The sequence below is a fragment of the Schistocerca cancellata genome, chromosome 2 (assembly GCF_023864275.1).
Source record: "Schistocerca cancellata isolate TAMUIC-IGC-003103 chromosome 2, iqSchCanc2.1, whole genome shotgun sequence".
NCBI lineage: Eukaryota > Metazoa > Arthropoda > Insecta > Orthoptera > Acrididae > Schistocerca > Schistocerca cancellata.
Genome location: NC_064627.1, coordinates 77,255,451 through 77,327,539, shown reverse-complemented (window position 1 = coordinate 77,327,539; position 72,089 = coordinate 77,255,451).

Below are 72,089 nucleotides of genomic sequence, written 5' to 3'. Positions count from 1 at the left end.
ACTTTACTCGTAACATCAAACCTTTACGAAACTTTTTTCGCTAACAGCCTCAACAGATGGTGAAAGCAAGAGAGTTTACCCCTCATTACATTTTCGCTGTTCGTGCAGTAAAACTACTGCATCGGGCATGGCGCTCAAATGTATTAATTGTATGCTACTATTTATTCGCAACAAATTTCGCTGAATATATTTCACTATATCACTGAATGTACCACCAAATACTGTACGACATATGACGTGAAATACCGAGTGAAAAACTGCCAAATCGTGCACGACCTTTCAGTTTATTACTTCTTAATTACATACTCTATCCACAACACATTTCGCAAACAGCAGCTACATATACCACTGGATGGGCCTGTAAAGTTATATCACTGTCCGACAAGTGGTTCAGTAGAGACGTCATAAACACCGAGCCGAGTAAAAATGCAAGCGCAGGATGAAATTCGCTAGAGATACAGTTTAAATCTGTTTACAAATACGTGTGGAATAGGTTAAATACATGTGAAATGTATTTGAGATGTGAGGACACGGGCAAAGCCGCGTGTAAAAAATCTCTTCTTAAACCCCTGGAACGATTTCAGCCAAATTTCGTACACATATTAGTTAATATCTGGAAAGAAATCACTAGCTTCCCGTTTGCAGTGGGGGTGATAACGTGCAGGAAGAATGTACACCATGTGATCAAAAGCGGACGTACCGCTTCCGAAATTTCTACAAAATGAGTTCAAACTCGATTTCCTAAAAAAAAATTGCAAAAATAGGTCGCACTCACTTCGCTTTTAGAAAATGTGTTTTACTGATTTCAACCTAATCATAGCTGGAAAGAGCATGTTTTCAAACCTTCAGAAGATCACATTCGATTTTCCAATCTTCACAAATAGTATCTAAGAATGACTGTCAGATTTGGGAGAATGTACCATGGCAACAGGCTTCATTGCAGTGTTGTTTATTTTTAAACTGATATATAAAATCTCACTAAATTGAATTGGTCCATGGTGGCATTGTCACTATCGTTTCAAGAACATGAACCGGTAACCCCCAGCACCAGGGGCCGTGGCAGGGGGGGTGCTATGGAGGCTATAGCCCCCCCCCCCCCCTCCCAGTGGGATATTATATTGCATTGTATAAAATGACTACTTCAACATATTCAATCATCTTTTATAATTATGTAGCAATAAAGGTTGCAATGTGTTATACTTCAAACACATTTGAACAAAACAATAAGAGCGGCAAATAGCTTACTATCTAAACCAATAAATATCATTTAACTTAACATAGGCGTCTTCTTATTTGAAACTTCCTGGCAGATAAAGACTGTGTGCCGGACCGAGACTCGAACTCGGGACCTTTGCTTTTGAAAATCTCATTCTGGAAACATACCCCAGGCTGTGGCTAATCTATGTCTGCGCAATATCCTTTCTTTCAGGAGTGCTAGTTCTGCAAGGTTCGCAGGAGAGCTTCTGTAAAGTTTGGAAGGTAGGAGACGAGGTACTGGCAGAAGTAGAGCTGTGAGGACGGGGCGTGAGTCGTGCTTGGGTAGTTCAGTTGGTAGAGCACTTGCCCGCGAAAGGCAAAGGTCCCGAGTTCGAGTCTCGGTCTGGCACACAGTTTTAATCTGCCAGGAAGTTTCATATCAGCGCACACTCCGCTGCAGAGTAAAAATCTCATTCGTGTCTTCTTATTTATTAATATGCACTGGACGCATATTAATGAAAGGAGAGCTGAAACTATGGAAGAAAAAATGGGTTGATGAAAGTAAAAGACGTGAAACAGCAACTGAAGCTTTAAAGAACTGTGGCAAGCAGTTTTCCCCAAACGCATATTTTTCACTTCAAATATTTGGGACTCTTCCTGTCACCACAAGCACTCCTGAACAAAGCTTCTCTACTTTGAGACGAATAAAGACTTATTTGCGTAACACAATGGGGCAGGTGAGACTAAATGGATTGGCTCTTGCAAATATCCATAAAAAATAGATATGGACACTGAAAATATCACCGAGTGAGGTGGCGCAGTGGTTAGCACACTGGACTCGCATTCGGGAGGACGACGGTTCAATCCCGTCTCCGGCCATCCTGATTTAGGTTTTCCGTGATTTCCCTAAATCGCTTCAGGTAAATGGCGGGATGGTTCCTTTGAAAGGGCACGGCCGATTTCCTTCCCCATCCTTCCCTAACCCGAACTTGCGCTCCGTCTCTAATGACCTCGTTGTCGACGGGACGTTAAACACTCATCTCCTCCTCCTCCTCCTGAAAATATCATTGACATATTCAGTAAAAAGAAACAGAGATGAATGATCATGACAAATTGGACTGAAGACGGAAATGTGCAGTGAATTTTGTTACAGAATTTTTTTATATTCATGTCAACTTCAAGTTTTTACATTCACGTCGTCTTCTGTATCGAGAAAATTGAAGAAAACTTATTTGTTGTCAGTTGATCTTTTTTATGGTTTATGTAATTTATAAAATCTCCCATGTTAAAATATGTTTTATTTTACCCTGAACTCCAAAACAGTTACCAAAAACCACAAAAGCAACACCAAATTTTACCAATTTGTCGGTGGAGGACACCAACTCTCCTTTTGTTAAGCGATATTCTATTTCGCCAAACCCCCTCCCCCCTCATCGAGCACTCCGCCCAGTGTATTCGGCAGACGTTGTTCTGTATCGGTTCTGGACTGTCTGATGTGTGCCTTTCATTACTTTTCAAAAACGGTCAGAGTGAGACAATATTACGAGGCGTAGTGTCTATTTATCCTTAAAGAATATGTGATCTTATCTTTGCTTAGTATTTCGTCATATTCTTTATAACTACCCGAGGTGAAAGTGTAATTATTTTATTTTTTGTTTCCAATTATATGAAAAGTGTAGAGTTTCTTTTTATTGCTGATTTCAGTGGGTTTCAATGACATTTAATAATTCTATGTTTCAAAGCTTACTTTGTAGACTGTTCGTTGGAGTCAAGTGACGCCAGGAACGTTAGAACGTTACTCGCCTAGTCAGATGCGTGTTCTAGGCGCCCAGTAATTATATTTGTACTTGTTAGGCGATATTTAAAAAAAATGTTCAAATGTGTGTGAAATCTCATGGGACGTAACTGCTAAGGTCATCAGTCCCTAAGCTGACACGCTACTTAACCTAAATTATCCTAAGGACAAACACACACACCCATGCCCGAGGGAGGACTCGAACCTCCGCCGGGACCAGCCGCACAGTCCATGACTGCAGCGCCCTAGACCGCTCGGCTAATCCCGCGCGGTGGCGATATTTCCAGGCGACTTTAATTTTAGGTACCTAACAACGCGGCTACCACGTGAAAAAAACTTCAGCTTTCAGATTTTATCTAGGGTTACAAACCTTGTTTTAAAATTGTTGGAAACGAGAGCCGCTACAGCCTATATTGGTTAATGAACTAGAATTATTTAAACGAGGTCACTATCTGCTATTGTCTGTAACAGTTTTTATTGTGCTGTTACAACATTGGATTCAATGTCATACTACGACAAATAAAGGAGTTGAAAACTGTACCTTCCTTGTATGGCTGTGTCACACCTGATAGCAAAGGAGTCAACAGGTGTTGCCACTGATGTGTGGACTTCAGGAAGTACGAGATGTGACAGTAGAAACGTCAGCAAATGCAGTGCAGAATGGGCAGACGCCAGGGCCGCTGTCACCCAGCCTACATAGGTTGCTGTGAATGCATTTCAGTTACAAAACTACACATGTCAGAAACTATCTTAGCGTAAATGGTTTTATTTAAATTATGAATGTCACTACAGTCTACGACCTTGAAAGCGCTTGTCGTTTCACTGTGTATTTATGTAGTCAGGATCGGCATGTTCCTCACTGGACCAGTTTTGGCCATTTGGGACAGCTTCTGCGCTTCGCCGTTCTTGCTAGAATGGTGCTGTGGAAGACAGGAGCGAGCACACACACACACACACACACACACACACACACACACACTCGCGCCTGCTGTCGCCAGCAGTTAGTGGCGACCGTGCACGACTGCCAGCGCCGCGTGCGGCCGCAGCAGTAATTAAGCATTTAGTGGGCGACGCCGCCCCCGCCGCCCCCAGCCGCTGGCGGCCCGTCACGGCCACGCCGCCCTCATTAGTCACGCTGCCCGGCGCCAGAGGCGGGGCGGCGAGGCGGCGGCCGCTGCTGCTGCTGACAGGTGGGCGGCGGCGGCGGCGGGGCCGGTGGGACCGCGAAAAAGCCGGCTGCCGGCGCTTTGGGGCGGGGGGCGGGGGGCGGCGGCCGCTGTCTCGCGGACTGCACTCTGTTTGAGAACAAACTGGTGGAACTGTTTCTGTGTGTGTGTGTGTGTGTGTGTGTGTGTCTGTGAGGGAGTGAGAGTGAGAGAGGGAGAGAGAGAGAGAGAGAGAGAGAGAGGCAGAGGGAGGGAGGGAAAGGGAAAGAGAGAGAGAGAGAGAGAAATGGAGGGAGAGAGTCCTCAACACGATGAACCGACAAATGTGTAACTGTCAGCCGGCTTGCCTCAAAGTTGTGTTCTCACTTTTCAGTGTTGATAATCTGACGACCAGCACTCGAAGCCTCGTGTGACAGTTCACAGAGGGCGTCGAAGGATATAGCAAAGTCGGACGATAATCGCCGCAGAGTTGTAGCGATATGCGCGAAGACCTGACGGAGATCGAAGGCTCTTCACACTAGTCCCTACATATACACTACTGGCCATTGAAATTGCTACACCACGAAGATGACGTGCTACAGACGCGAAATTTAAACGACAGGAAGAAGATGCTGTTATATGCAAATGATTAGCGTTTCAGAGCATTCACACAAGGTTGGCGCCGGTGGCGACACCTACAACGTGCTGACATGAGGAAAGTTTGCAACCGATTTCTCATACACAAACAGCAGTTGACCGGCGTTGCCTGGTGAAACGTTGTTGTGATGCCTCGTGTAAGGAGGAGAAATGCGTACCATCACGTTTCCGACTTTGATAAAGGTCGGATTGTAGCCTATCGCGATTGCGGTTTATCGTATCGCGACGTTGCTGCTCGCGTTGGTCGAGATCCAATAACTGTTAGCAGAATATGGAATTGGTAGGTTCGGGAGGGTAATACGGAACGCCGTGCTGCATCCCAACGGCCTCGTATCGCTAGCAGTCGAGATGACAGCCATCTTATCCGCATGGCTGTAACGTATCGTGCAGCCACGTCTCGATGCCTGAGTTAACAGATGGGGACGTTTGCAAGACAACAACCATCTGCACGAACAGTTCAACGACGTTTGCAGCAGCATGGACTATAAGCTCGGAGACCATGGTTGCGGTTACCCTTGACGATGCATCACAGACAGGAGCGCCTGCGATGGTGTACTCAACGACGAACCTGGGTGCACGAATGGCAAAACGTCATTTTTTCGGATGAATCCAGGTACTGTTTACAGCATCATGATGGTCGCATCCGTGTTTGGCGACATCTCGGTGAACGCACATTGGAAGCGTGTATTCGTCATCGCCATACTGGCGCACCACCCGGCGTTATGGTTTGGGGTTCAATTGGTTACACGTCTCTGTGACCTCTTGTTCGCATTGACGGCACTTTGAACAGTGGACGTTACATTTCAGATGTGGTACGACCCGTGGCTCTACCCTTCATTCGATCGCTGCGAAGCCCTACATTTTAGCAGGATAATGCACGACCGCATGTTGCAGGTCCTGTACGGGCCTTTCTGGATACAGAAAATGTTCGACTGCTGCCCTGGCCACCACACTCTTCAGATCTCTCACCAACTGAAAACGTCTAGTCAATGGTAGCCGAGCAACTGGCTCGTCACAATACGCCAGTCACTACTATTGATGAACTGTGGTATCGTGTTGAAGTTGCATGGGCTGTTGCATGGGCTGTACCTGTACACGCCATCCAAGCTCTGTTTGACTGAATGCCCAGGCGTATCAAGGCCATTATCACGGCCAGAGGTGGTTGTTCTGGGTACTGATTTCTCATGATCTATGCACCCAAATTTGCTTGAAAATGTAATCACAGGTCAGTTCTAGTGTAATATATTTCTACAATGAATACCCGTTTATCATGTACATTTCTTCTTTGTGTAGCAATTTTAATAACCAGTAGTGTACACGTGTCCACAACTAGAGTTCCACTTTCAAAACGCTCTATCAAGAGAACCACTGCTCTGAATGACGTCGAATTTGAGCAGCATATTATTGACGAAGGGGAAACGACGGCTGATGAAACGAAATGGCGAAAACTTTTAGCAACAGGTGACGCTATAAGCGTCAGAATACGCGCACCAACAGACGTACGGCACACGACTGTTCTCCAGTTTGCCTCCGAGACGCCCAGCATCACTGTCTCCTTGAAGGATCACACGCTGAAGGGTAAAGCACTTATGGTGACTGCTCCATCTCCGAGGACATGTCAATACGGAGAACTGCAGAATACGGGCAACGGAAAATCCGCACGCACATCAACGAGTATCAGTTCAGTCTGCAAAGGTTACTGTGTGGTGCTGGTTGACGGCACCATTTAACATAGGGCTGCATTTTTATCGAGGAGATAAATTCTGCAGGTCCTGCTATCTTTACCGTCACGCTATGTGACGCTTGGTGACGTACCGTAAACGCAATGAGAGCCTTTCCCTCACCACCGTCATTCCAGCCCTTCAACAACGTGGATGTGTTGGTCGGATTATTTTTTTGCAAGATGGCACTGATCCACCCATTGCATAGCCAGTAAAGCGGCTGCCGCGCAGGCACTTTAGAAATGCTGTACTTATTGGCCGTCATTCCCATACAGCTTGGCGGTCCAGATCACCTGATCTTAATCCGTATTACTTCTGATTATTACTTCTGATTGAGTTTATAAGCGTAATGTTCCATGGCGTTTCCCCCAGCGTAAATAATACACTCCTGGAAATTGAAATAAGAACACCGTGAATTCATTGTCCCAGGAAGGGGAAACTTTATTGACACATTCCTGGGGTCAGATACATCACATGATCACACTGACAGAACCACAGGCACATAGACACAGGCAACAGAGCATGCACAATGTCGGCACTAGTACAGTGTATATCCACCTTTCGCAGCAATGCAGGCTGCTATTCTCCCATGGAGACGATCGTAGAGATGCTGGATGTAGTCCTGTGGAACGGCTTGCCATGCCATTTCCACCTGGCGCCTCAGTTGGACCAGCGTTCGTGCTGGACGTGCAGACCGCGTGAGACGACGCTTCATCCAGTCCCAAACATGCTCAATGGGGGACAGATCCGGAGATCTTGCTGGCCAGGGTAGTTGACTTACACCTTCTAGAGCACGTTGGGTGGCACGGGATACATGCGGACGTGTATTGTCCTGTTGGAACAGCAAGTTCCCTTGCCGGTCTAGGAATGGTAGAACGATGGGTTCGATGACGGTTTGGATGTACCGTGCACTATTCAGTGTCCCCTCGACGATCACCAGTGGTGTACGGCCAGTGTAGGAGATCGCTCCCCACACCATGATGCCGGGTGTTGGCCCTGTGTGCCTCGGTCGTATGCAGTCCTGATTGTGGCGCTCACCTGCACGGCGCCAAACACGCATACGACCATCATTGGCACCAAGGCAGAAGCGACTCTCATCGCTGAAGACGACACGTCTCCATTCGTCCCTCCATTCACGCCTGTCGCGACACCACTGGAGGCGGGCTGCACGATGTTGGGGCGTGAGCGGAAGACGGCCTAACGGTGTGCGGGACCGTAGCCCAGCTTCATGGAGACGGTTGCGAATGGTCCTCGCCGATACCCCAGGAGCAACAGTGTCCCTAATTTGCTGGCAAGTGGCGGTGCGGTCCCCTACGGCACTGCGTAGGATCCTACGGTCTTGGCGTGCATCCGTGCGTCGCTGCGGTCCGGTCCCAGGTCGACGGGCACGTGCACCTTCCGCCGACCACTGGCGACAACATCGATGTACTGTGGAGACCTCACGCCCCACGTGTTGAGCAATTCGGCGGTACGTCCACCCGGCCTCCCGCATGCCCACTATACGCCCTCGCTCAAAGTCCGTCAACTGCACATACGGTTCACGTCCACGCTGTCGCGGCATGCTACCAGTGTTAAAGACTGCGATGGAGCTCCGTATGCCACGGCAAACTGGCTGACACTGACGGCGGCGGTGCACAAATGCTGCGCAGCTAGCGCCATTCGACGGCCAACACCGCGGTTCCTGGTGTGTCCGCTGTGCCGTGCGTGTGATCATTGCTTGTACAGCCCTCTCGCAGTGTCCGGAGCAAGTATGGTGGGTCTGACACACCGGTGTCAATGTGTTCTTTTTTCCATTTCCAGGAGTGTATAACGTTCTGAGCAGTGGTTCTCTTTCTACAGCGTTTTCGAATTGTAACTTTAATTATAGACACCCTGTTTGATATCAGGCACTTACTGTTGGACATTAATACGTGGTGTGCCCACCCTTGGCCTTTGTGCTTTGCGATGGCCTCAGCTGACCTTACGCACAGTCCTCTTACCGGGATGCTTCAAGCATTCTGGAACTCACGAGCTGTTCCTTCCGTTGAGTCTGTGTGATTTTTTATCACCACCCTGCGCAATGTTCGGCGGACCCTGTCCGTCGGTACATTAGATCCAGGTGGTCTTTGTTCAGGTGTGGTTGTTCCCCCACCACACGTTTTGACACCGCAATCGCATCATCAACAGTCGACTTGGGCAGCTTTAGAGAGACTGAAATGTCCTGATCGATTTGTTGTTCTGCTAATACCCAATGACTGGTTCACGTAGGAAGACATTCAGCTCCCATGACCGACCCATTCTGCTCACACTGCTTCTACATTCGCAACTCAATACTCCCCGCTTTTCGTGACACCCGGTGATCAGTTCTGCATTAAATAGAGGTATCCGGATACTTTTGACTAAATAGTGTACACGAGTGTACAGAGTTTTGCAAATATTTACTTCTTCTAATGCATCACTTTCGATCAATCACAGGATGCAGAGACAACCGCAAAGCATGCTCCAATATCTACGAAGAGTGTTTTAAAGTAGAACAAGCACACGTCCTACATCTACATGAATACTCTGCAAATAGCATTCAAGTGCCTAGCGGAGGGTTCATCGAACCACCTTCACAATTCTCTATTACTCCAATCTCGTGTAGCACGGAAAGACCGAACACCTATATCTTTCCGTATGAGCTCTGATTTCCCTTATTTTATCTTGGTGATCGTTTCTCCCTATCTAGGTAGGTGTCAACAAAATATTTTCGCATACGGAGGATTTATTTATTTAGCGTATGGCTCATAACATCACAGTAAAAATTACAGAAACAACACGATTTAAAAAGAAATCACATATAAACAGAGCAATAAATAACAGTTTGTATATAAGGACACCGCCAATTGTAAAGTTACACTCACAGAAGACCAGTCACAAGCAGACGTCCAGCTTAGATAGTAAATAGTCGATTGCCTCTTGGGTCGCCATTAGGAAATCTTGTGGGTCACCCTCGTATGCCCTTAGTGGGCATTCCTGCACGATGTGTTTGACCGTCTGTCTCTCAGCGCCACAGTCGCAAGCGGCCGAAGGAAGTTTACCCCATCTGTGTAAGGAGTCGGCACATCTCCCACAGTTGGTTCTGATGCGATTAAGAGTTGACCAAACTTTGCGAGGGCAATCAAATCCTTTTGGTTTACTAAAGATGCATGGCATACTGTGGCAGTTTACTACTGTTCTGCTCTCCCATTCCGCTTTCCATCGGTCATTTATTTTGAAGTTGGTTTGGTGCAGAGCCTGTGCGGTCTTTAGTGGAGGATGCCTAGACCGGAGTCGGTTTCCTTGGATGTCGTGAGTATCTTCATGGATTTGTAATTGAGGGTTGGTCATGATTTTTTGAAATTCTCTAACCAGAGCGTGTTCACGGTGCAGGTTAGGAGGGGCTATGTTACTGAGAACGGGCAGCCACACTGTAGGAGTTGGCCTGATTGTGCCTGATATAATACGCATTGTTGCATTAAGTTGGCTATCTACCATGTGTGTGTGTTTGCTGTTGAGCCACACTGGGGCACAGTATTCTGCCACTGGATATACCAAGCCAAGTGCGGATGTTCTTAAGGTAGATGCTGTGGAGCCCCAAGTGGTGCCACAGAGCTTCTGCAATATGTTGTTGCGTGTTTTAAGTTTCGCTGCAGTTTTCGTCAGGTGTTCTTTGAATGTTAGTGTCCTATCTAGGGTAACCCCAAGGTACTTTGGGTGTTTGTTGTGATTTAGTAATTTCCCGTCTAGATAGACTTGTAGTTCTCTGTTGGCCATTTTGTTGTTCAAATGGAAGGCAGATACTTCCGTCTTTGTAGCACTAGGTTGTAGCCTCCATTTTTTAAAGTACTCGCTGAGAATCCCTAGGTCACTCGTAAGGATATCTTCGGCAGTTTCTATATTTCTGTGGGCTATTGCTAGAGCCCAGTCATCAGCATAACCAAATTTGCGCGATCTGGTTGCAGGCATGTCAGCGATGTAAAGGCTGAAAAGAAGGGGCGCAAGGACAGAGCCTTGTGGGAGTCCATTATTGAGTTTCATCTGTTTACTTCTCTCATTCCCCATTATTACTTGGAAGGTTCTATTTGACAACATATCATCAATGAGGTTGGTTATCTTCTTGCAGGGGACGGCACAGATTAATTTGTACATGAGCCCCTGTTTCCAAACTGTATCATAGGCTGCTGTTAGGTCTATGAATGCTGCAGCTACTTTATTTTTCTTCTGGAACCCCGCCTCTATATATGTTGTCAGTGATAGGACTTGATCTGTACAGCAGCGATATGGACGGAATCCTGCTTGTTCGATAGGGATTTTTTTGAGTATAGTCTGGCCTATTCTGTTGAGGAGCAGTCTTTCTAGTAATTTATATACCATACTGAGAAGGGCAATGGGGCGGTAACTCTCTGGTCTATCGCCTGGTTTACCAGGTTTCAGGACTGCGATGATCTTTGCTCGTTTAAGTGAGGGAGGGATGTTACCCACTTGGAGAATTTCCGTAAAGAACTTAGCCAGCCATTGTTTTGTGTAGGCTCCAACATGTATGAGGAACTCAGGGTGGATACCATCGAAACCCGGAGCTTTGCCTGATTTAACCTTCTTCAGGGCATTGGTAACCTCCTCGATGCGAATATCTGATGAATATTCTGAGTCCATTGCACGGGTCCTTTTTAATGTTTTTAAGTCTTTCTTCACTTTTGTTGTGTGCTTTCTATTTCGTGGGGCTCTAGACGCAGAAACTATGCGGGATGCTACCTTGTTGGGAGATATTTCGTCCTTTCTGCGTTCAGGTGGATTTGCGCCTCCAAGTTTACGTAGTAGGGACCAGGCTTGTCGGCTAGACTTTGAAAAGTCTAGATTTTCAACAGTATTCTCCCATTTTTGCCGTCTAGTAAAGTCGATGTTATGTAATAGTTCATCCGCTATTTCCTGGTCCCCATTCTTGAGGAACTCCGCGTACAGGTCATCGCATATTCCTGTCCAACCGGGAATGTATTTTTTGCGGTACCCTCTTGGGATCGCTGTTTTCGCAGAGCTAATGACCGCTCCCACAAACCTCTCATAGCTCTTGCTGGTTGGAGGGATCCAGCTCAAGGTATAATCAAGTTGTACAGAGAATTTTGTCCAGTCAGCTTTTGTAAAATTCCACCTTGGTCGAGGGTAAGACCTTATTATCGGGATGGATAGACCGATATTAATAAGCACAGGGCGGGGCTGGCTATGAGGGAAGTCCGTCAGGACCCTTCTAGAGGCTGTCAGTGGTTTATCGCTTGTATCCCTCGAAACAAAGCACAGATCCGGGTTATAGTCGCAGTTCCATGCGGCTGATCTGAATGTCCCTCGGTCCTTGGCATCAAAGACCAGATATGTATTTTGTTCCTCGGACCAATCGACCAGCATGTCTCCATTGCTATCATTCGTACTATATTTCCACATTTCGTGGTGACTATTATAGTCCCCAACGTATACGCTTGGATGTGGGTGGATCTTTATCACTTCAGCTGGCCATGTAGTAGCAGGAGGTTTATAGATGTTAGTTACTGTAACTTCTCCTATTTTGATGACAACTTCATGGATATCATTTGCAATGGAGGCTTCAACTGGAAAGGCGTCCTCTATGTCCCCACGCACATATGTCGCAACGCCATAGTGTCTGTCATACGTGGCTCCAAGTAGATCATATCCCAGAATCCTTCCTCTAGCTTCAAGTTGGGCTCTATTTTCAGCATGAGTTTCCTGTATGGCTACCAGGTCAATGTCGTTATCGTGTAAAATTCTCTGCAATACTTGACATTTTGCTCTGCTTATGCCCTCAATGTTGAAATGGCAGATTCGGATGCATGGTCCGAGATCCTTTGTCAGTTGGTCCCTAAAAGGACCGTTGTATGTATCTTGCATAGCGCTTTGTCTGTCGTTCTGTTTCACTGTGATGTGGGGCAGGAATTCTTCGTTCGGTCTGCCGCCAGTTGTGTTAGTTCATTTAGCGTTACCCAGGGTGCACCACGTGGAGGCGAACTAACTTTACACGGAGGAGAAGGTTGTAGATTGAAATTTCGTGAAAAGATTCAGCCGCAATAAAAATGATGTCCACACCAAATCTTGTATCATTTCACTGACACTCTCTCTCCTTTTTTTTTTTTGGTCATCTGTCTACTGACTGGTTTGATGCGGCCCGCCACGAATTCCTTTCCTGTGCTAACCTCTTCATCTCAGAGTAGCACTTGCAACCTTCGTCCTCAATTCTTTGCTTGACGTATTCCAGTCTCTGTCTTCCTCTACAGTTTTTGCCCTCTACAGCTCCCTCTAGTACCATGGAAGTCATTCCCTCATGTCTTAGCAGATGTCCTATCATCCTGCCCTTCTCCTTATCAGTGTTTTCCACATATTCCTTTCCTCTCCGATTCTGCGTAGAACCTCCTCATTCCTTACCTTATCAGTCCACCTAATTTTCAACATTCGTCTATAGCACCACATCTCAAATGCTTCGATTCTCTTCTGTCCCGGTTTTCCCACAGTCCATGTTTCACTACCATACAATGCTGTACTCCAGACGTACATCCTCAGAAATTCTTCCTCAAATTAAGGCCGGTATTTGATATTAGTAGACTTCTCTTGGCTAGAAATGCCTTTTTTGCCATAGCGAGTTTGCTTTTGATGTCCTCCTTGCTCCGTCCGTCATTGGTTATTTTACTGCCTAGGTAGCAGAATTCCTTAACTTCATTGACTTCGTGACCATCAATCCTGATGTTAAGTTTCTGGCTGTTCTCATTTCTACAAATTCTCATTACCTTCGTCTTTCTCCGATTTACTCTGAAACCATACTGTGTACTCATTAGACTGTTCATTCCGTTCAGCAGATCATTTTTCTTCACTTTCACTCAGGATAGCAATGTCATCAGCGAATCGTATCATTGATATCCTTCCACCTTGTATTTTAATTCCACTCCTGAACCTTTCTTTTATTTCCATCATTGCTTCCTCGATGTACAGATTGAAGAGTAGGGGCGAAAGGCTACAGCCTTGTCTTACACCCTTCTTAATACGAGCACTTCGTTCTTGATCGTCCACTCTTATTATTCCCTCTTGGTTGTTGTACATATTGTATATGACCCGTATCTCCCCATAGCTTACCCCTACTTTTTTCAGAATCTCGAACAGCTTGCACCATTTTATATTGTCAAACGCTTTTTCCAGGTCGACAAATCCTATGAAAGTGTCTTGATTTTTCTTTAGCCTTGCTTCCATTATTAGCCGTAACGTCAGAATTGCCTCTCTCGTCCCTTTACTTTTCCTAAAGCCAAACTGATCGGCACCTAGCGCATTCTCAATTTTCTTTTCCATTCTTCTGTATATTATTCTTGTAAGCAGCTTCGATGCATGAGCTCTTAAGCTGATTGTGCGATAATTCTCGCACTTGTCAGCTCTTGCCGTCTTCGGAATTGTGTGGATGATGCTTTTCCGAAAGTCAGATGGTATATCGCCAGACTCATATATTCTACACACCAACGTGAATAGTCGTTTTGTTGCCACTTCCCGCAATGATTTGAGAAATTCTGATGGAATGTTGTCTATCCCTTCTGCCTTATTTGACCATAAGTCCTCCAAAGCTCTTTTAAATTCCGATTCTAATACTGGATCCCCTTTCTCTTCTAAATCGACTCCTGTTTCTTCTTCTATCACATCAGACAAATCTTCACCCTCATAGAGGCTTTCAATGTATTCTTTCCACCTATCTGCTCTCTCCTCTGCATTTAACAGTGGAATTCCCGTTGCACTCTTAATGTTACCACCGTTGCTTTCAATGTCACCAAAGGTTGTTTTGACTTTCCTGTGTGCTGAGTCTGTCCTTCTGACAATCATATCTTTTTCGATGTCTTCACATTTTTCCTGCAGCCATTTCGTCTTAGCTTCCCTGCACTTCCTATTTATTTCATTCCTCGGCGACTTGTATTTCTGTTCCTGATTTTCCCGGAACATGTTTGTACTTCCTCCTTTCATCAATCGACTGAAGTATTTCTTCTGTTACCCATGGTTTCTTCGCAGCTACCTTCTTTGTACCTATGATTTCCTTCCCAACTTCTGTGATGGCCCTTTTTAGAGATGTCCATTCCTCTTCAACTGTACTGCCTACTGCGCTATTTTTTATTGCTGTATCTATAGCGTTAGAGAACTTCAAACGTATCTCGTCATTCCTTAGTACTTCCGTATCCCACTTCTTTGCGTATTGATTCTTCCTGACTAATGTCTTGAACTTCAGCCTACTCTTCATCACTACTATACAGGGTGTCCCAGCTATCTTGTCCACCCAAAATATCTCTGGAACAATAACAGCTATTGGAAAACAACTTTCACCGGTATCAATGTAGGGCTGGGGCCCATGAATGTACATATTTGGAAACATTCTAAAACGAAAGCATATGTGTTTTTTTAACACAAACTTATGTTTTTTTAAATGGACCTCCTATATGTTTTCTTCAGCAATCCATAGCATGACAAAGCACATACACAATGGCGTTGATTGCATCGCAATATTCCCATTACATCCCGAGATATTAAGACGCGAAGTTGACGCTTGAAACACCCGACATGCGCTGCTAGCGCACGTCCTGAGGCTCAGGCGTGAACCCCATGCTGCCCGTAATCGCGATGTGATTGACATGCGTAATCATACTTCCATACTTATCAAGAGGTCCGAAACGAATAATACGGTCTGCTGTCATCCTGCATTAACGTCGTACATTCCAGCAGGTATTTATCCCATAGTCTAGGGGTGATGCGGTTCTGTAACATATCTGTGTACCGCAACATTAGTCACAAAGTTAACTTCGCTTATCGTTAATCCGTTACTAAAAGTGTAATGCCGTTCAACGTTAAAACTTTACTTTACTGTAGATCTAGTGCAAGTGACAGTTAATCATTCACTCGTAATAGTAAAATTCATGTTGATGGTTTTAGTGAAACGAGCAAGTGGACTAAAAGTTTTACCGCTGTTTAGGTAAAAATGTTTTGATTTGGGAAGTTCAGGTAGGACGTAGAAGATGAATGTAAACGTGTTTAACCAATTAGTTTTATTATCACATAATTCTCAATGTTATGTTTATCTAATGCGTTAAATGACAAATTGTTGCAAACAAATGTTTCTTAACGTCACTGGGTAAAATGGCCCCTTGTAGAAACTTCCACTGTGATACCAGCACTACATACTAAACATAGCGTTCACATCTCATGCTCAAAGTGATGCCCATTGGCTTGCATACATAGGGTCACTCTGCGGATGAAGGATGCCCTACTTCGTGCTACTGTTTCCTCTTTGATGGCTGTACAAGCATCAATTATGCGTTGCTTCATGTCCTCTGGTGTTGTTGGTTCATGTTAGTAAACAGCATCCTTCACTGCTCCCCAAAGAAAATAATCCAGCGGTGTAAGGTCCGGAGATCGAGCAGGCCACCTAACTGGGCCACCTCGTCCAATCCACCTACCAGGGAACTTACGGTTCAGAAGTCGTCGTGCTCGTAAGGCGGTATGTGCAGGTCATCCGTCATGCTGATACCACATGACCATTCTCCGGTTCAGAGATACGGTGTCCAAGAGAACAGGAAGATTGTGTCGTATAAATCTGGAGTATTGTCTGCCATTTTTGATGCCATTTATAAAGAACAGTCCGATAATGGTATCTCCAACAATCCCACACCAAACATTAACTTTCCACGGACGTTGATGCTCTACCTGACGGAGCCATTTTGGATTGTCTGCGGACCAATAATGCATATTCCTCATATTGACAACTCCTTTGTTGGAGAATGATGCCTCGTCGGTAAAGAGAACTTCCATGTCCGCCGCTCGTGGTCTCGCGGTAGCGTTCTCGCTTCCCGAGCACGGGGTCCCGGGTTCGATTCCCGGCGGGGTCAGGGATTTTCACCTGCCTCGAGATGACTGGGTGTTTGTGTTGTCCTCATCATTTTATCATCATCCAGGAAAGTGGCGAAATTGGACTGAGCAAAGATTGGGTAATTGTACGGGCGCTGATAACCACGCAGTTGAGCGCCCCACAAACCAAACATCATCATCAAAGAGAACATTTGCAAAAAAATTTGAATTAGTCAGAAGTTTTTGCTGAGCCCACCGACAAAATGTTACCCTATTGCGGAAGTCATTTCCATGAAGATCCTGGTGTAAATGAACATGGTAAGGATGAAATTTATGACGTTTAAGAATACGCTGTGCACTTGATTTCGACACACCAACTTCACGTTCAATTTGATGTGTGCTGATTTGAGGATTCACAGCTATGGTAGCGAGCACAGCAACTTCAGCACGTTCATCTGTGCGTGTTCTAGGACGATGTCGAGGTCTTGGATTTAAGCTTCCCGTTTCACGTAGACGGGATGTGAGACGACCAAACATCCGGCGCGAAGGCGATGGCTTGTCAGAGAATCGTCTTCTGTACAGTCGTTCTGCCTGAAAAGCATTTCGTCCACCTACAACAGGGTACAGTACAGGTATGTAGAGTAGGGTAGAAAGCAGACATATTATCTTAGTAATCATAATGTTCGCTAACAGTACTATCAACAAACAAGCAATCTCATAACGTATTTCCCGTCAACGTACATTCTCCATAGATCAGCAGCATTTCTACCATATCTTCATGTGTGTACATTATACTGTACAGTATAAGTTCCACAACACAACGTTTATTCACAATGTGTACTACCTCCGTGCCGTCACTAGATTACTCTGATGCACGACTACACTGGCAAGCGGTGTACTGCACGCCAAAGCAACAACAAATGGGATGCACGGAGGGTGGTGGAGTACAGGAGTTTGCATGGGTCGCAAATCATAAACAAGGCGAAGTGGTAACTGTGGCAGTAGTGGGAACTACGTTGGACACGTGACTAGGTAGAGCCAGGCCCTGCGCGACAGGCACAATGAGTCATATAACGCATTAGATAAACCTTATTTTGGGTGTGCAGGATAAATAAGACAACCTGACGGGTGTACACCGGTCAGTACTGGTTCATATTGTGTACGTAGATACGTAAAACGTGCAAGAGGGAAACCATTATGTGCTTATGAGAGTTGATGGCAGCAGACCGTATTATTCGTTTCGGACCTCTTGATAAGTATGGAGGTGTGATGTCAATCACATCGCGATAACGGGCAGCATGGGGTTCACGCCTGAGCCTCAGGACGTGCGCTAACAGCTCATGTCGGGTGTTTCAAGCGTCAACTTCGCGTCTTAATATCTCGGGATGTAATGGGAATATTGCGATGCAATCAACGCCATTGTGTATGTGCTTTGTCATGCTATGAATTGCTGAAGAAAAAATATAGGAGGTCCATTTAAAAAAACATAAGTTTGTGTTAAAAAACACATATGCTTTCGTTTTAGAATGTTTCCAAATATGTACATTCATGGGCCCCAGCCCTACATTGATACCGGTGAAAGTCGTTTACCAATAGCTGTTATTGTTCCAGAGATATTTTGGGTGGACAAGATAGCTGGGACACCCTGTATTGTGATCTGAGTCTATATCTGCTCCTGGGTACGCCTTAAAATCCAGTATCTGATTTCGGAATCTCTGTCTGACCATGATGTAATCTAATTGAAATCTTCCCGTATCTCCTGGCCTTTCCCATGTATACCTCCTTCTCTTGTGATTCTTGAACAGGGTATTCGCTATTACTAGCTGAAACTTGTTACAGAACTCAATTAGTCTTTCTCCTCTTTCATTCTTTGTCCCAAGCCCATATTCTCCTGTAACCTTTTCTTATACTCCTTCCCCTACAACTGCATTCCAGTCGCCCATGACTATTAGATTTTCGTCCCCCTTTACATACTGCATTACCCTTTCAATATCCTCGTATACTTTCTCTATCTGTTCATCTTCAGCTTGCGACGTCGGCATATATACCTGAACTATCGTTGTCGGTGTTGGTCTGCAGTCCATTCTGATTAGAACAACCCGGTCACTGAACTGTTCACAGTAACACACCCTCTGCCCTACCTTCCCATTCCTAACGAATCCTACACCTGTTATACCATTTTCTGCTGCTGTTGATATTACCCGATACTCATCTGACCAGAAATCCTTGTCTTCCTTCCACTTCACTTCACTGACCCCTACTATATCTAGATTGAGCCTTTGCATTTCCCTTTTCAGATTTTCTAGTTTCCCTATCACGTTCAAGCATCTGACATTCCACGCCCCGACTCGTAGAACGTTATCCTTTCGTTGATTATTCCATCTTTTTCTCATGGTAACCTCCCCCTTGGCAGTTCCCTCCCGGAGATCCGAATGGGGGAGTATTCCGGAATCTTTTGCCAACGGAGAGATCATCATGACACTTCTTCAAATACAGGCCACATGTCCTGTGGATACACGTTACGTGTCTTTAATGCAGTGGTTTCCATTGCCTTCTGCATCCTCATGTCGTTGATCACTGCTGATTCTTCCGCCTTTAGGGGCAATTTCCCACCCCTAGGACAAGAGAGTGCCCTGAACCTCTATCCGCTCCTCCGCCCTCTTTGACAAGGCCGTTGGCAGAATGAGGCTGACTTCTTATGCCGGAAGTCTTCGGCCGCCAATGCTGATTATTTATCAGCGGGGATCGAACCCGTGACCGAAGACGTTTTGATTATGAATCAAAGACGCTACCTCTAGACCACGGGTCCTATGTCGCGATAATACAAAACGTGCTGCCATTCTTCGAACTTCTTCGATGTACTCCGTCAGTCCTATCTGCTAAGGATCCCACACCGAGCAGCAGTATTCTGAAAGAGGACGGACAATCGTAGTGTAGGCAGTCACCTTCGTAGATCTGTTACATTTTCGAAGTGTCCTGCCAATAAAACGCAGTCTTTGGTTACCCTTTCCCACAGCATTTTCTATGCGTTCTTTACAATTTCAGTTGTCCGTAATTGTAAGTCCTAGGTATTTACTTGAATTTACGGCCCTTAAATTTGACTTATTTATTGTGTAGTCGAAGTGTAACGGATTCCTTTTAGCACTCATGTGGATGACAGACTTTTCGATTGCCAATTTTCTCACGATACAGATATATTTTCTAAATCGTTATGCAATTTGTTTTGATCTTCTGATGAGTTTATTAGTCGATAAACGACAGCATCAGCTGCAAACAACCTAAGACGGCTGCTCAGATTGTCTACCAAGTCGTTTGTATAGTTATGGAACAGCAAATGGCCTACAGTACTACCTTTGGGGCGCCGGAAATCCTGTTTTACTCGATGGCTTTCCGTCGGTTATTACGAATTGTGATCTCTCTGACAGGAAATCAACAAAAACTATCGCTCCGCTGTTTCGTCAGTGCTTCTCCCCAGTACAGCAAATTTAGTGCATGAGATGAGATGGCGGAGTTTCCTACATAGCAGACTTCCGGTCTCCAGAAATCTCATAATGGAGATCACTTACAAAACCCTCGTTCGACCAATACTTGAATATTGCACGTCATCTGGGATACGTGCGAGATAAGACTGATAGAGGAAATAGAGGAGGTCGAAAGAAGAGCAGCACTTTTCGTTACCAGTTCATTTAGTAAAATGTGAGGACGGATGAATGGACAAGGTGCAAGGAAGTTTCAACAAAGAACAAGGATCAGTGACAGCAGTTAACGTACAGGCAGCAGATCAATCGTTAACAAGTCAAACGTAAGAGGAAAATAGGACATACTTACAAACTTTATTGACGTTAATGTATGCTATCAAATGTATCATCTTACGCTAAAAGTGGTGCAACAAGTGATAAAAGAATAGTGTACAAACGAGTCTCAAGAATAATAAGTTCCTCCGTTAATCCATTGTCAACAGATACTGCGTATAAAAATATTGCCATGGTATCAGCATCACGTATTAGTGCCCCTTGGGCAGCTGTGCACCACATCATTCTCGATTCTAATGACGGCAGCAAATAAATGATAAAGTGCGTCACACTGTACGGAAGATTAGCACATAAATTGCAGACATTTACTTTTGAACGCGTGCTGTAATTTATATGCTCAGTATGCACAGAATGTCCCTCCCAAGCGTCGTCAGGGTCGTCTTCTGTAGTGTTTCAACGGATATTTGCAATTTCGCGTTTTCATTGAGTAGTTGGAGTTAGGCCCAGCAAATGCCGCTCATCTCGTCTCCCGTGAGGCGACCTGTGTGGACGAAGAGAGTCAGTTTATTTCCTATTTTAAAAAAAAAAATCTTCAATAAGGAATTTTACATGCTCATTGGATAGAGCGGTCCGAAATTAATTTAGTGCGATATTCGTTTTAATTTTACGTATTAACAGGGACATTAAAGCGCGAAGAACAAGCAGTACTTCAGCAGTGACAGCACCGCCATGGTCCGAGCCAACTGTTGCAGCCATGCAGCAGCGCTGCTCACTCGCTGCTGGAGCACAAGGCTGGCTGTTCTTCGTGTCTTGCTGCACGTATCGTCAAAACGAATGTGGCACTAGACTAATTTGTAACCATTCTATCGAATAGGCAAGTAAAATTCCCCTTTAAAAAAATTTTTTTTTTTTTGTAACAAACACTGAGCGTCGCATGAAAAATGTGACGAGCAGCATTTGTTTGGGCCGACTCCAGCAACACACTCCAGAAATGAAACAGTAAACATTCGCCGAAACACCAAATAAAATTCATTTCACGACTCCTGGGAGAGGCTCCTCGTATTTCAACATTGTTAAATGTATCCTTTGAATATGTATTGCAACTTTAATTTGTCAACGCCTATTATCCGTTACTGTGATATTATTACAGTAGTTGCGTGTAAAGTAAAGAATCTGTACAGTGTTTCGAATAAAATGAGAGTTCATCTAGTTTTTATTTAATCATTATGTAAACTAGTGTTGCATTCCTACTTTATAGCTTCAGATAACGTTTTCAAAAAACATTTCTACTGGGACTCGCCCCCACTTTTCTGGATCAGTTATACTCGTATCTTATGATAGTGAACAGAAAAAAACTTACGCAAGTAAAAATATATGAAAATGTAGTCTACAAACGTGCCATTAGCGAGATAACTGCGCGTGTGTGGTTACTACTTGACACTTTATTTCAGTACGAAGTACTGTCGTTGAAAATACAAATGCATTTGAAAAGTATTTGCCTACTTTTATATTAGTGCCAGAAATGTTACTTTTTGAATAATTAATAAAATATGCCCCAAACGTTTAATTAATGCTAGAAGATGTTAAGAGTAAATTTCCTATGTGTAAATAAATCTTAAAGTAAAGGCGAAAAGGTCATAATTTAAAACTAGTGTTGCATTCCTACTTTATAGCTTCAGATAACGTTTTCAGAAAACATTTCTACTGGGACTCGCCCCCACTTGTCCGGATCAGTTATACTCGCATCTTATGATATTGAACAGAAAAAGACTTACGCAAGTAAAAATATATGAAAATGTAGTCTACAAACGGGCCATTAGCGAGATAACTGCGCATGTGTGGTTACTACTTGACACTTTATTTCAGTACGAAGTACTGTCGTTGATAATACAAATGCGTTTGAAAAGTATTTGCCTACTTTTATATTAGTGCCAGAAATGTTACTTTTTGAATAATTAATAAAATATGCCCCAGACGTTTAATTAATGCTAGAAGATGTTAAGAGTAAATTTCCTATGTGTAAATAAATCTTAAAGTTAAGGCGAAAAGGTCATAATTTAAAACAAAAAACGTACTTCTTACTGTTCGTATAAAGAATGTTCGAGAAATGTTTATATACCGAAACATTATAAAAGACAGTCCGTAAAGCAAGGTGAAGGCAGTCGCCGAAATTAGTTTCGACTGTATTAAAGCAGGAGCTGTGCTGCTGTTTCCTCCCTCTATTTTGTTACTGATATGATATTGATATGATAAAATGTAAACATCGCTCTCGTATCTGTAATTTTGGTTAAATAATTACGTTAATTTAACGGTAACAGCAGTGTCTGGATCAAGAAACCTACTTTTATCTTCCAGTAATGTGGTGTCACCGCCAGACACCACACTTGCTAGGTGGTAGCTTTTAAATCGGCCGAGGTCCGCTAGTATAGGACGGACCCGCGTGTCGCCACGGTCAGTAATTGCAGACCGAGCGCCACCACACGGCAGGTCTAGAGAGACGTACTAGCACTCGCCCCAGTTGTACCGCCGACGTTGCTAGCCATGGTTCACTGAGAATTACGCTCTCATTTGCCGAGACGATAGTTAGCATAGCCTTCAGCTACATTTGCTACGACCTAGCAAGGCGCCATTACCAGTATAGATATTGAGATTCTATTAATGTATCATCAAGAGCGATGTTCTACAAATGTGGATTAAACTTAAGTATTCCAGAAGCTACGTACTTTTCTTTATAGCATTCATTACGTATCCTGTTTCAGACCTCACGCCAGCTTGCGTGAGTTTAAGCGCGTGCCTTTCGGCTTCCTCTCATTGTGTCTAGGCTGTCTTGTCTAGACACAACAAGTAAGGCCACATCTCAATTTATTATGTTGTATTTTAGAGCTGTCTCAGGCTGGAGCGAAGGAGACTTGCCGACGAACTGTTCGGTGGCCACAGCCGAACTCTCCTTGTGTTCAGTTGACATTTACTTTACCAAACTTTTATTTCAGTGTCCCTGAGATCTCTTTTACCGATCTTTTCTGTCAGCACCCGGGGAATGTAATTACGTAAACAGTGTAATTTTGAGATCGATCAGTGGCTTCTGAACAATGCCGTCGGTCAACGTTCTCGTTGGTCTGATGGGAATCTGATGTTAGGTGGTGGAATTAATAAGTAAGTAAAAATTTTCTATGCACCGTTTTACCATTTCAGAAGCTTTTCCACCAGCAGACATGATAAAAAGTTTTATAATATTAATTACTAACTGTTTGTTGTTGTGGTCTTCAGTCCTGAGACTGGTTTGATGCAGCTCTCCATGCTACTCTATCTCCTTCATCTCCCAGTACCTGCTGCAACCTACATCCTTCTGAATCTGCTTAGTGTATCCACCACTTGGTCTCCCTCTACGATTTTTACCCTCCACACTGCCCTCCAATGCTAAATTTGTGATCCCTTGATGCCTCAGAACATGTCCTACCAACCGATCCATTCTTCTGGTCAAGTTGCGCCACAAACTTCTCTTCTCCCCAATCCTATTCAATACCTCCTCATTAGTTACATGATCTACCCACCTAATCTTCAACATTCTTCTGTAGCACCACATTTCGAATGCTTCTATTCTCTTCTTGTCAAAACTATTTATCGTCCACGTTTCACTTCCATACATGGCTACACTCCATACAAATACTTTCAGAAACGACTTCCTGACACTTAAATCTATATTTGATGTTAACAAATTTCTCTTCTTCAGAAACGCTTTCCTTGCCATTGCCAGTCTACATTTTATATCCTCTCTACTTCGACCATCATCAGTTACTTTGCTCCCCAAATAACAAAACTCCTTTACTACTTTAAGTGTCTCATTTCCTAATCTAATTCCCTCAGCATCACCCGACTTAATTCGACTACATTCCATTAACATCATTTTACTTTTGTTGATGTTCATCTTATATCCTCCTTTCAAGACACTGTCCATTCCGTTCAACTGCTCTTCCAAGTCCTTTGCTGTCTCTGACAGAATTACAATGTCATCGGCGAACCTCAAAGTTTTTATTCCTTCTCCCTGGATTTTAATACCTACTCCAAATTTTTCTTTTGTTTCCTTTACTGCTTGCTCAATATACAGACTGAATAACATCGGGGAGAGGCTACAACCCTTCCCAACCACTGCTTCCCCTTCATGCCCCTCGACTCTTATAACTGCCATCTGGTTTCTGTACAAATTGTAAATAGCCTTTCGCTCCCTGTATTTTACCCCTGCCACCTTTAAAATTTGAAAGAGAGTATTCCAGTCAACATTGTCAAAAGCTTTCTCTAAGTCTACAAATGCTAGAAACGTAGATTTGCCATTCCTTAATCTTTCTTCTAAGAAAAGTCGTAGGGTCAGTATTGCCTCACGTGTTCCAACATTTCTACGGAATCCAAACTGATCTTCCCCGAGGTCGGCTTCTACAGGTTTTTCCATTCGTCAGTAAAGAATTCGCGTTAGTATTTTCCTCAGTAAATGTCTTTTGGGGAATTAAGTCAATTTCAATCAGGAATATTTAGAAAATTTTGTATGCCACTTGGAAGGCGGCGCGTGGGTCTGCTCCTGTGACCTGCAAAATAGGCTGAATGAAGGAAGCGAGTAGGATCAGGAGAGGTAAAGGACTTCGGTACTACATGTAACTGGTTTTTTTTTTCCTTTATTGAATTTCGATAGCCCCAGAAATGGGCGGGGTGGCAGCAGCTTTGTACGCTGCTCTTCAGCCTACAAAATTTTTAAAACATAAGCAGATAACAAACAATAAAAGCAGGCGATAAAACGGTGACTTAAATTGTAAAACGGAGGAAAATTTTAGAAAGGTAAAACATAAAACAAAGGATGGGCGATGCTAATAAAATACACAGGAAGCAGATAGGTAAAGTAGTAGACAGACAATCAAAAAAAAAAAAAATGCGACAGTCTGCTTTCTGTTCGCAAATATAAAAATCACACCCAGTGACATTATGATGTCCATTCGCAACACTTCGGAAAAGACGCACAACACTTAACGATCACTGGAGACACTCCACTAAAAAGTCGGTACGAAGATGACACACCACAGCCAAGGGCAGACGGAGGGGGACCTGGACAGATGAGGGGAAAAAAGGGGGGGAGGAGAGGAAAAACTAAAGTGGGAGAACTGACAGAGGGAGACGACTCATAAGGGGGGGGGGCAGAGCAGACGCGTGATGGAATGGAGAAAGGCAAAAGGACTCCGGGGAGAGAAGTGAGGCAGAGAGAGGGTAAGCAGGGAAAAACAGTATGGAAGGGGGGAGATGGAGACCAGGAAAAGGACAGAGGAAGGGAGGGGGATGTGAGGATCAGAGTTGATAGGAGGGATAAATGGAAGGAGAGAGGGCATCATCCAGGAGGGGGAGTTGACAGAAGTCACCTTGGGAAAGAAGATGACGTTTGTAGAAATGGAGGATAGGGGGACACAACAGTGAAGGAACGGGAGAGGGCGATGGTTGGAGAGGAGAAGAGCAACCAAGGATCAAGGCAGCAGGAGGTGTAGAGTATGTGGATATGTTCGAGGAATAGGAGCAGGTGTGGGAAAGGAATCAGGTTGTTGAGGATCCGTGTGGGGGACAGGGAGCATATACAGAAAGCGAGGCGGAGTGCATGGAGCTTGAGGATCTGGAGGGACTTACAGAATTTGGGTGGGAGGGGGCGGATATCCAGACGGGACTGGCATAACAGAGGATGGGATGGATTAAGGATTTGTGGGTGTGGAGGATGGTAGAGGCGTTCAACCCCCATGTCCAGCCAGAGAGGAGTTTGAGGAGTCAGAGGTGGTTGTGGGTTTTGGATTGGATAGAGCGGCGATGAGGAATCCAGGTGAGGTGACGGTCAATGGTGAGGCCAAGGTAGGTGAGGGTGGGGGAGAGGCGGACAGGACAGGCGCAGATGGTAAGGGAGAAATCAAGGAGCCGGAAGGAGTGGTATGACCTATGATGATTGCCTGGATCTTGGACGGATTGATTTTCAGGAGCCACTGGTTACACTATGTGGCAGAAAGGTCAAGGTGATTCTGGAGAAGACGTTGGGACCGTTGGAGGGTAGGAGCGAGGGCAAGGAATGCGGTGCCATCGGCATACTGCAGGAGATGTACTCGAGGGTGGGAGGGGGGATTGGGGCATATCTGCCGTGTACAGGAGGTAGAGGAGAGGGGAGAGGGGAGAGCCCTGTGGCACACCTGCAGAGGGGTAGAAGGTGTGGGAATCGGCGTTATGGATGGTAACATAGGAGGGGCGGCGGGAGAGGAAGGAGGCACTCAGACGGACGTAGTTGACAGGAGGGGCGTAGGTCTGCAGTTTAAACAGGAGACCGGGATGCCAGACACGGTCGCAGGCCTTTTCGAGGTCGAGGGAGACAAAAGTGGCCGAGAGACGGGATCTAAGCTGGAGGGAGAGGAGTGAGGCGTAGGAGGGTCATCGGCAGAGAAGGAAGGTCTAAAGCCACATTGGGTGTTGGGGAGGAGGTGGTATCGGTGGAGGTGGTGATGTATGCGCCGGGTAAGGTTGGATTCCAAGAGGTTGCATGTAAAGTAAAAGTACATTTAATAGAGAATATTAGTCAATGACATATACGTAACTTTTCGTAAAGATGAGCACATAGGTGAGAAGCCGTTGTCCATGTAGCAAAGCTAACAGTTACTAGTAGTTGGACAAACTATCATTGAAGTAACAAAGGCAAAGTCTGTAATGGCTAGCCCCCTACGAAGTCGAAGCTAAGTTGCTAGGTCGTCTGCTCTTGATCAACTGGGCAGAAAGTAGAGCGGCGCTCGTTGAGCTCCACGGCGTCGGCTAGAGGGCGCTGTGGTCGGCGTAGTTGGTCCGCTCTCGTAGTGCCAACCTGCGAGCGTACACCTACGCTGTGGCATCGGAACTATCGATAACACAGCAAAGGTATCAGAAATTAACTTCAACAGATAATATGAAACTGAGTACTCCACGTTAACTCCCCTGCCTCCAAATAACCGTAGTATAATATTTTAATATTCATGCGCACACAACTGGGCTACATTCAGCATGTCACACGTTTCAGTTTCCTGTAGACTCGTGCCTTTCAGTGGAGCCGCTCCGCGAGTCGTCCCTGTGTTTTGATGCAGTGCTGCTCTCGTCTCTGCAGTGGCTTACGACTTGTTTCAGACACGTGCAGACCATAAGACTGCCTGTGCACTCTGTTGTCTGGTTCTTGAACATTATCGACGAGGATGCTGTACATTTTACGTTTGGGATGTCTCCACACAGAAGGGTGCAAACGACAGAGGCCAGGCGACCTTGGAATACAAGGCTCAGGCCATTCTCGACTTGTCCATCTTTCACCACATTGTCGTCCATCTTTCACCACATTGTCGGGTGTCACATCAGCTCCAAACTGTACCGGTGTCTCACCGTGCACCTACTACAGTCCCCAAAGCAGGTCAAGTTTCAGACGCATTTTATGAAGACTTAATCGTAAAATATACGATTCAACTACATCTGGAGTCACAAAATTTCACGCCGAATTCAGTGGCGGCTGACGACCACACACATGCAAACGAGTCTTTGGTGTACTATAACAAATCAAATTTTATCGTCTGATTACGTATCACGCAGAAAGATATGTATATTCTTGTACTCGATGCACTAGAGTCAACGGAATAATTTCGTTCCTCTTTTACATGAAACAAGAGAAGTTCCTTAGTGTCCTTCTGACTTACTTCACATTGTTTCATCTGTCTACATACATTTCAGATCTTCATGTTTGTAGCTTTAAATTAATTATGAAGAATAATCTTGCAGATGAGTTAAAATGACTTACTAGTGGTGTCACTCCTTGACACCACACTTGCTAGGTGGTAGCCTTTAAATCGGCCGCGGTCCGCTAGTATACGTTGGACCCGCGTGTCGCCACTGTCAGTGATTGCAGACCGAGCGCCGCCACACGGCAGGTATAGAGAGACGTCCTAGCACTCGCCCCAGTTGTACAGCCGACTTTGCTAGCGAAGCTACACTGACAAAATACGCTCTCATTTGCCGAGACGATAGTTAGCATAGCCTTCAGCTACGTCATTTGCTACGACCTAGCAAGGCGCCATTACCAGTTTATATTGAGATTATAAATCATGTATCAAAAAGAGCGATACTTGAAAAAAGAGACAGCATTGGTCGTATATTTTTTACTATCGCAAAATCGATTTTCTGTCACTGAGTGACCATCTTCAGTGCTATATTGTATAACTTAAATTAGGACGCACTGTTGTCAATAGCACTGAAGATGGTCACTCAGTGACAGAAAATCGATTTTGCGATAGTAAAAAATATACGACCAATGCTGTCTCTTTTTTCAAGTATACCTGTTATCTGATCGTAGTGCACAGGACAACATGGAGTCGCCAATCAATAACAAGAGCGATGTTCTCCAATTATGGATTAAAGTTAAGTATTACATCAACTACGTACTTTATTTGCTACTATACATTCCCTTAACTGTTCCAGGTCTCACGCCAGTCTGCGTGAGCTTTAAAGCGTGCCTTTCGGCATCCTCGCATAGTGACTTGGCTGTCTTGCCAAGTCACAACATACTATTTATTAAATATGTACCTTAAATACCGCTAACTGTCTGTACAAGTTTCTTAGAGGTCTCAGCAGTTGAATACCGTTGAGAGGTAAAAGTATGATAATGTGATTATTACGCGCCATCAGTTTGTTACCATGTACATATTTGGATCCTTTCTTTTACAACTTGCAGTCTACATTGTTTGTTATACCAAGTTCGGTTATTTCAATACGGTCAAATACAGCGCTCTCCTACAGCGATTTGTGAGCCTGGTTCCATCACAAAGGGCAAAATACATTAACAACGCGCAGAATTAACTTCGGCGGGAAGTTTTGTTTAAATCCTATCTTAACTGCAAACTAAACATGATCAATTTCACTCCCGCTACAGCCTTTGTGATTCATCCCACCTCAGAACAATTAGTATTTTTGGAAATTTGTGGTCAGGTTTCATGGGACCAAACTGCTGAGGCCATCGGTCCCTAAGCTTAAACACTACTTAAATCAACTTACGCTAAGGACGCCACACACGCCCATACCCGAGGGAGGACTCGAACCTCCAACGGGGGAAGCCGCGTGGACCATGACAAGACGCCTTAGACCGTTCGGCTACCCCGCGCAGCACAATTAGTATCCTGAGGCACAGTGCAGTCTAGCATTCCATTTTTGTTTTGCCATGATTTACGGGATAAATAATCACGAGACCGAGTGTTTACCGGGACGTTTTTACTTCCATTATACACTCCTGGAAATGGAAAAAAGAACACATTGACACCGGTGTGTCAGACCCACCGTACTTGCTCCGGACACTGCGAGAGGGCTGTACAAGCAATGATCACACGCACGGCACAGCGGACCACCAGGAACCGCGGTTTTTGCCGTCGAATGGCGCTAGCTGCGCAGCATTTGTGCACCGCCGCCGTCAGTGTCAGCCAGTTTGCCGTGGCATACGGAGCTCCATCGCAGTCTTTAACACTGGTAGCATGCCGCGACAGCGTGGACGTGAACCGTATGTGCAGTTGACGGCCTTTGAGCGAGGGCGTATAGTGGGCATGCGGGAGGCCGGGTGGACGTACCGCCGAATTGCTCAACACGTGGGGCGTGACGTCTCCACAGTACATCGATGTTGTCGCCAGTGGTCGGCGGAAGGTGCACGTGCCCGTCGACCTGGGACCGGACCGCAGCGACGCACGGATGCACGCCAAGACCGTAGGATCCTACGCAGTGCCGTAGGGGACCGCACCGCCACTTCCCAGCAAATTAGGGACACTGTTGCTCCTGGGGTATCGGCGAGGACCATTCGCAACCGTCTCCATGAAGCTGGGCTACGGTCCCGCACACCGTTAGGCCGTCTTCCGCTCACGCCCCAACATTGTGCAGCCCGCCTCCAGTGGTGTCGCGACAGGCGTGAATGGAGGGACGAATGGAGACGTGTCGTCTTCAGCGATGAGAGTCGCTTCTGCCTTGGTGCCAATGATGGTCGTATGCGTGTTTGGCGCCGTGCAGGTGAGCGCCACAATCAGGACTGCATACGACCGAGGCACACAGGGCCAACACCCGGCATCATGGTGTGGGGAGCGATCTCCTACACTGGCCGTACACCACTGGTGATCGTCGAGGGGACACTGAATAGTGCACGGTACATCCAAACCGTCATCGAACCCATCGTTCTACCATTCCTAGACCGGCAAGGGAACTTGCTGTTCCAACAGGACAATGCACGTCCGCATGTATCCTGTGCCACCCAACGTGCTCTAGAAGGTGTAAGTCAACTACCCTGGCCAGCAAGATCTCCGGATCTGTCCCCCATTGAGCATGTTTGGGACTGGATGAAGCGTCGTCTCACGCGGTCTGCACGTCCAGCACGAACGCTGGTCCAACTGAGGCGCCAGGTGGAAATGGCATGGCAAGCCGTTCCACAGGACTACATCCAGCATCTCTACGATCGTCTCCATGGGAGAATAGCAGCCTGCATTGCTGCGAAAGGTGGATATACACTGTACTAATGCCGACATTGTGCATGCTCTGTTGCCTGTGTCTATGTGCCTGTGGTTCTGTCAGTGTGATCATGTGATGTATCTGACCCCAGGAATGTGTCAATAAAGTTTCCCCTTCCTGGGACAATGAATTCACGGTGTTCTTATTTCAATTTCCAGGAGTGTATTTACTATCACATCTCTCAATTTTCGATATTAATTATGATACGCCTGTGTATGTATAACTAAGAGGCAAGAGGTTTGCTGTAAAAGGGGTTTGCTGTAAAAATGTCAAGGCGCTCTTCCCCGGAAGAGTCACTCCTGCCACACGTCTCACGAAACACCCGCTGCGGTAGACTTGAGAAATTCAGAATGAAGGAAGGTTCCACTATTAAGACTTAAAGTCCAGTCTACGGCCAGGTCACTAGAGGCGGAGAACAAGCTCTAATAGGACAGACATGGGAAAGGAAATGGACTGTTTCCCCTTGCAACGAACATCGAGTTTAGAGAGACAACAGGAAAGCCGAATCTGGATAATCAGGCAGGAATCTGAACCCCAGTGATGCGAGGCCAGGTTCTCAGTACCAGTGTGCTGTGCTGCAGATGTGCACATAAGCCTTCGGACAGATGTCTTTCCTACACACGACGCTTGAATGAAAATGGCTGCACGGAAAATGTGGCTGTTCACAAGGTACTCCGTGCGGCAGACCTTGTGATACAGGGTGTTTCAAAAATGACCGGTATATTTGAAACGGCAATAAAAACTAAACGAGCAGCGATAGAAATACACCGTTTGTTGCAATATGCTTGGGACAACAGTACATTTTCAGGCGGACAAACTTTCGAAATTACAGTAGTTACAATTTTCAACAACAGATGGCGCTGCAAGTGATGTGAAAGATATAGAAGACAACGCAGTCTGTGGGTGCGCCATTCTGTACGTCGTCTTTCTGCTGTAAGCGTGTGCTGTTCACAACGTGCAAGTGTGCTGTGGACAACATAGTTTACTCCTTAGAACAGAGGATTTTTCTGGTGTTGGAATTCCACCGCCTAGAACACAGTGTTGTTGCAACAAGACGAAGTTTTCAACGGAGGTTTAATGTAACCAAAGGACCGAAAAGCGATGCAATAAAGGATCTGTTTGAAAAATTTCAACGGACTGGGGACGTGACGGATGAACGTGCTGGAAAGGTAGGGCGACCGCGTACGGCAACCACAGAGGGCAACGCACAGCTAGTGCAGCAGGTGATCCAACAGCAGCCTCGGGTTTCCGTTCGCCGTGTTGCAGCTGCGGTCCAAATGACGCCAACGTCCACGTATCGTCTCATGCGCCAGAGTTTACACCTCTATCCATACAAAATTCAAACGCGGCAACCTCTCAGCGCCGCTACCATTGCTGCACGAGAGACATTCGCTAACGATATAGTGCACAGGATTGATGACGGCGATGTGCATGTGGGCAGCATTTGGTTTACTGACGAAGCTTATTTTTACCTGGACGGCTTCGTCAATAAACAGAACTGGCGCATATGGGGAACCGAAAAGCCCCATGTTGCAGTCCCATCGTCCCTGCATCCTCAAAAAGTACTGGTCTGGGCCGCCATTTCTTCCAAAGGAATCATTGGTCCATTTTTCAGATCCGAAACGATTACTGCATCACGCTATCTGGACATTCTTCGTGAATTTGTGGCGGTACAAACTGCCTTAGTCGACACTGCGAACTCCTCGTGGTTTATGCAAGATGGTGCCCGGCCACATCGCACGGCCGACGTCTTTAATTTCCTGAATGAATATTTCGATGATCGTGTGATTGCTTTGGGCTATCCGAAACATACAGGAGGCGGCGTGGATTGGCCTCCCTATTCGCCAGACATGAACCCCTGTGACTTCTTTCTGTGGGGACACTTGAAAGACCAGGTGTACCGCCAGAATCCAGAAACAATTGAACAGCTGAAGCAGTACATCTCATCTGCATGTGAAGCCATTCCGCCAGACACGTTGTCAAAGGTTTCGGGTGATTTCATTCAGAGACTACGCCATATTATTGCTACGCATGGTGGATATGTGGAAAATATCGTACTATAGAGTTTCCCAGACCGCAGCGCCATCTGTTGTTGACAATTGTAACTACTGTAATTTCGAAAGTTTGTCTGCCTGAAAATGTACTGTTGTCCCAAGCATATTGCAACAAACGGTGTATTTCTATCGCTGCTCGTTTAGTTTGTATTGCCGTTTCAAATATACCGGTCATTTTTGAAACACCCTGTACCTTCCGTTGTCCACTGAGGTGACAAAAGTCATGGGTTAGCGATATACACATACACAGATGGCGGTACTACCACATACACAAGGTATAATAGGGCAGTGCATTGGCGGAGCTGTCATTTGTACAAAGGGCGATTCCTTTGAAAAGGTGTATGGCCTCACGACGTGCATCAACAAACTTTGAACACGGAATGATAGTTGGAGCTACACGCATGGGAGACATTCCATTTCAGGATTCGTTAAGTAATTCCATATTACAAGCTTAACATTGTCAAGAGTGTGCCGAGAATACTAATTTCCAGGTATTACCTCCCACCATTGACAACGCAGTCTTCATTTAACGGCCGAGAACAGTGGTATTTGCATAGAGTTGTCAGCGCTAACAGACAAGCAACACTGCTTAAAATAATCGCAGAAATCAGTGTGGAACATACGATGAACGCATCCATTAGGACAGAGCGGCGAAATGTGGCATTAATGGGCTACGGCAGCAGACAACCGACGCGAGTGCCTTTGCTAATAGCACAACATCGTCCGCAGCGAGTCTCCTGGCCTCGTGACCGTATCGGTTGGACCCTAGGATTAGATTAGATTAGATTTACTTTCATTCCAATTGATCCGTAGTGAGGAGGTCCTCCAGGATGTGGAACATGTCAGAAAAACAACAATACATGACAAATATTTATAACTAAAACAAATAAGCTAATGTACCATTCCACAGGTCCCAAGTGGAATGATCGTCATTTTTTAATGAACACTAAGAGTCATTTTACAAATACTAATGCACTGAATTTAAAATAAAAAAGTTTTTTATTTTTTTATAAGGTAATAAACATGTAATACAACTACTGTAATACTTATTTACAATGAACACATTACTGCACTGAAATGGTGCAGAAGTTAGATTATACTTACACACTTACACACACACACACACACACACACACACACACACACACACAAATTTTCAGTGAACACATTACTGCACTGAAATTGTGTAAAAGTTATGTTGTACTTATATACAAATCAGTTGGTTTTACTAAGAAATTCATCAATGGAGTAGAAGGAGTTGGCCACCAATAAATCCTTTAGGCTTCTCTTAAACTGAATTTCATTGGTTGTTACGCTTTTTATGGCTGCTGGCAAGTTATTGAAAATGTGTGTTCCTGAATAATGCACACCTTTTTGTGCAAGACTAAGTGACTTTAAATCCTTGTGAAGATTATTCTTATTTCTAGTATTGATTCCATGAATTGAGCTGTTGGTTTGAAAAAGTGATATATTTTTAATGACAAATTTCATTAAGGAATAAATATATTGGGAAGCTGTAGTTAGTATCCCTAGTTCCCTAAACAGGCTTCTGCAGGATGTTCTTGAGTTCACACCACATATAATTCTTACTGCACGTTTTTGTGCCCGGAAAACTTTAGCTTGGCTTGATGAATTACCCCAAAAAATAATCCCATATGACATTATGGAATGAAAGTAAGCATAGTATGTTGGCTTTTTCATTTTTATATCCCCTATGTCTGACAAAATTCGCATTGCAAACAGAGATTTGTTAAGACGCTTCAGCAGTTCTGTGGTGTGCGACGGGGAAACCGTAGCCTGGTCCCGAGTCCCGATTTCCGTTGGTACGAGCTGATGGTTGGGTTCGAGTTTGGAGCAGACCCCACAAAGCCATGGATCCAAGCTGTGAACAAGACATGTGCAAGACGGTGGTGGCTACAGAATATTGCGGGCTGTGTTCACATGGAATGGACTGTGTCCTTTGATTAACTGAACCGATCACAGATTGTAAATGATTAACTTCGGCTACTCTGAGACCATCTACAACCTTTCATGGACTTCGTGTTCCCAAACAACGATGGTATTTTTGTATATAATAAAGTAGCATGTCACCGGAGCACAATTGTTCGTGAATGATTTGAACGACATTCTGGACAATTCTAGCGAATGATTTGGTCTCCCAGATTGACCGACATGAATTCAGTCGAATATCTATGGGACATAATCGAGAGGTCAGTTGGTGCCCAGCATCCTTCACCGGCAACACTTCGGCAATTATGGACGGCTATAGAGGCAGAATTGTTCATTATCTCTGCAAGGGACTTCCGATGACTTGCTGAGTCCATGTCACGTCGAGTTGCTGGAGTACGCCGGGAAAAAGAACGTGCGACACGACATCAGGGGCTATGCCATGACTTCTGACGCATAAGTGTAAGAAGAATCATGTGTGCATGTCTGTACAGGGCTATTACAAATGATTGAAGCGATTTCATAAATTCACTGTAGCTCCATTCATTGACATATGGTCACGACACACTACAGATACGTAGAAAAACTCATAAAGTTTTGTTCAGCTGAAGCCGCACTTCAGGTTTCTGCCGCCAGAGCGCTCGAGAGCACAGTGAGACAAAATGGCGACAGGAGCCGAGAAAGCGTATGTCGTGCTTGAAATGCACTCACATCAGTCAGTCATAACAGTGCAACGACACTTCAGGACGAAGTTCAACAAAGATCCACCAACTGCTAACTCCATTCGGCGATGGTATGCGCAGTTTAAAGCTTCTGGATGCCTCTGTAAGGAGAAATCAACGGGTCGGCCTGCAGTGAGCGAAGAAACGGTTGAACGCGTGCGGGCAAGTTTCACGCATTGTGATGTGAAAGATTCAGTGTTTAAACCTCCTCTACCAAGAAACGTGCCAGAACTGTGAGCTCACATCAACAATGCTTTCGAACTCATTGATGGGGACATGCTGCGCCGAGTGTGGGAGGAACATGATTATCGGCTTGATGTCTGCCGAATCACTAAAGGGGCACATATCAAACATTTGTGAATGCCTAAAAAAACTTTTTGAGTTTTTGTATGTGTGTGCAAAGCATTGTGAAAATATCTCAAATAATAAAGTTATTGTAGAGCTGTGAAATCGCTTCAATAATTTGTAATAACCCTGTATATTCACTGGCGGCTGACTTGACGGTGTCGCTAGCTAAACGCTGCTACCGGTGATACTTCTTTGTTTCAGTGGGCTTACAGGACTCGTTTACAGATCTCATCTTCAGGTAAACAACTGTTTTTGGCATTCATTTTGCGATATCTTTGTATGCAGGAGAGCGCGTGTGCGAAGTTGTCGTTTCAGATCACTTATTTAGGTCAGAATAATATAGACCGTTTTATTGTCCTGCTGCCGGCCAATGGAGGACTTGTAAATTAGTAACCTTGCTAGGTGCGAGACTTCAGAATATTCCTTGTGAGGATGCAATTAACAGGGCATATCAGATATGGCATCCATTAAAGGATCAGTAGCCTACAGACACCGTTTGTCTATGACTGCAATCTTGATCAGCGACAACCGGAATCAGTCCGGTCACACAAACGCCTGCGTTCAACAATTTGTAGGGATTTAAAATGGAATGACAACATAGGCACTGCGACAGGTAAAGCAGGGGGCAAATTGCGTTTCACTGCTATGATAATGGGAAAATTTAGTATGTGAAGGAGCGTGCTTACGAAACAGTGTGATCCATCTTAGAATTTTGGTGAAGTGTATGGGACACGGACCAGCTAAGATTAGCAGGGGACGACGAATGTATTTGGACGAGAACAGCATGTACGGTGACAGGCTTCTTTGATCCGTGGGAGAACTTTACAAGGACTCTGACAAAACTCAGCTGTCAGGTGCTTCAGGTGGACTACGACTATCCAAGCAAAATGTAATTAAAACTTTTCAAAAACAAGTGTCAAGTCAGGAATGTAAGAACATACTACAAGCCCCGAAACATCGCTCTCGCATCGGCCGCGAAGGCGAGGTTAGACTAATTACATCGCCCGCAGTGGAATTTAAGCAACCATTCTTTAAGCCAATGGAATGGGAGGGAGCGCTAATGAGTGTTACTGTGGAAAGAAGCCTCTAACCCTCTGACATGTGCTTCACCCTGGTTAGCTGGGTACTGATGTAGACTGTGAAGCGGATCCCGATGGAAAGCAGCCTGAGCCGCTTTTGTCCTGTTCACTGACGGCAGAGGCACTGGCCTATGTCAGAAACGAAGGTGCGTCCATTTTTCATCCAGCGAGACCGTGCTACTTTCGCAAGGACAGATGGGGACCGGACCAGACCAGCATAAACTCCAACTCAGATAGGGTGAAATGGCGTTTCTGAGCATGGTGCTATCACTGGCGATTAACTTCGAGCACTTAAAAAAAATTTTAAAAAAATTAACTTTATGCAGTTGGCGCACACACCGTAGATTTTCCCGTGAAAACGTAGGGATGAAACATGAAAAGTGTTTCTTATTAAGACGTAATTCAATTATCAACCTTTAGTATCCCCTCTAGCGGGCATCACGATGGAGGTAGGTGAATTGGTATGGGTACAAAACGGTATTAGTTCGGCAAACTGCCACGAAAGACGCACGCGTCGCGTCTTGTCGGCAGACCCTCTGGGGGAAGTGTTTACTAGCGACAGGCAGTAAGCGGAGCAGACCAGTGCTCATGAGGAATTAATTGCCGCGGACCTCGCCTTGCGATTCGTGCCGAGTGGTGGTGTGTGCTTAGTCGTTAGCAGCCTGTGCTGGCTGCGAGCTGGTTATACTGCAGAGCGCGTATCGACTCGGGTTCAGACACTCTGCTTCCTGTAGACCAATTCGCACGGCGACTTCGTTCCTCTAACAGGGTTCTGTTCCCCGGAACGAATACGGCTAGAAAATATACACTCCTGGAAATTGAAATAAGAACACCGTGAATTCATTGTCCCAGGAAGGGGAAACTTTATTGACACATTCCTGGGGTCAGATACATCACATGATCACACTGACAGAACCACAGGCACATAGACAGAGGCAACAGAGCATGCACAATGTCGGCACTAGTACCGTGTATATCCACCTTTCGCAGCAATGCAGGCTGCTATTCTCCCATGGAGACGATCGTAGAGATGCTGGATGTAGTCCTGTGGAACGGCTTGCCATGCCATTTCCACCTGGCGCCTCAGTTGGACCAGCGTTCGTGCTGGACGTGCAGACCGCGTGAGACGACGCTTCATCCAGTCCCAAACATGCTCAATGGGGGACAGATCCGGAGATCTTGCTGGCCAGGGTAGTTGACTTACACCTTCTAGAGCACGTTGGGTGGCACGGGATACATGCGGACGTTCATTGTCCTGTTGGAACAGCAAGTTCCCTTGCCGGTCTAGGAATGGTAGAACGATGGGTTCGATGACAGTTTGGATGTACCGTGCACGATTCAGTGTCCCCTCGACGATCACCAGTGGTGTACGGCCAGTGTAGGAGATCGCTCCCCACACCATGATGCCGGGTGTTGGCACTGTGTGCCTCGGTCGTATGCAGTCCTGATTGTGGCGCTCACCTGCACGGCGCCAAACACGCATACGACCATCATTGGCACCAAGGCAGAAGCGACTCTCATCGCTGAAGACGACACGTCTCCATTCGTCCCTCCATTCACGCCTGTCGCGACACCACTGGAGGCGGGCTGCACGATGTTGGGGCGTGAGCGGAAGACGGCCTAACGGTGTGCGGGACCGTAGCCCAACTTCATGGAGACGGTTGCGAATGGTCCTCGCCGATACCCCAGGAGCAACAGTGTCCCTAATTTGCTGGGAAGTGGCGGTGCGGTCCCCTACGGCACTGCGTAGGATCCTACGGTCTTGGCGTGCATCCGTGCGTCGCTGCGGTCCGGTCCCAGGTCGACGGGCACGTGCACCTTCCGCCGACCACTGGCGACAACATCGATGTACTGTGGAGACCTCACGCCCCACGTGTTGAGCAATTCGGCGGTACGTCCACCCGGCCTCCCGCATGCCCACTATACTCCCTCGCTCAAAGTCCGTCAACTGCACATACGGTTCACGTCCACGCTGTCGCGGCATGCTACCAGTGTTAAAGACTGCGATGGAGCTCCGTATGCCACGGCAAACTGGCTGACACTGACGGCGGCGGTGCACAAATCCTGCGCAGCTAGCGCCATTCGACGGCCAACACCGCGGTTCCTGGTGTGTCCGCTGTGCCGTGCGTGTGATCATTGCTTGTACAGCCCTCTCGCAGTGTCCGGAGCAAGTATGGTGGGTCTGACACACCGGTGTCAATGTGTTCTTTTTTCCATTTCCAGGAGTGTATATAGACCTATATGTAACGTAGGACTAAATTAACTAACATGAAAACGAAACGTCATAAAATATTTTAATATATATAGAAACATCTTGAGTAATACGCGTAACTCAAATGATATAGTTGCCGGACCCTGTGGTCGAGCGGTTCTGTGCGCTTCAGTCCGGAACCGCGCTGCTGCTACGGTCGCAGGTTCGAATCCTGCTTCGGGCATGGATGTGTGTGTTGTCCTTAGGTTAGTTAAGTTTAACTAGTTCTAAGCCTATGGGACTGATGACCTCAGATGTTAAGTCCCATAGTGCTCAGAGCCATTTGAACCATTTGAAATGATATAGTTGTTTATTAATAACGACATGCTGAGTGCGATTGGCAAGGGATTTCAAATTGATTCCTTATTTCTAGATTTCCAGAAGGCTTTCGACACTGTACCACGCAAGCGGCTTGTAGTGGAATTGCGTGCTTGTGGAATATCGTCTCAGTTATGTGACTGGATTCGTGATTTCCTGTCAGAGAGGTAACAGTTCATAGTAACTGACGGAAAGAAAAACGAAAGTGGATTCCGGCGTTCCCCAAGGCAATGTTATAGATCGTTTGCTGTTCCTTATCTGTTTAAACGATTTAGGAGACAATCTGAGCATCCGTCTTCAGTAATTTGACTATGATGCTGTCGTTTACCAGCTAGTAAAGGCATCAGAAGATGAAAAAAATTGCAAAACGGTTCAGAAAATAGTGCAAAAATTGGCAGTTGACCCTACATAACGAGAAGTGTGAGGTCATCTACGTGAGTGCTAAAAGGAATCCGTTAAACTTCCGTTACACAATAAATCAGTCAAATATAAAGGCTATAAATTCAACTAAATACCTAGGAATTACAATTACGAATAACGTAAATTGTAAGGAAAACACAGAAAATTTTTGTGGAAGACTAAACAAAGACTGCGTTTTTTTGGCAGAACACAGAAAATATAACAGATTTGCCTACGCTACAGTTGTCCGTCCTCTTTTACAATGCTGCTGCGCGTTATCGGATCCATACCAGATAACATTGACTAAGTACACGGAGAAAGTTCAAACAAGGGCACCACCTTTTGTATTATCGTGAAATAGGGAGATAGTTTGACTGAAATTATACAGGATTTGGGGTGGACCTCATTAAGATAAAGGCGTTATTCGTTGCGGCAGAATCGTCTCACGAAATTTCAATCACCTATTTTCTCCTCCGAATCCGAAAATACTTTGTTGACGCCGACCTACGTTAGGAGGAATGATCATCACAATAAAATAAGGGAAATCAGATGTCGCACGGGAAGATATAGGTGTTCGTTTCTTCCGCGCCCTGTACAGGATTGAAATAGTAGAGAATTATTGTAAAGGTGGTTCGATGAATCCTCTGCCAGACCCTTAAATGTGATTTTCAGAGTATCCATATAGATGTAAGCTTAGGTAAAGTAGTACTTGTAATGAAAATGATGCATTCGGTTATTAAGCTTAGATAAAGTTTTACCTTAGAGACAACAAAATCCCCCTAGACACAACACGTAGAAATAAGGAAGTGAGATATGCACAACTAATGTACCGATTGTACACTGTGTAAGGCACATACGACCTGTAACAAATATAATATAACAGTAATACAAATGCACGTCAGTACAAATAAATTTATCAAATGAGTATTAAATATACACTCCTGGAAATGGAAAAAAGAACACATTGACACCGGTGTGTCAGACCCACCATACTTGCTCCGGACACTGCGAGAGGGCTGTACAAGCAATGATCACACGCACGGCACAGCGGACACACCAGGAACCACGGTGTTGGCCGTCGAATGGCGCTAGCTGCGCAGCATTTGTGCACCGCCGCCGTCAGTGTCAGCCAGTTTGCCGTGGCATACGGAGCTCCATCGCAGTCTTTAACACTGGTAGCATGCCGCGACAGCGTGGACGTGAACCGTATGTGCAGTTGACGGACTTTGAGCGAGGGCGTATAGTGGGCATGCGGGAGGCCGCGTGGACGTACCGCCGAATTGCTCAACACGTGGGGCGTGAGGTCTCCACAGTACATCGATGTTGTCGCCAGTGGTCGGCGGAAGGTGCACGTGCCCGTCGACCTGGGACCGGACCGCAGCGACGCACGGATGCACGCCAAGACCGTAGGATCCTACGCAATGCCGTAGGGGACCGCACCGCCACTTCCCAGCAAATTAGGGACACTGTTGCTCCTGGGGTATCGGCGAGGACCATTCGCAACCGTCTCCATGAAGCTGGGCTACAGTCCCGCACACCGTTAGGCCGTCTTCCGCTCACGCCCCAACATCGTGCAGCCCGCCTCCAGTGGTGTCGCGACAGGCGTGAATGGAGACGTGTCGTCTTCAGCGATGAGAGTCGCTTCTGCCTTGGTGCCAATGATGGTCGTATGCGTGTTTGGCGCCGTGCAGGTGAGCGCCACAATCAGGACTGCATACGACCACTGGTGATCGTCGAGGGGACACTGAATAGTGCACGGTACATCCAAACCGTCATCGAACCCATCGTTCTACCATTCCTAGACCGGCAAGGGAACTTGCTGTTCCAACAGGACAATGCACGTCCGCATGTATCCCGTGCCACCCAACGTGCTCTAGAAGGTGTAAGTCAACTACCCTGGCCAGCAAGATCTCCGGATCTGTCCCCCATTGAGCATGTTTGGGACTGGATGAAGCGTCGTCTCACGCGGTCTGCACGTCCAGCACGAACGCTGGTCCAACTGAGGCGCCAGGTGGAAATGGCATGGCAAGCCGTTCCACAGGACTACATCCAGCATCTCTACGATCGTCTCCATGGGAGAATAGCAGCCTGCATTGCTGCGAAAGGTGGATATACACTGTACTAGTGCCGACATTGTGCATGCTCTGTTGCCTGTGTCTATGTGCCTGTGGTTCTGTCAGTGTGATCATGTGATGTATCTGACCCCAGGAATGTGACAATAAAGTTTCCCCTTCCTGGGACAATGAATTCACGGTGTTCTTATTTCAATTTCCAGGAGTGTATATTTTTTGTACGCTACCTCGAATGTTACAGGCTCGATGTCTTTCCGAGCTCTCGCAGCCGAGGTAGCTAGGTTGTGGGATCTGTATTACAAATATATGTACTTTCCTATTGTCTTTTATTTCTCCTTCTTAAATGCAAAAATCTTGTATCTTTTCTACCTTCCTAAATTCATATCTCCTGTTCATAACTCGTTTTAAGATATTTGTTTCTAAATTACTTATAAGTCTATAAGCCTTTAAAGTTGCAATATTATCAGTTTTTACAACAAATAAATATGAAATATGTTTGACGTTTTGTACATGTACAATTTCATGTTGTGGAAATGCGACCCGTCTTAGTAACTACGTGATAGGTCATCTGCAAATGGCAGCAAATAAAATAAAATAAAAATCCCCAGTTCTTACCGATTCAGTGTCGGTTCGTGAAGCAGCCGTGCCGGAAGTGTTGTGTAGCGAAGTTCTCACGCCTTCTGCAAATACTAAACAGCCTCTTCAATAAATTGGTTGCACAAAATAGTGCAATTGTTACAGAAAAGATGAATCACAAGGACTCTCGCTGTCCACTGTATGCTCAGGGCGGCAGCTACGAAACTGCTGTGCGCTGTTTCTGCATTTCCTTTCCGATGTTGCCTTAGCTCTTACATTCGCCCGAAAGGAAGGAAGACTGGGTGTAACGTCTCGTCAACATCGAGGTCGTTAGAGACGGAGGACAAGTTCGGATCGCGTCAAGGGTATGGAAGGAAATCGGTCGTGCCCTTTCAAAGGAACCATCCCGGCATTTGGCTGGAACGATTTATCAAGGGAAACCGGAATCTGGATGACCGGAACCGGGTTTGAACCGTCGTCCTCTCGAATGCGAGTCCACTGTGCTAACTACTGCGCCACCCCGATCGGTACATTCGCTTGGCATTGAACTTTTTTGACTTTTTGGATTATTTTCCACGCGAGCTTTCCTCTGACTTGCATTTTCTATAATTACGAGTATATTTATGAGACATGTGACACGTCAGTTATCATTATTTTGTTATTTTTAATTCAGTACCAATTTTCACTTATGTTCCAACGGCCGGCCGTTATAGCCGAGCGGTTCTAGGGGCTTCAGTCCGGAACCGAGCTGCTGCTACGGTCACAGTTTCGAATCCTACCTTGGGCATGGATGTGTATATGTCCATAGGTTAGTTAGGTTTAAGGTAGTTCTAAGTCTAGAGGATTTATGACCTTAGATGTTAAGTCCCTTAGTGCTCAGAGCCATTTGAACAACCTTTTTCCATCGAATATTTTAATTTTCTCACTTTGATTCCTGGTAGCGCCCCGCCATCTCTTGACAAAGACACACGAATCAATGTAGCAGCTCAATTCATTTCCGCGATACACCGATTTACAACTTTTGCACAAGGCTAATTCGTAACAATCACATGAAATCGCCTACACTGGTACGGTGACGTCACGGGCACTCCCGATCATGTGATTTACGAGTGCCCTCTCTTCAATGATGTTGCCTCTACGCTACGAGACCAACTACCCGACCATGACACTTACAACCTAATAAGACAAGAAGACACCTTCCAAATAATAAATAGACTTGCCAACGAGGTATCACAGAAGGTGTTGAGAGAATACATGAGGGAACAAGACTAAATAGCACAAATTATGACTAATACGCCCTACTCCCATTCCGCCTGTGCGTGGATAGGCCGACCCTTTAGTCTGGAATCCGCCACGCGCGGGAACAGGGGGGGGGGGGGGGGGAATAAGAACAACCCGGAATTGACAATACACTGGAGATGACGTAGGTTAGAATTAGTTAGTAGGAATTAGATTAGAAATCTAGATTTAGAAACCTGCAGCGATTAACATCCTGGCCTGCCCAGTGTCAGGGGCACGCCCATCGGGATTAGCTCGATGGGCAAGGCAAATAAGTAGTTTTGTACATTGCTGACACATTTGTGACGCTGCAGGAAGTAAAATGTAGGTTTAGTTCAAAAACTTAGAAGTTAAATTAAATAATTAACTGTATAGCTGCCCATTGTAATTAGATATAGCTGTAGCTCACAACTTAACATATATTGTAATTTAGCTGCAAATTGTAACTAACTGTAGCAAGTAAGACCCACTAATGAAATAAGGAGGTGGGTTGGATGTATAAATATTATTGTTGAGTAAATAAAGATTTAAAAAAAAAGAACATGTACAGATGTGGTCTATATGATGTGGTCTCAACCATTATTTGCACAATGTTAGTCTCGCAGTTATTAGCGATTCAAATCTGACGGTGTTTTATCACACAAGAAAGCCAGAAAGACGAGCGAATAAATGTTTTCACGTCGAAAAGAAAGTTTTCTGAAAGTAAACGTTGCGTTATTCGAAGACAAACTGTTTTTCTGCAGCTGAACTCCACTCGAAATTAGAAACTATTTGCGCTCAGATGTTCACAGTTGGTAGGTACACAGTTAAGCAGTTGTTGGAATAGGTTCTGCGTCGTAGCGGCCGCAGTGTCTGGAGGGCGGAGTCTGGATAGGTTTGCCTGCATCGGCAGAGGCAGTGGCAGTGGCAGACAGCCGCGCTCCGGGTGGGTCCAGCCGTTACTCACGGAGGGAAGAGTGGAGCGCAGATCCTCCATTCAGATTACCGTTACGTCATTTACCTGCTGAGGAAGCGGGTAAACTGCGGAGATAAGAGTGAACTCGCAGTCGGTTTCGGAACGAAGAAGTTTGGGCCGCCTCCAAGCAGCGTTTCCCAGAGTTTCTCTGCAGGCGGAGCGAGTAAGACGAAAGAAATCGCGGCGATAAGCGACTTGCAGGGGCGGCGGCAGAGCGCTTGCTCGGAGGGGGTGGGGGGAAGGAGAGGGCGGGAGTCAGTCACACTTTACACATTCGCTTCCATCAGGGCCAAAACCTTTTTTTTTTTTTGTTATTTTGGTTTCAAACCATGCACTTAGTACACTCCTGGAAATTGAAATAAGAACACCGTGAATTCATTGTCCCAGGAAGGGGAAACTTTATTGACACATTCCTGGGTTCAGATACATCACATGATCACACTGACAGAACCACAGGCACATAGACACAGGCAACAGAGCATGCACAATGTCGGCACTAGTACAGTGTATATCCACCTTTCGCAGCAATGCAGGCTGCTATTCTCCCATGGAGACGATCGTAGAGATGCTGGATGTAGTCCTGTGGAACGGCTTGCCATGCCATTTCCACCTGGCGCCTCAGTTGGACCAGCGTTCGAGCTGGACGTGCAGACCGCGTGAGACGACGCTTCATCCAGTCCCAAACATGCTCAATGGGGGACAGATCCGGAGATCTTGCTGGCCAGGGTAGTTGACTTACACCTTCTAGAGCACGTTGGGTGGCACGGGATACATGCGGACGTGCATTGTCCTGTTGGAACAGCAAATTCCCTTGCCGGTCTACGAATGGTAGAACGATGGGTTCGATGACGGTTTGGATGTACCGTGCACTATTCAGTGTCCCCTCGACGATCACCAGTGGTGTACGGCCAGTGTAGGAGATCGCTCCCCACACCATGATGCCGGGTGTTGGCCCTGTGTGCCTCGGTCGTATGCAGTCCTGATTGTGGCGCTCACCTGCACGGCGCCAAACACGCATACGACCATCATTGGCACCAAGGCAGAAGCGACTCTCATCGCTGAAGACGACACGTCTCCATTCGTCCCTCCATTCACGCCTGTCGCGACACCACTGGAGGCGGGCTGCACGATGTTGGGGCGTGAGCGGAAGACGGCCTAACGGTGTGCGGGACTGTAGCCCAGCTTCATGGAGACGGTTGCGAATGGTCCTCGCCGATACCCCAGGAGCAACAGTGTCCCTAATTTGCTGGGAAGTGGCGGTGCGGTCCCCTACGGCACTGCGTAGGATCCTACGGTCTTGGCGTGCATCCGTGCGTCGCTGCGGTCCGGTCCCAGGTCGACGGGCACGTGCACCTTCCGCCGACCACTGGCGACAACATCGATGTACTGTGGAGACCTCACGCCCCACGTGTTGAGCAATTTGACGGTACGTCCTCCCGACCTCCCGCATGCCCACTATACGCCCTCGCTCAAAGTCCGTCAACTGCACATACGGTTCACGTCCACGCTGTCGCGGCATGCTACCAATGTTAAAGACTGCGATGGAGCTCCGTATGATACGGCAAACTGGCTGACACTGACGGCGGCGGTGCACAAATGCTGCGCAGCTAGCGCTATTCGACGGCCAACACCGCGGTTCCTGGTGTGTCCGCTGTGCCGTGCGTGTGATCATTGCTTGTACAGCCCTCTCGCAGTGTCCGGAGCAAGTATGGTGGGTCTGACACACCGGTGTCAATGTGTTCTTTTTTCCATTTCCAGGAGTGTATGTTCCAACGTAGTGAAGTGCACCTGCAATGTGTGAAAGCTTCAAAAGAGAGCTTAAATTGTGAGTTAGCCCGCGTCTTCATGGCTCGTAAGTGGGACTACGATCAGAGAGGTTGCCATTGAGGTGGATGAGGACGCCGGCCGCATCACTTTCTTACACGATTTTGTAAAGAATCAAGCTGTAAATTATCTGGAAAGCATCCACCTGCACCATGTAATAAACAATATTCTGCATGTATGGATAATATACAAATAGGAACAAAAATTGTTTTTCTTAGAAACTGCGAGTTCCTGGAGAAAACAGGAAATCCGAACAAACGTCTTACATTCTTTAGTGGTAGTTGTTATCTTCACTACAAGTTTCTGTGCTTCATTTCTCTCTTTCTCTGTTGAAATATTCAAGCAGCAACTTCTGCAGCTATTTCGGATCCTCCTATTCCTCTTGTACCTCTCCATGCTTTCTACTAGGGTATGGTAGTTGACTCATTTTAGAAGGTCGACTGGGAGTCTGTGTATGGACGTTGGTATCCGAGCAGCTCGTGATTATTACCTCCCTAAAATTCTTGACAGAAAAATTTGTCTCGATAAATTTTTTGAACAAAAAGTGGCAGTTTATTACTGCCGTGTTGAGCATAATTTCAAACGTCGATTTATGGTACCGTGTTACTGGTGACCTCAATGGTGGAAAATAACTTGATAACTAGTCTGAAACACAGATTCCTCGCTTTGACTCATTATAATCAAAAATGATTGTAGGGTTAAATATTGCCTCGCCAATGCTCTTGCTTTTCTTCCCAATGGTTCGCATTCCGATGCCACTCTTACCAGTGAGATACACCACATCTGCTTCCGCCTGCCATTTTGCTACTACTGTTCCTGTAGATTCCCTTCCAGTGACTTCAGCTTTTCTTGTTTGTTATTTCGTGAGGGTGGGGGACAGACGCTATCTTTTTTCTCAAGTTACCTACGACGCTGGTGTTTCTATTCCGCAAATCCCGAGCTAATGACACGCTTGTGTAATCCCCTAGGCTATGGCTAAGCCATGTCTCCGTAATATCCTTTCTTCCAGGAGTACCAGTTCTGCAAGGTTCGCAGAAGAGCTTCTGTGAAGTTTGGAAGGTACGAGACGAGGAACTGGCGGAATTGAAGCTGTCAGGACGGGTTGTGAGTCGTGCTTGGGTAGCTCAGTTGGTAGATCACGTGCCTGCGAAAGGCAAAAGTCCTGAGTTCGAGTCTCGGTCCGGCACCCAGTTTTAATCTGTCAGGATGTTTCAAGTAAGTACATGGTTTATCATTATTTTCATCATGTCAGCGACAACAGCAACCGTTACGAAATTGTCTCGAATAAAAAACAGCCCACAGTTGCACTAAATTATGTTCATTTTAAACCTTGACTATGGTTTCTGCTATAATAATATAGCCTTCTTCAGAAGTCCTAAAAAATGATCAAAATGACATCTAGACCAGTGATACAATCACACATAAACTTCAGAATTACGGAAGTGGTAACATATTACTTACATACACACTAATAAATGAAAAATGTCTTAGCCCAGCGGCTGCGTCAAGACCAATAAAATAACATCTACAGACTCAAGCCTGTTTCGAACATAAGTAAAATTGCATATGGCACCGTATGTCCTCCGCCACTACCTCTGTTACCCCGGGCACACGGTCGTCAAATGTGCTGCACGGCGTGCACCATAGGTGGCACTCACCACTGTGAGCTGCGTCGCACCGTTTATCAGGCAACTAGTCAATACATATGACAATAAATTAATAACAAGCTTAATTGTCCAAATGAAGGACCATATACTTAATAATACGAATGTTCAACAGATGAGATACCGTTGCATACGATCATTAGAGTTGTAGAACATTAACAATTTCGTGTAAGCAAGTTTGTCATATCTCAATTTGATGCATATTTCAGAAACGAGACTATCATATGCAAATATAACTTCAGTTTCCATTATATTCTCTAACAGCTTATAAGGGTAACACCGCCAGTCGACCGTAGTCGTTGTACATAGCCACACTACCAATGGTTGACATTAGCTCTACGACTAGCACCCTAGTGCATGAGTGCGGTAACATGGTACAAGATGACAGAAGGCACATTAACATATCTGTCTCAGCACAAACCATTGTTAACATAAAAGCAGCTCATGGCTCATTACGACAAATTCCTACGGCAGCATTGTCCTAAAACATTAGTTTATCTCAAAAGATAACCATACAAACATATGGCGCAGTCGAGTAACTAACAGTGTCTATCTGCTACGCCGAATACGGGCTGAAAACCTTCAAGGAAGCTGCAACTTTTCAAATAGCCCTCATGATTCAGTAAATTCCTATTATCAAACTTTTTGTGCTTGTATATCTGCGCCTCCTCCAATAAATATAATCTCATACCCTTTGCTTCTTTACACAATAGTTCGGTTTCGTTACACAGGTTGGGGCGTATGTCCTTCTTCGATGATGTGTTCAGCAAACGTTGACTCATTCTTATTCATACCCACCCTCGACTGCATATGTTCTTTGTATCTTATGGCTATAGACCTACCTGCCTGCCCTATGTAATACGCCGAACAATCATTATATTTCAATTTATAAACTCCTAAGTGAAATGGTTTATTATAATTGTTATTGCTGAAATAAAAATTCCGTTGTAAACTGTTATTGGTGGAAGATGCTACCTTATAGTCGCGTTCATGGAGCACACGTTGCATTTTATAAGATATGTTTCCTAGAAACAGAGTAGCTACAAATCTCGCTGCCATCCTTAGCCTGGCAGTCCTTCCATGGTGTGACCAGGAGAGGGGAACGATTTAGGGTTGTACTTCCTTGCGTTGTACTGAGACTTGGAATGCTTAGAGACTGCTGGTGTATGATCACCAGCAAGTGATGAATTGTTACATTTCGTGGCACATCATCTGACTTGATGTCACCCACTCCAATCAGGAGCCCTCCCACGGGCGCTACCCAGCAAAGATCATCTGGCAGGATGGCCATTGCTGGGAGTCCTGATGCCCCAGGGTGATGAGCATCTTCTCCTTGGCAGACGTGGGGAGCTAACAGCACAGGCATCAGCAGAGCGATCCCTATGCTGGCAGAGGGCTACAACCAACAGGGTAAATGGCGGCCCCACCTCAACAGACTGGCTACCATGCTGGATATCAGGCGCAAACGAGCTAAGAAGTCCATTATCGTCGACAGCGTAGAAAGCGACACTGCAAAGAGGAAGGAGGAAAACGCAACCAGGAGGGTAACCTCGCCCAACAGCTGGAAAATGAGCGGAAGTGCAGATCCACGTCGACGAAAGATGCGAGAAGTCTCAGCGCGTGATGGACACTATGCACCATGCAAGGCCCCCTTCCCCAGTTGGCTCGCTCTTGGAGAAAATTTTGAGAAAATGGAGGTCAGACCCTACAGGGGACCATCATATAAAGGCCGAAACGTGTGAGACTCCTTTTAGTTGCCCGTTACGACGGACAGGAATACCTCGGGCCTATTCTAACCCCCGTACCCACAGTGGGAACGTCCTGTTTTCTCAACAATGTGTCGTACAATGATATTTAGTTGGTACATTCTGTGGTACATCGAACACTGTCTGGGAAACGTGCCGCTAATACAGTTAGTAGTAAAGAAGTAAAAAAGAAAAGCGTCATGCTTCATGTGGCAGTTTAAAGGCATGAACTGCCAAAATGTAGTAAGATTTAAATTTTTTGTCCTTTCAACATTTCTCGAGGGTTGTCAGCGAAAAAAGTTTCATAAAGGTTTGAAATTATGGTTGGTTGGTTGGTTCGTTTGGAGATTAAAGGAACTAAACTACAAGGTTATCGGTCCACTTTTCCTTAGTCGCACAGGTCTCGGATTAAAACCATGCCCCAAAATAATCCTATCACACGAAATCTGGTAAAGGATCAAAATCCGTGAAACTGTGTATTTAACCACACTGTAGTAGAGAACGAAATTATCATTCGAAGGTTGAAAACGATCGCTAAAAGGAAAAAATCTATAGAAGGTTTAAGAGAATATAGGAGACGGCCGTAGCTGGCTCATTGCAAAAATAAAAAAGGATGAGCCTGCCACTCTGCAACACACTAAAATTTTCAACTTAAAAATGCTAGGAAGAGAAACACAGATAGTGAAAAGACGAACATCAAGCCGAAAAACAGCACCATAAAGAATGAGGAAGAATAAAAGATGCTGGTAGTGCGAGGGCCTGGGTATAAGGTAAGGCGCCCACCCTTAGACTGAGGGATAAAAACCCCATCTCGAATGAAACTTGAAACTAGATTAGTCGTTGAGGTAGTGCATCAGGAAGTTAAGCCAACGTGACCTTCTACCATCGAGCGATGAGTGTAGACTATTTCTGAGCCCTGGAACTCGTCCTAGAATAGAGAAATATTGGCGATCAAGGATCTCAGGATGAACTGAGTCTTCTGGGCCTTGCGATAGGTCCAAACGAAGTTGCACTCGGGGTATGGATCATGGAGGTGTACGTGAGTGGACCCATAGAACAGGTGGTGGACATTAAAACTCTAGTTCAGAAGGAATGTAACGTGGACTGCTATCTTTTACCTTTGTAGGAGATGAATTACCCAGGCTGGGAAAAATGGCCATAATTAGAATTCCCAGGTGGGCTATGGACATGTGTGGCATAATTAACAACCAGTTATTGGCACCTGATCCGCAATGGAGGGGCCCCAGCCTCAATGAATAGGCTGTTCACAGGTCTAATTCAGGAAACTCCTGTCACAAGCCAAACCCCACAGTGGTGTATTGTGTCCAGTGTCCTCAGTGCTGAGGCCGGATTTTCAAATCAAGATGGAACTGTATTAGAGCGTTATACGAGGTGCATTCAAGTTCTAAGGCCTCTGATTTTTTTTCTAATTAACTGCTCACCCGAAATCGATGAAACTGGCGTTACTTCTCGACGCAATCGCCCTGCAGACGTACACATTTTTCACAACGCTGACGCCATGATTCCATGGCAGCGGCGAAGGCTTCTTTAGGAGTCTGTTTTGACCACTGGAAAATCGCTGAGGCAATAGCAGCACGGCTGGTGAATGTGCGGCCACGGAGAGTGTCTTTCATTGTTGGAAAAAGCCAAAAGTCACTAGGAGCCAGGTCAGATAAGTAGGGAGCATGAGGAATCACTTCAAAGTTGTTATCACGAAGAAACTGTTGCGTAACGTTAGCTCGATGTGCGGGTGCGTTGTCTTGGTGAAACAGCACACGCGCAACCCTTCCCGGACGTTTTTGTTGCAGTGCAGGAAGGAATTTGTTCTTCAAAACATTTTCGTAGGATGCACCTGTTACAGTAGTGCCCTTTGGAACGCAATGGGTAAGGATTACGCCCTCGCTGTGTCAGAACATGGACTCCACCATTTTTTCAGCACTGGCGGTTACCCGAAATTTTTATGGTGGCGGTGAATCTGTGTGCTTCCATTGAGCTGACTGGCGCTTTGTTTCTGGATTGAAAAACGGCATCCACGTCTCATCCATTGTCACAACCGACGAAAAGAAAGTCCCATTCATGCTGTCATTGCGCGTCAACATTGCTTGGCAACATGCCACACGGGCAGCCATGTGGTCGTCTGTCAGCATTCGTGGCACCCACCTGGATGACACTTTTCGCATTTTCAGGTCGTCATGCAGGATTGTGTGCACAGCACCCACAGAAATGCCAACTCTGAAGGCGATCTGTTCAACAGTCATTCGGCGATCCCCTAAAACAATTCTCTCCACCCTTTCGATCATGTCGTCAGACCGGCTTGTGCGAGCCCGAGGTTGTTTCGGTTTGTTGTCACAAGATGTTCTGCCTTCATTAAACTGTCACACCCAAGAATGCACTTTCGACACATCCATAACTCCATCACCACATGTCTCCTTGAACTGTCGATGAATTTCAATTGGTTTCACACCACGCAAATTCAGAAAACGAATGATTGCACGCTGTTCAAGTAAGGAAAACGTCGCCATTTTAAGTATTTAAAACAGTTCTCATTCTCGCCGCTGGCGGTAAAATTCCATCTGCCGTACGGTGCTGCCATCTCTGGGACGTATTGACAATGAACGCAGCCTCATTTTAAAACAATGCGCATGTTTCTATCTCTTTCCAGTCCGGAGAAAAAAAATCGGAGGCCTTAGAACTTGAATGCACCTCGTACAGCTGCAGAAGAGTAGAGCGATTCGTACCCCAGCTAGAGTTATTCAGGCAGTGAAGGGTGTTAAGATGCTGCTGACACTTCTACTTAAGCTGACAAATATAGGGAAGCCAAGCTAACTGGGCTTCGAAGGCCAGTCCTAAAAACCGATAAGTCTCCACTTCATTAAGTGATTGGTCATCAAGGTAAAGTTCTGGATGTGCATGGACAGTACGACGACGACGGCGGCAGAAGTGCATCATGACCCACGTCTTGACAGCTGAAAACTGAAAGCCGTGGGTGAAGGTCCATGACAGCGCTTTTTGTATGGCTCCATGCAGTCGTCGTGCAGCAACACCAATACTAGAGAAGCAAAAGTGGATGCAAAAATCAACATATATGGAAAGTGATACTGAGTACCCCATTACTGCTGCTAGACCATTAAATGCCACTAAAAATAGACGCACACTCAACACATAGCCCTGCAGGACCCTATTCGCATGGATATGGACTGCATTGTGAAAAGCATGTAGCGACAAAAAATACTGTATGTGAAGATCAGGAGCAAGCCCCGGAGACGCCACTCATGTAATGTAGCGAGGATGTTATGTCTCCATGCTGTATCATAAGTCTTTCTTAAGTCAAAAAAGACGGCAATAAAATGTCGACGTTGGGCAAAGGCTGTATGGATAGCAGACTATAAGTATACCAGATTATCAGCGGTGGAGCGACTTTGGCTGAAACCACCCTGGGACAAGACAGAAGGCCTCAAGGAACTAACACAGACATCGGGTCACCATGCAGTTGAGCAACTTACACAGAACATTGGTGAGGCTAAGGGGCGATAGTTGTCCATCTCTAGGGGGTACTTATCAGGTTTCAGAACTGGGACGATGGTACTTTCCCGCCATTGTGATGGAAACGCGGCCCCTCACTCCAGATGTGTTTGAAGATGACAAGGAGGTGATGCTGGTAATCCACTGAGAGATGTTCAAGTATTTGATAGTCAATACGGTCTGGGCCTGGAACTGTATCAGGGTCATGGGCAAAGGCACTGAGAAACTCCCACTCACCGAGTGGAGCAAGGTATGGCTCAAGATGGCGTGTAGTAAAAGATAAGGGCTCTCGTTTTAAGGTACGAAAGTCAGGCTGATAATTCTCAGATCACCAGTTCGAGCATAAGGCGCAGCAAAATGTTCGGCGATTGCGTCTGGGTCGATATAGACAGCTCCATTCGTGGAAATCCCAGGTACACCTACAGGGGTCTGGAATCGATTACGGTATCTGATCATTGTCCAAACCTGAGAAGGAGAGGCACGGGATCCAATGGTTGAAACACACCGTTCCTAGCACTTCTGCCTCCTCCTCTTTATTGGCGGACGTGGGCACAGAGCCACTTAAAGGCAATTATTTGCCCCACCAATGGGTGCCCCTTGTGACAGTGGAGAGCCGCCTGCGATCTCTGACAGCGTCAGCGCTTTCTGGCGATCAACAAGGCACTATCTTCAACTGGTGAGATACTGAGGAACAGGGGACTGTCAAGTTGGCAGCAGAAATAATGGTCTCAGTTGGGTTTCGGACCACCACGTAGATATTTCCATGTGGTGGGGATCCAGTAGTGGCAGCAAAGATGAAAGCAACCCAGTCAGCCTTCTTAAGAACCCATCTGAGCCGGCGGCCAGTGGAATGACGCTGGAATAGAGACAGGAAGATTGGAAAGTGATCACTACCACATAGGTCATCATGAACTCTCCAGTGAATGGGTGGTAGAGGACCAGAGCTGCGGACTGAAAAGTCAATATGCGATTAAATACCACGTGCCACTCTGTGGCAGCACCAGTATTTAAAAGACAAAGATTGTGTAGATTTTCGACATCTTTGCCACAGCCATGCTCATAGTTACACCTCACAGAGGGTTCTGGGCACTGAAATCACCCAGAATTAGGTTGGGTGGGAGGAGCTGATAAATCAGTACAGCCAATACTTTTTTGAGGTACTTTCCCATTTGGGAGAAGATAGACATATATATATATATATATATATATATATATATATATATATATATATATATATATATATATATATATATATATATATACCATATCACAGTTAGTACAGTTCTTGTTATATCCCTGATAGCCATGAACAGCAGGGGCCCACATCACTAGAAACCAAGTCTCCTGAAGGGCAATGTAGAAATCAGGTGAAGTGCTTAAGAGTTGTCATGGCTCAGCCAAGTGGTGGAAGAAACCTCTGGAACTCCACTGGAGGGTAAGCTTTCAGTGCAGTGAGAAGGCATGAAGGGACCGAGGAGACAGTTTATGCAACAGGGTCACCTGCTGCCACCAGTTGAATGCTTGTGATTTTTAGACGAAAAGTAGAGGCTTTGTTGTCATAAAGGATTCCCATCAGACTTTGCACAAACTAAATATTGGGGAGAATTTGCTTTTCTTTCACCTTTAGCCCTACATTCCTCCCATGGAAGGGAATGATTTGGGTTCATATCTCTCAGCATTATATAGCACCTTATCTCTCTTAGAGACTGCTGGGGCCGTTCAACCACTACTAGCAGTGGACAACTTCATCCACTTCATTGTGGGTCATCCAACCTGATGCCACTCCCCCCAATCTGGTGCGATAGCCATTGCCAGTAGTCCTGAAGCGCCAAGAAGACAAGCATCTACTCCTTGGCATACATGGGCTGTTTGCAGCTCAGGCATCAGTAGTGCCATCCCTATGTTCTCTGGGGGCTACAACCAATAGGTTACATGACGACCCCTCCATGACGGACTGCCTACCTTGCTGGATACTCAGTGTGATCAGATCCATTATTATCGTGTGTGCAGGAGAAGACAGTGCACAACGCATGTAAGGTGTGCATCCCGCAAGATGTCCTTACCCAAAAGACCGGATCACGGGTGCAGTTACATTTCTATTACAATAATAGGTGCAGCAGGTCTCAGTGCATGATGGATACATGGTGCATCTCATAAGCTGTCCTTCCCCAGAATTCTGGGAGGTGGAGTTCAAACACTAAAAAGGGACCAGAACTGATAAGGCCAAAAAATAGGAAACTCATTTTAGTCAGCTCTTATGATGGGCAGGAGTACCATCTATTCTAGCCAGTGTACCAGCAAGGGGGTTGAAATTATGTGTAAAGTTTGTTGTCTGTAACCAAGTGTTCTCTGTCTCAATTACTGGAGGAATAGAGTATGGATATTTGTGCATCATAAGCTATACTATTTTCACCCCCACTCCTGCGATAGGGAGGTGGTTCTTGAGCCCACAGCAGTTCTCTACAGACACAAAGTGATATGTGTAACTAGTTTGGTTGAAATTGGTCCAGTGGATTGGGAGGGGATGTGGAATACACATCAAACATATATACAAACATTCATTTTTGGAATATTGTGAGAATGTCCACACTTTGTATCTCCACAGCGAGTGGAGTAATGTGTTAAAACTTAGCTTACCACTTAGCGTGCAAATGAACAAAACATCTGAACTGTCTTCTCAAGCCCAGGGTGTTAAACAGACATTGTATATAAATATGAACCTGGCCCTGCAAGACAGCTAATATTATGTGCAGATCGTAACAAAAATCATTAGAAATGCTGCTGTGGCTTAACTAGAATGCATGAATTAATAAAAGCGAAAGTTTGGGGACTATTCTAGAAGGACAAAACAGCTATTCCCTTTTTTATTCTACATATAATTTATCAGCTGTGCTTTCAGGGGTCAAGTGATACACAACAATCATGTTCAATTACTTTCAACACTCAATACCAAAATATTTCACTCTTGGACGCATTGAATTGATGATTATTAAAATCGTTCTCTCTATATACGAAAAAATTTTTATCACAGGAAAGAATGATTAAATCTTCATTAGCTCATTTACATCATGATATCATAGCTGGTCAATGCACTGAGTTGGCGAAGAATAAAGTTACTTTTTGAACCAATGAAAAACCTCTCATGTACTCAATGTGAGGGTACAATAGTATCCTAGCTTTTGATATTCAATGATCAAAGCACACGCAAGTTGGAGTGAGCAAAATCTCGACTCAACATTTACTGTGGCCTAATCTGCAATGGTACTTTACCAAGCGGCATCTGCAACGGTGTTGTCTCCGTGCTGGATCTGAAACACTAATTCCCTACTCTGGCCTTGAATAAATTCACTCAGTCTCAACTTTCCTCAATTCCTTAGTTCCCTAGTCGAAATAATGGCTATTGCACACTCGTTATGGGTTGGAGCAATGTGAACAATTTTTTTGACCGCAAAAATTCCCACAGGAAGAATTAACGACCTATCTGTTGCCACAATACATGAAGTGTATCATCGACACTTCGCAGGAAGCAAAGCTCTCAACGCCCTAGCTATTTTCCTCACACTTGTGTGGTCCGCTGTGAGATGAGAGAGATATCTAGAAATTTTAGTTCTCAAAATGCTTTTATATAATGGGGATCTCCGCACTGTGTCACGTATGCATCGTGCAGTATGTCTTCAGCCAATCACTGTCTTGCTAGAGGTGAATTTTATTTTTCTTGCCCTGTTAAAGCCATCCAGACACTTACCCTTAGTCCCAGCCATCTTTACGTTAAAGGGAATAATGTAGTGTTCTGGCCTTATCCTTTTCTGTGCTGAAGCTCTCCGTTCTCTTGTTAATTGGGATTTTCCAATTCCATTAACCACCTGCTCGGTTCATCTCCAAAATGCGTTTCACTTTAACTTTTTTATTCATGCCCCTGTCTATATCGGTAGATATTTTTGTTAGCTTTCGGTACATGAGATTACTGCAATTGCATTTGATGATGTAATATAATTATTATTTTCTGAGGATCTCATACTGCATCGTACTGTCATTATGGATCAAGCCCATGTAAGGTCCATAAAATCTGGATGCCTTACACATGCTGTACCTTCCGAATTTATTTTGTGCTGCTGTGATCAATGGTTGAGGAATTGCTCATTGCAGTGCAAAATTATAAACTCAGTTAATTTTAATCATTGTCCAGCTACTTGTCTATCTTATGCTAGATGATGTCGTTTTAACATTCTATTTTGATTTGAAATGTATTGCTTTACATGACATTTTCTGTTTAGATGATTATTATGTGGCTTTACAGTCCTTTATAGCAGTTATGTGACTAATTTTACAACATTTTTCTCTAGTACTCGTGGTTAAGTTCTATTAAAAGGGGTCATCCACCCTTTAGATTCTTTATTTTTAATAACTTCAGGTATTCGACAACTCCCAAACATTCATGATATTGATGAGTGAAGTTAAGGAAGCATTTGTTTCTCTTATCTCTATTCTCAACACTTAAATACTGCATCAATATCGAATTGTCTTCATATCTAAAATAGTTAATATTTTTACATACCACAAACTTTGTATTCATTCACATTATTTATCATAAAAACACATGTTTCCAAAATATCTACAATACACAAACTCTTATTAACGTATCTTTAGATTGATTGAAATACAAAATATAAAATATGATACATTTATGAACATACATTAACAATTTACAAATCGAATTATAGAATACAAATGCAACACATAAAGTACAAATTCTCAGTGGTACAGGTGCGACTGAATATTTACAGACATCTCCACTCCTTGCTGAAGTGATTATCTTTTGCACTCTTTATAATATTACAATGAATTTGTCACACACGTCATTTTCTTTCTTAACGCACATTACATTTTAATCTTTGGGCTTGGTTTGCTTCCCAATGCTGCTGTCGATCAGTGGTGGTTGATGCTGCTAGTCAGTTGTAGACTCTGCACAATGTTGTTGAAGATTATCAGCATTTACAGTTCTGAGTGTTCGATCATGAATGCCATTACATGATCAGTTCTATGTTGCATTGTTTTGATGACAAACTGTTCGTCCAATGTAATGCCATGATGTGACAATATAGATGGCACCGTCCTTTAGTGGCGTCATTGCCATCGAGGTTGATGAGTGTAGCTCCTCGACAACTGCTGCAGTTTGATGGCCCCATTATGTGTACTCTGTTTGACGGTTTGACCGCCTTTGGTTGGTTTGATAGTTAGAATGAAATAACTGCCATGGTTTTGTTGAATATTTCTTTCTGTTGATTCTGCCAAATCAAATACTGGTTTAAGGATTTAGAAAGGAATCTTGTTGTCTTCTGCCCTCATCTTGGCACCCTTTCTTCTCTTCTTTCTTGCTGTGTCTTCATGTCTTCTCCTTTGAACTTGCAACTTCTTGGGCATAGGGATAGGATATGTTATACAGTGAACGTTATTCGGAAGGATTACCAGTCATGTTGTTATGAGATATGGTCAAGTCTGAACAGATAATTTCGGGAGTGATATTTCTGTGGTCAGTTATCAGTTTCTCCATCTAGTATTGAGAGAAAACTTCGAGAGTTTATTTTTCTAGGCGGTTGTACTATGGAGCTGTTACTGACAGTTTGCTATTGTCAGTCGCTTCTAGTGTGTCGCGCTAATGGGATAGCTTCCTTTTCCTTGCAGGTGTATGTTCTTTGTCCCTTGCTGTTGCTGGGCTTTCCTTGTCCTCTCGCTATTACGGTGAGGCGTGGGACAACATTCTTCATACACCTGATTCGGTCTCCACACTTCTGTGAAGCGTGAGTCAGTAAATTCCTTACTCTGGTCTCTAGTTTATCGCCAATGCCACATTGTGCAATCGTATAAACTCTCCGCTTCTGTTGTCAGCATGTCTTCCTTCCCCAGAAGATTGTAGCGACATGGTGCTGCATGTGTTCTCAGTTTCACCTGATTACCATGACTCTTTGTTTAATGCTACTACTTACAAGTTCCTTTATATAAGTTTTACATTGAATATTTACATGGATAATACAATTAATATTTAAATAGTTTTTTCAGGACTTTACAGAAAAATTATCGTTTACAGCTTTACTACTTTAACGATTTAAATGATTAGTATTATTGTACCTCTATTTGAATATTTACATATTTGAAACTCGTCCTGTCTTCCTTTTGAGATCTGCTGCTACCTGAAACATAGTATCTACAATCTTTTTCTGTATCATCTGTGATCCATTTATATTTTAATTTTCATGGCTAATTGCCGTATGACCCCTGCGAGAATTCCTATCCAATGCATCTGTCGAATATCATGTCATTCTTCAGCAAATAATGCTGCCGAATGTCAGCCGAGTTCTTGACTTTCCACTTATGTTTCACCTATAACACCTCTGGAACTATGTTCTGTTCGAATAAGTCATTGTCACCATTGCAAAGATTAAATAACGGTTCTGATATCGGCGTTAACTCACCCTCTCTATCTACTGTTGCGCTAACGACAATACCCTTGACTGTTACACGAAGTATCTGACTTATGGATGAAGCTCATGTAAGGTCCGTAAATTCTGAACGCTTTACAATATAAATTAGAGGAGCAAAAATGGGTCATGAACGGTAGGTATGGGTGAACCATTACGGCCTACATAGAAGAGTGTTGAGCTGCCTATGGCTCAGGCGCAACATAGTTTAGGTCAGAGTACAGAGGGGCCCACACAACAAGGATTGAAAAGCAACTGCGTCACGTGCCACAAATGCTACAGTTGCCAAATGGATGTCCATCCACCGAACGCCAATATAAGCAGACACATGGCTCCATTCAGCAGGCAGTACCTTAAGACAATCGTCAGATAATTGTCAGACAGCATCGGGACCGTGTCTCGGTGTCTGAACTCCTCTACAGAGCCAAATTGGACAATGTACAAGTAATTTTAGTTATCGATCAATGGATTTAGTTCTTTACTAGCGTTTAAAGACAGATCACTCCTAGTGAACTCTTATAGACACTCTACATCTACATCTACATACATACTCCGCAATTCACCATCGGTGCGTGGCGGAAGGTACCTCGTACCACAACTAGCATCTTCTCTCCCTGTTCTACTCCCAAACAGAACGACGGAAAAATGACTGCCTATATGCCTCTGTACGAGCCTTAATCTCTCTTATCTTATCTTTGTGGTCTTTCCGCGAAATGTAAGTTGGCGGCAGTAAAATTGTACTGCAGTCAGCCTCAAATGCTGGTTCTCTAAATTTCCTCAGTAGCGATTCACGAAAAGAACGCCACCTTTCCTCTAGAGACTCCCACCCGAGTTCCTGAAGCATTTCCGTAACACTCGCGTGATGATCAAACCTACCAGTAACAAATCTAGCAGCTCGCCTCTGAATTGCTTCTATGTCCTCCCTCAATCCGACCTGATACGAATCCCAAACTCTCGAGCAGTACTCAAGGATAGGTCGTATCAGTGTTTTATAAGCGGTCTCCTTTACAGATGAACCACATCTTCCCAAAATTCTACCAATGAACCGAAGACAACTATCCGCCTTCCCCACAACTGCCATTACATGCTTGTCCCACTTCATATCACTCTGCAATGTTACGCCCAAATACACTCCTGGAAATGGAAAAAAGAACACATTGACACCGGTGTGTCAGACCCACCATACTTGCTCCGGACACTGCGAGAGGGCTGTACAAGCAATGATCACACGCACGGCACAGCGGACACACCAGGAACTGCGGTGTTGGCCGTCGAATGGCGCTAGCTGCGCAGCATTTGTGCACCGCCGCCGTCAGTGTCAGCCAGTTTGCCGTGGCATACGGAGCTCCATCGCAGTTTTTAACACTGGTAGCATGCCGCGACAGCGTGGACGTGAACCGTATGTGCAGTTGACGGACTTTGAGCGAGGGCGTATAGTGGGCATGCGGGAGGCCGGCTGGACGTACCGCCGAATTGCTCAACACGTGGGGCGTGAGGTCTCCACAGTACATCGATGTTGTCGCCAGTGGTCGGCGGAAGGTGCACGTGCCCGTCGACCTGGGACCGGACCGCAGCGACGCACGGATGCACGCCAAGACCGTAGGATCCTACGCAGTGCCGTAGGGGACCGCACCGCCACTTCCCAGCAAATTAGGGACACTGTTGCTCCTGGGGTATCGGCGAGGACCATTCGCAACCGTCTCCATGAAGCTGGGCTACGGTCCCGCACACCGTTAGGCCGTCTTCCGCTCACGCCCCAACATCGTGCAGCCCGCCTCCAGTGGTGTCGCGACAGGCGTGAATGGAGGGACGAATGGAGACGTGTCGTCTTCAGCGATGAGAGTCGCTTCTGCCTTGGTGCCAATGATGGTCGTATGCGTGTTTGGCGCCGTGCAGGTGAGCGCCACAATCAGGACTGCATACGACCGAGGCACACAGGGCCAACACCCAGCATCATGGTGTGGGGAGCGATCTCCTACACTGGCCGTACACCACTGGTGATCGTCGAGGGGACACTGAATAGTGCACGGTACATCCAAACCGTCATCGAACCCATCGTTCTACCATTCTTAGACCGGCAAGGGAACTTGCTGTTCCAACAGGACAATGCACGTCCGCATGTATCCCGTGCCACCCAACGTGCTCTAGAAGGTGTAAGTCAACTACCCTGGCCAGCAAGATCTCCGGATCTGTCCCCCATTGAGCATGTTTGGGACTGGATGAAGCGTCGTCTCACGCGGTCTGCACGTCCAGCACGAACGCTGGTCCAACTGAGGCGCCAGGTGGAAATGGCATGGCAAGCCGTTCCACAGGACTACATCCAGCATCTCCGCCTGCACCGAGGCGGCCGGACCTGCCCCGTAAGGGGCCTCCCGGCCAATGACGCCAATCGCTCATTTCCCACATAAAACAGATAGTGGGGAAAGCAAACACCAGACTCAGATGCATCGGAAGAATCTTAAGGAAACGTAACTCGTTCTCGAAAGAAGTGTCTTATAAGGCGCTTGTTCGACAGTTCTTGAGTATTGTTCATCTATCTGGGATCCGTATCAGATAGGATAGAGAAGACCCAACGAAGAGCGGCGCATTTCGTCACGGAATCGTTTAGCTGGCGAGAGAGACTTACGGAGATGCTAAACAAACTCCACTGGCAGACGTTACAAGAGAGGCGTTGTGCATCACGGAGAGATTTACTTTTGAAATTTCGGGACAGCACTTTTCAGGAGGAGTCGGACAACATATTTCTTCCCCGCACATACATTTCGCGTATTGGCCACGAGGAGAAATTCGATAAATTAGAACCAATACAGAGGCTTACCGAAAATCATTCTTCCCATGCACTATTCGCGAGTGGAACGGGGTTGGAGGGATCAGATAGTGGTACCGAAAGTACGCTCCGCCACACACCATTAAGTGGCTTGCGGAGTAAGATGTAGATGTAGATGTACGTTAAGGACTATAGATAGAGACCTGGTCATGCGATAGATGATAAGCTTGGGAAATACCGATAGAGATAAGAAATATGGGGTAGTTATGTATGTGTTTGGAGGGATGACAGCAACGGAGATAACAGGGGGTTGCCGACTCAGCATTAGGAATGACAGGCAACGATGGGTATGGTGAGAACGTAGACGGCAGACAGTAATGGCGGCGAAGAGAACACATATGACACCTGCTGATAACAGCGGTAGCAACGTGACTGACAGGTGACAATGGTGAAGAGGAGTTTAGTGCTTAGCGTCCCGTCGACAATGAGGTCGTTAAAGACGAGCACAAGCTAGCATAGGGAAGGATGGGGAAGGCAATGGGCCGTGCTCTTTCAAAGGAACCATCCCAGCATTTGCCTCAAGCGATTTAGGGAAATCACGGAAAATTTAAATCAGGATGGCCGCATGCTGATTTGAACTGTCATCCTCCCGTATGTGAGTCCAGTGTCCTAACCACAGTGCCACCTCGTTCGGTGACAATGGCGAGGGCGAGCAGTCGTCGACGAGGGGGACAAGCGATGACGACAGTGGGAGCAACATGGATCATATGTGATGACAGCAGAATTGGCTACACATACGTGTACATGTAAGACTTCTCATTGTTGCTACCTCATTATTGTAATAGTGACAGCAGTCGTAACACTAATGACAAGTCATGACTACTACTCTGGGTACAGAGGATAAACTGTATGGATGACGGGTGACGACAGTAGCACGAACGGCGTGGATTACAGGTGATGGCAGTAGCGGTGCCAGCGTGGGTGGGAGGCAATGATGACGGCAGGGCACAGCAGATGACAGACGTGACGGCGGCGGTGGCAAAGCAAATGACAGGCGAAGACGGAAGGTGCTGGCGGCAGCTGAAGACGCCGACGGCAGTCGCCGAGTTTCCAGTTCCGCCATCAACGATGCACATCGAGAGGGGAAATTTCATTCAAACATGTAAATGATCTCTAGAGTACCCAAGAATTGCTACTCCAACCACCCAACTGTTCTCAATTTAAAGCCCCCCTATCTGCCACTCCCGGCTCTCTGGTGCGTGTCTGAAGAGAACTGAGCTCTAGAATTGCCCCGTTTCTGCGGCAAGCGGAAATACAGTTATAAATCAGACACAAAGGATTCTGCTCGAGAAGATATGAGATATGGACTGTGTTGAATGTATGAATATACACTACTGGTCATTAAACTTGCTACACCAAGAAGAAATGCCGATGATAAACGGGTATTCATTGGACAAATATATTATACTAAAACTGACATGTGATTACATGCCACGGATCGTAGCACATCTGAAATGTAACGTCCACTGTTCAAAGTGCCGCCAATGCTTGCAAGAGGTGACCGAGACATGAACCAATGGCACCCCATACCATCGCGCCGGGTGATACGCCAGTATGGTGATGACGAATATACGCTTCCAATGTGCGTTCACCGCGATGTCGCCAAACATGGATGCGACCATCATGATGCTGTAAACAGGACCTGGATTCATCCGAAAAAATGACGTTTTGCCATTCGTGCACCGAGGTTCGTCGCTGAGTACACCATCGCAGGCTCTCTTGTCTGTGATGCAGTTTCAAGGGTAACCGCAGCCAGTGTCTCCGAGCTGATAGTCCATGCTGCTGAAAAATTCGTCGAAATGTTGGTGCAGATGGTTGTTGTCTTGCAAACGTCCCCATCTGTTGACTCAGGGATCGAGACGTGGCTGCACGATCCGTTACAGCCATGCGGATAAGATGCCTGTCATCTCGACTGCTAGTGATACGAGGCCGTTGGGATCCAGCACGGCGTTCCGTATTACCCTCCTGAACCCACCGATTCCATATTCTGCTAACAGTCATTGGATCTCGACCAACGCGATCAGCAATGTCGCGATACGATAAACCGCAATCGCGATAGGCTATAATCCGATGTTTATCAAAGTCGGAAACGTGATAGTACGCGTTTCTCCTCCTTACAAGAGGCATCACAACAACGTTTCACCAGGCAACGCTGGTCAACTGTTGTTTGTGTATGAGAAGTCGATTAGAAACTTTTCATATGTCAGCACGTTGTAGGTGTCACCACCGGCGCCAACCTTGTGTGAATGCTCTGAAAAGCTAATCATTTGCATATCACAGCATCTTCTTCCTGTCGGTTAAATTTTGCGTCTGTACCACGTCATCTTCGTGGTGTAGCAATTTTAATTGCCAGTAGTGTACAGAGTGTAGCATGAAGTTTAGTTAGTAGTAATGAAAATTCCAATGTCTGTGCTGTAAGTAAGATATTCTGTACTGAGTGTAATTAATCCCATCTCTAATTTTTGAGAACATTTCTCGAGAAAACAGCGGTCTGGCAACATGTACTTCAAAAGTGGGCACAAACAGTTGACGTTCGTGGAGTTAGTACACCTATTCCTTTCACCGCCACTGCGTACCATGGTAGTATGGGGATCTGAGAAGGGTCAAAAACTGACCAAAGCCAATTACTATAAAATAAATATTTTTGTGGTCAAGACTGTGAGTCCATTTTCAAAACAATCACTTTTCTGACTATAAGGTTAACGGCTAAGACCAGTAAGTAAATAATGCTCCAGACTGGACTGAATCTCATACAGCACACTTTTGCATTAGTGCAAGTAAGGAAAGTGTAAAAAAGTAGTCCCTATTGTTACCTGACAGTTGGGAGCATGAGACATTTCTGCAGAAAAAAAGGTTTGTTTACTCAGTTATAGAACATGTTTTGCATAACAGGAAGCAGGAAAAGAAAATGCATCATTATTGTAAAATGTCGCTATCCAGGTAACACGTATGATAAATCTTCGATTATAGCATCCTACATCACTTTGATGTTGTCCTCGGATTCCAGAGGAATGTGAGAGAGGAAGGAGGAATTGGTCTCGCCGGACGGCTGTTGAGGGCCTGGGGGATGGAGATATATCGCTGGCAGAGAGCAGCCACAGCCCTTAAACCGGTCTGTGGGGGGGCCGGCGGCTGTCAGCGGCCGCGTAACTCCTCATACCGGCCGCCCTGGAGGTGACAAACGCGACGCCAGCGCGCCCTGTCAACAGGTGAGCGCACCAGCGCCAGACCCGCGCCGCGGCTGCAGCCTGAACACCATTACGACGCGTGCAGCACGAATATCTCTGAACTGAGCTTCCAAACACGCTGCCTAATGTATCGCATGAAAAACTGACTGAACTGAACTCTTCCGAAAACAAGTTGTTCGGTAATGATCATGGCAGGAGCACATTAAAAACCACGAATAACTGGATTGTCACCATTAAATTGTACTGCAACTCCTACTTCGCCAAAGACGGCTCCTTTACCTGCACTTTTTTGGGGCGTCTTTTAGTATCAGATGCAGAGTACTCTTTGGAGATCAGGAAAGAGTGGTGACAGCGGACCGTGAAAATATGGAGTATATGCACCCAAATGACAACGGCCGTGCCGCAGTGTATACACCCGTGAGATCACCCAAGTTAAGAGCTGTCGGGCGTGGTCGGCACTTGGATGGGTGACCATCCAGGCCACCATGTGCTGTTGCCATTTTTCGGGTTGCACTCAACCACTTGATGCAAATTGAGGAGCTACTCGATCGAATAGTAGAGGCTTCGGTCAAGAATGCCATCATAACGACCGGGAGAGCGGCGTGCTGACTCCAGGCCCCTCCTATCCGCATCCTCCACTGAGGATGACACGGCGGTCGGATGGTCCCGGTAGGACACTCGTGTCCTGAAGACGGAATACTCTTTTTTATATGGACTCAAATGACTTGCTTAACACAGAAGCCGACTTCGTAAAGGGAAAATTCTATTGCAAGTTTCCATTTGCAGAAAACGGGAAACTGCCTACGATAGCGCGCTGATAGCGTGAGATCGCCAAGTCTTCAAACCAATCGCTTCCCAACTTGGTTAAATAACTGTAAGATAAACATTTTCTGAACAGATCGTTAGTAAACGCATTTTTATATTGCGTAGTCCGCCCCGGTAGCTAAGTGGTCAGCGTGACAGACTATCAATCCTAAGGGTCGGGGATCGATTCCCGGCTGGGTCGGAGATTTTCTCCGCTCAGGGACTGGGTGTTGTGTTGTCCTAATCATCATCATTTCATCCCCATCGACGCGCAGGTCGCCGAAGTGGCGTCAAATCGAAAGACCTGCACCAGGCGAACGGTCTACCCGACGGGAGGCCCTAGCCACACGACATGTCCATTTATTTTATATAGCGTGAGTCGTAAATGAGGAAAAATATCGCGAGGACTGCATGTTCCTATGCGTAACACGTGACGCACCGTTGTTAATTTCGTTCTCCTCGGTGTACTGTGTACGTAAAACAAAAACACCTGTTAACCATTGAACGAGATACCGACGAGCCTCACGATCACTACATGTCATCCACCCATAGATACAACACAGGACACATCAATGAGCTGATGCGTATCTGCCAGCGTTTGAAAGATACGGGAAAGAACAAATACCATCGTAATGTATGCGAAATTGTATCAGAACTTGTGAATGGCGGTAACGGAGTGTACAGTCCCATGTTAGGAAATGTGTGTCCTGTAAGCGGAAAGAGTGGTCAACGGCGGAAGTAAAACAGCGGCCTGCATGACGTGTTTACAACGCCTCTGCACTGCTCACTCTGCCCGATACTCGCCGTGTCGACAGCTGCTAACGGCCGCGTCGCAGTTTTACTACAGTACCGTGGCAAGTTTCACAAACGAGGAATACGCCGACATCCACCACACCTACGGGCTTGCAGATGGAAGAGCTGACGTTGCAAGGGAACTACATCACAAGAGGTTTCCTAGCCGGCGCCTTCTATTCGCAAAAACGTTTTACTCTGTGAACAGCCGCTTGAGGGAGTTTGGTGCATGTGTAGCACCTCCAGACCGTCGTACAGTGCGGATGACGAAGAAAAAGTGTTACAAACTATTGCGGAGGACGGAACAATAAGCACCTGGTCTCTCGCCGCTATGCGGTCAGAAAGTCACAATCTACTGTTATGCGAGTACTCCATAGAAACCATTACCATCCAGCATTTTTCACGAACAGTACCGTTCACCGACGAAGCCTATTTCACGAAGGAGGGTATAGTGCAGGCTGTTCCAGCTCGTCGGCTCCGTTGTGAGCCGCGGAGCGCTCCGTGCTCCAGGGAGCCCTGACGCTCGCTGTGGCCATTCCAGTGGGCCGGCACGCCGGCCCGTGGCACGGCTGGCTGTGGCAGGCGGCAAGGCAAGCGTTTTGATGTGCCAGCTGCGTCTCACAAGATCGACAACCTCATACACTTAGCTGCTAAGACGTGGTGACATGCTACACCAGGAAATACGATGTTCAGGAAATAAATAAGAAACAACTGTTTTACAAGAAATTGCATACTAAATTTATTGGGCCTCTGCATCTTGACATTTTCTTTTCATTACAAGAGAGGAAATATCAGGCGTCAAAGTGTTCGCAGCGTTAATCCGGAGGATGGCCTTCATTGTTGCATCCTGAAGAAACGATCGTTCCTTACCTTTTACTCTTTTCATTGCTGAGGAAAGCTGCTCACAATAATATGTAGATCCAAACATGCACACGATCTGAGCGGCATTGTTGTGAAGCTTGGGAAATGTTTTTTAGCTGTAATGAACGATACCATCGTGACAAATCCAACGTGTTGTAGTACCTCTTCTTCAACATAGTTGAATTTTGCAAATCAATAATCTCCAATTGAAGGGACGATGACAAGTCACCCGGGGAAACTGAAAAAGGAGTGCTAAACACCTTAAGTTGAATTTCCAAACTAGTGAGGTCTCGGAATCGTGTTTCAAACGACATAATGAGCTACTTTAACTTTGCTTGGTAATCGCCGAAAGTAGTACCTTCAGATAGTTTTAAAGAAGCAAGACGAATGAAGAACGTTAAATGTCCATCACTCATATGCCTCTCAAATAAACGTAACTTTTCCATGAACGCTTTGATCTGGTCGTGCATGTCAACGATTAGCTGCCCTTTGCCCTCCAATGACAGATTTTAATTTTCGGATGCATAGTTATGCCACCTAGGAACGCCAGTTCTGATATCAATTTCATATCTTTCAGACAACGCATTCAGGGATATTTTCTCACGAATGGCAAAGAAAACATCAAGAACTTTTCCCCGACTCAACCAACAAACTGTACTGTGGTAAGGTATATCCCCATACTCCGCTTCCTTATCTTTCAGGAATCCTTTGAATTGGCGATGATTCATACCGTGACGCCGCACAAAATTCACACTTCACGACATCTTTCATTACGCCACCTAGCTCTACTGTTTCAGCACACAGTCCCTCTTGGTGAATAAAACAATGAAGAGTCAAAATGTCTTTCCCGAACTCGTCCCTGAGTTTATTTTTCAAACGAGAAGCAAAACCTTGGTGGCGTCTGATCATTTGTGGTGTACCGTCTGTCACTACAGAATGGAGCTTATCCCACGGTAAATTGATATTGTCCACTGATTCACAAACAGCTTCAAAAATGTCACGTCCTGTTGCGGTGTAATCAAGTGGTACCTCATCCAAGAATTCTTCAGTTACTTGCAGCCCCATGTCAACACCACGCACAAAGACTGCAAGCTGAGCACAGTTCGATATGTCGGTGCTTTCGCCAAGCGCTAGCGACAATGCAAAAAAAGCTCTCCGCCTTTTTCCTGAGCTGTGTCTCTAAATCCGCTGCCATGTCCATGATTCGAAGAGACATTGTTTGCTTCGACAGGCAAACCCCTTCAACTGCCTGCACCTCCCTTGTAAACAAACATTCTGCAACTGCTACCATGCACGTTTTTATGAGTGGTCCCACCGAAAACGGCTTGCCACTCTTCGCAATAATGTGAGCGACCCTGTAGCTTGCTCGAATTGCAGATTCAGTAGTGTTTTCATCGCTCTCATTCACCTGAAAATTATAAACGCATTACTGAGCACGAACTATGTTGCATGTTTTGATACCCTCCGTATTACGAAACCGTTTTTAAACTTACGTCTCCTGGTATGTCGTTCTTAAGCCTGGCTACCTGTTCTCTGCGTGCAACATCTTCTACCTGACCGTAGTGCGCTGCGTGAAGACGTGTACAATGTCGTTGTATATTGTACCTCTTCGCAGAATTAAATACTTTATGACATACAAGACACTGCGGACGGCCATCCCTCTCAATGAATATAAAGGTATCCTCCAATAGAGGTACAGGGCTCCCGCGGCTAATCATAGATGTCGTTGAAGACGGATTATTGCGTCAGTTGCGGCTGCACACGGCCAGGGGGCAGTGAGTTCGCTTGCCCCCTCCACGCAGGCTCCGAGCTGCCACAGTGAGCGCTCCGGAGCGCTCCGGCTCTCTGGAGCTCGGTTGGAACAGCCTGGTATAGTGAATTCCCGTAATTCGCGGAAGAAAACCCCATCAGCACAGAGATACGAGGGTACCCACAACGATGCGGTGTCAATATCTAATGTGGTATTAATGATCTCCATCTCATAGGGCCACATGTGCTACCACAAAGGCTTACAGGAGACCGGTATCTGCGTTTCCTGGATGCTACATTACCGGAATTGTTGTAAGACGTTAGTTTGGCCTCTCGTATGAACCTGTGGTACATGCATGATAGTTTCCCCGCTCACTTCAGCGGCACAGTGCGACGCCACCTGGATAATGCTTCCCCTTCGAAATGGATCGGTCGTGGCGGTCCTGTAGCATGGCGATCAAGATCTCCAGACCTGAATCCACTGGATTTCTTTTGTGGGGCCATCTAAAATCTGTGATTTATGAAGGAGAGGTTGTTGTTGTCAATACCCTTCAACGCAGAATACAAAATCCCTGTGATATTACACTAAGAGATACAGACATGTTGGATCGTGTTCAGCAATCCTTCGTGCGAATTCAACTTTGCCCCACACATCGTGGCCATCATTTCGAACAGTCTTATAAACCCCCACTGCAGCTTCTGGTCATGTGTTTCTATGTTAGTTTCGATTTGTACAGCTGTATTGTATTCGTTTCTATTAACTCTCACATACCTGTGTAATAGTATTTTCTATTCTGCATCTGTGTACTCGTTTCTTAAAACTAAGTCTGGGACACAAAAACCAAATTATAAAACATGCATGTACAGTAGTGCAGCCCCTCCTCACGTTCCTTTCCCTATGCCAACTAGCCGGCCAGCGTAACCGGTACGAGATAGACGTGGGCGCTGTCATTGCTCGCAGTGTGACGCAGACCGTCGCTTGACGCCGCATGCCTCGCCTTCTCGTGAGCGGCTAGAGTGCCTACAACACTCGCATGTTTTGCCGTGTTGCCTACCTGTCCCCTTGGCCAATGTCGGCGCAGACCGTCGCTTGACGCCGCATGCCTCGCCTTCTCGTGAGCGGCTAGAGTACCTACAACACTCGCATGTTGTGCCGTGTTGCCTACCTGTCCCCTTGGCCAATGTCGGCGCACAGTAACACCCAAAAGTCCACTTCATATTTCCAGATTTTTACCATTCAATTGCATTGTCATTTATTGACATAGGAACATGCGAAAAACGAATTTATGTTTGTAGCTCAGTGTGTGGCAATTTGCACGACATATTTTTCCTCAGTTATGACTCACTCTGTATATTTGTGGTGTCTGCTTTTTCGGACATGTGGCGAGGACAGCCAGTGACCTCAGCCAGACTTGAACTCTTACGGCAACTGATGAAACGCCGCGAGTAATGGGGGTAATGGGCAGTCAGCTGTCAGTTTTAGTGACCAGTGCATCCCTCTCGCCAACAGCGGTCGGCAGACCCGAACGGTCACTCATCCAAGTGCTAGCCAAGCCCGATAGCGCTTAATTTCGGTGATGTGACGGGAACTCAAACCTATCTCCGACCATCCTGATTTAGGTTTTCCGTGATTTCCCTAAATCATCTCTGGCAAATGCTGGGATGGTTCCTTTGAAAGAGCACGGCCGATTTCTTTCCCAATCCTTCCCTCATCCGAACTTGTGCTCCGTCTCTAATGACCTCGTTGTCGACGGGAAGTTAAACACTAATCTCCTGCCCCTCCACCACTGCAGCAAGACCGTTGGCGAAGAAATAGAACTTAAATATCACCATTATTGTTACTAAAGTTAGATGTGACAAGGAAATGCGTCCTGACATGAATACAGACGAAAGACTAGAGGCGATAGCGAGGAGGCTTGCAGTGCGACAGTTACTTTAAAAATTGAAAAATGAAATTACACA